At 39.7% G+C, this 72,089-nt stretch overlaps 2 protein-coding genes across 3 annotated transcripts; both read right to left on the reverse strand.

The window, feature by feature from the left end:
- Positions 1 to 1,890: 1,890 nt before the first annotated feature.
- Acot9 (acyl-CoA thioesterase 9) lies at positions 1,891 to 35,004 on the reverse strand. The gene is made up of 13 exons (XM_060374734.1): positions 26,726 to 35,004; positions 24,572 to 24,617; positions 22,005 to 22,175; positions 21,739 to 21,776; positions 16,952 to 16,992; positions 14,952 to 15,028; positions 6,511 to 6,578; positions 4,468 to 4,579; positions 4,225 to 4,315; positions 3,989 to 4,074; positions 2,944 to 3,031; positions 2,652 to 2,802; positions 1,891 to 2,053 (listed from the first exon to the last, which is right to left on the reverse strand). Exons 1-13 carry the CDS (start codon positions 26,838 to 26,840, stop codon positions 1,965 to 1,967), a joined length of 1,173 nt encoding a protein of 390 aa, XP_060230717.1. The 5' UTR covers positions 26,841 to 35,004; the 3' UTR covers positions 1,891 to 1,964.
- A 127-nt stretch (positions 35,005 to 35,131) lies between these two features.
- On the reverse strand, positions 35,132 to 60,327 carry LOC132650086 (peroxiredoxin-4-like). 2 transcript variants are annotated; one of them, XM_060375174.1, is made up of 7 exons: positions 59,958 to 60,326; positions 57,579 to 57,696; positions 54,157 to 54,273; positions 52,254 to 52,376; positions 42,495 to 42,625; positions 37,960 to 37,994; positions 35,132 to 35,259 (listed from the first exon to the last, which is right to left on the reverse strand). In XM_060375174.1, the coding sequence occupies exons 1-7, from the start codon at positions 60,202 to 60,204 to the stop codon at positions 35,209 to 35,211; spliced, it is 822 nt and encodes a 273-aa protein (XP_060231157.1). In that variant the 5' UTR covers positions 60,205 to 60,326; the 3' UTR covers positions 35,132 to 35,208. The 2 variants fall into 2 exon arrangements, with proteins under 2 accessions (XP_060231157.1, XP_060231158.1); XM_060375175.1 differs by lacking the exons at positions 35,132 to 35,259; positions 37,960 to 37,994 and adding an exon at positions 40,117 to 40,250 and having other exon boundaries at positions 59,958 to 60,327.
- Positions 60,328 to 72,089: the final 11,762 nt, after the last annotated feature.

Below are 72,089 nucleotides of genomic sequence, written 5' to 3' on the forward strand. Positions count from 1 at the left end.
ATACTTGTATTGGTAAATGCTAAAAAAAAATTTCTGACACCCAAAATCATTTGGAATGTTTAATTAGAAACAAAGATGCTATTTATTTTTAATCTCAGCAGGATTCAAAGAAAGACAGTTAAAAAAATGTCATTTTATCTATTGAATGACAAAGACACTTTTAAAACAAAAGACAAAAAGCAGACAAAGTCTGGAGTAACTATGGACGCATAACTAAGTGTGCTTGGCCGTTGTGGAATTCTCTATCTTCACTGTTTGCACACTGTTTGGCCTAGGGAGCTTACTTCTTCCCATTTTTCCTGAGGAAAGAATTTAGGGACCAAATGTTTTAGGTGTTTAGGATATTTCTTACAACACTGTGCTTAGAATAGAAAAATAAATTAATTCCAGAAAAAGCTTCAGTGTACACCCACAAATGGTTAGTCATGCATACAAAGATATATAGTCAATCTCTTAAATGGGGACCATTTAGCCATCTAGCTATAGGTACCCATGTCATACACAGATCTACGAAGCACAGGACCAAATGGCCAGGTGAATCACCACGTAGTAATAAGACTTGATCCCATTCAATTAAACTGCATACTTCAGAGTGAGCTGTTTGTCCCCATGACTATTCATGCCAGATATTTTATAGTGACTATGATTTTAATGAATATTATATGAATGAGTTTTAAAGAATCCCAGCTCATTCCAAGGCTGAGCTGTGTTTGATTTTATTAATCTAGAAGCCTTACTGAAGGGCACTGCCAGAAATTTCTTTCATCTTCTATTGTAGCTTCTAATTTGCTCCCTGCTTTTCTAAATTGGATCAGATTCCCCTCCCATCATGTAATAAACTTTCTTGAGTGCAAATTCGTGGCACTGGTGGCTAGAGTGTAACACTGTGGTAGAACACATGCAAGTTTCTGGGTTTAACCTATAACACCAAAAAGGAAAAAAAAAAAAAAAAACTTTGGTGAGGAGAAGAAGAAAATAATAAGAGGTGAGGAGAAGGAAGAACAGGGGATGGTGGGTAGGGGCAAGGAAAGCAAAAAAGAAAGGGAATGCTTCCCTTGGAGATCCCAGTGGGTGTAAAACCTCCTGCTACATTTCTTGAATGTAGCATGCAATACTTCTCAAGAATACCCTGTACTCAAAGTGCCAGCAGTCCACTTCTGAACTGCTGGACCTTGAGCAAGGCACTTAACCTCCATATGCTTCAATTTCCTGAGTGGCTGACCCTATGGGGAGTTACATATCCTGCCTCTCTGATTCCTGGAAGAAATATGATCTCATACAGGCCAAATGCCTGCCTACATGTAAATGCTTCAGAAGCATGAGAAGTTACTGTTTTTTCCACCAAGATATATCCTGCCCAGCTCAAAGCATAGTATATCTAGTAAATGCAAGAAGCAACAAATGGTTCTGAGCTTTCTCATCAAGCTCATCCCTGAACACTTCACGATATTTTCAGATTTAAACTTTCCCATAAATCTTTACAGATACCACAGACAGACTTTCATGAATTCCTTTATCTCCCTTCCATCTATCTACCCTCCATCAACATTAACACCTTGGGAAGAGAAGCAAAACAAACAAACAAAGAAACCAATCATATAGAATTGTTAGCATTTTAGACATCATAAGGATGTCAGTCAGGCTTAAAAAGAATATCACTCCAAAGAACACGCTCAACTGTATAAAAAGACGTTTGGCTAAAAGTTTTAGCAGACAAGGGTCAGAAGCAACATGGTAGGATCACAATTCACATCATTATAAAAATTTTTGCTGTTTAATCATTTTTTTCCGACTCTCAGCTCCATTCAGCCCCTCACTCTGCTTTTGTGATCCTTCTAAAAGCTAAATATAGTCTCGTCTATGGAGGGTGAAAAGCAATGCAAACATCAATACTTTCCAGCATGCCTTTATTAGGCACAATGCCACCATGCAGGGAGTGCTGGTTTGCAACAAGTGAGATCTTCCTAGGGCTCCACAGGGTAGTCCTTTTTCAAGATCAGTGGGACACTCATAGACTTGAAATGGCGCTGTCCATCTAAATATAACATGGACTCTGAAACACAAGAAAAGCATCTCTGGAGAAATTTGCAGCACTTTGAACAGTCATACAGATGAATGACTATTTGGGAATACTAGGACAACACTGCAAGTGCAAAACCAACAACAGGGATGCAGTTTGGGGCTGGACCTAAACAACTATTCGAAGAGAGCAGACCCTGACTCCATCCCTTTTAGTTGGCTGCACTAGTCTTCCATCATCAGTGCTTGCAGTTCACACCAGCTCTGTTTACAGCAGCTGTGCAAACCAGCAACAGCTTCTCTGGGGGCCTTCAGAGCTACAGAGCTTTAAAACTAGAATCTCCCAAAGACATGCTCCCGAGCTATCAGGCTTGGAGACACTGCTAAGGATAATTTAAAAGAAGAGGATTAGGAATAGACCTCCGTGGTAAATCACGTGTCTAGCTCATATGACTCCCTGGTTTCAAGAATGATTTAAAAGAGGGCTGGGAATATAGCTCAATGGCAGAATACGTGCCCAACCAAAAGCCCTCGGTTCATTCCCATACCATGGTAGGCGTGGCGGGAAGGAGCAAACATTTCTCTTCAGAATTTCTTCCTCTCATTAGGAGGAAGTAATCATCACAGCTTACCTCCGTATGTTTTGGGGAAAACCGAGGGTACTTCTTTTTCCGACATGAATGTAAAATGAAAGATATTGGTGGTCATGTGCTCATTAGTCTGAAGAGAGGCTACTTCACTATGTACTCTGACTTGAATATAATTGTTCTGAGTGAAGCAGACCTTAACAAAGGGACACAAGAGTTAGTCAGTTGCTTTAGGAAGGGGGAAGGAAACCAGTCATAAGAGAAAGAAAGACTGTAAAAACGTTTTTTTCTAAACCCAAATGACAAAAATACTTTTCACCTCCCATGACACACTTACCTGTGAAGAAAGAAAGAGCAACGATCCAACTTCAACGGGTTTCTGAAACATGATATCATCTACTGTTACCACAAATGGCCGGGAACCACTATTGGAGGAAGGCCAAAGTTGTAATGAATTGCAAAATTCAAGTCTCAAAGGTTTCCCTTAACAATTCACTGATGAGAAATAACAGTCAAAAAATAAACGTAAAGAAAGGGAAAATTGTCAAATGCAGCTACTATAAGAGTGGTACTCATTAAAGCAATATTGTGGGGCTGGATAGGCTCTAATTACGCTGTTTTTAGGTAAGAAATAACCTAGGAATATAGAATAAAAGTTTTACATAAAAATCATTATAAGGACTGGAGAGATGGCTCAGCTGTTAAAGGCTAGGCTCACAACCATAAATATAAGAGTTCGGTTCCCAGCACCCAGGTAGCTCAGTAACCAATTGGTTTTCCCTAGTAAGGGGAACAGGGACTATTTCTGACATGAACTCAATGGCAGGCTCTTTGACCTCCCCACCCCTCAAGGGAGGAGGAGTCCTGCTAGGCCACAGAGGAGGACTTTGCAGCCAGTCCTGAAGATACCTGATAAAACAGGGTCAGATGAAAGGGGAGGAGGTCCTCCCCAATCAGTGGACTTGGAAGGGGCAGGGAGGAGATGAGGGAGAGAGGGTGGGATTGAGAGGGAATGAGGGAGCAGGATACAGCTGGGATACAGAGTTAATAAAATGTAACTAATAATAAAAGAAAAAAATCATCAGAGAGATTTGAATTTGATTTCAGAATACTGTTTCTCTGACTTTGTTAGCCTATTAATTAAAAACCTACTGAAAAAAATACAGCAATATGTAAAAGGGAAAAGAAACAGTAATTTTGGACCTGTAATATCATAGTATCATCTTTTACATTTGCTAATAGTATGATAATCTACCACCACCACCTCCTCACCCCTGCCCCCTGTCCACACAGATCTTATAAAAAGCATAATCCTAGAGTGTAGTTCATACCCAGACTGGATTAAAATGTTTCCTTGAAATAAGTTGCTTCCCAGAACTCACCCAAAGCTGCAAGCAGTGGTCCATCCAAGTTCATATGCTTTTCTCATAAGAAAACCACCAAAGATCCGATTGAAAATGTTCCGCTCCTATTAAACATAAATGAGTAATAATAAATCAACATTGTTGTTACCCTTATAAAGAAATTAAAATAGCATAGTAAAGGTTGGTCAAATTTTAGATAATTATAATGAGTGTAATCCAGCAAATTCAGAAGATTGCTCACAATGTTCTAGTACCTGAGGGTGACAAATATCCAAGCTCTTGAGTTTTGTATCCTCCATCCACACTGACTTAGCAGGCAAAACTCGACTCTGAAAACTTATCGTCCTATGTAAGTGAAGATGAATTAAACGCTGTTACTGGCATGTTTTCCATGTTGAGAAGAAAGAGGTTATAAATGCTCTCTATGCAAGTATGGCTCTGGAGAAGACGTGGACTCAAATACATCCTCAACTTGGAGTCTCACCATCTTAACTTACTTTGGATCCAGTGTGCTAAGAAACAGTTCATGTATGGTATTCCTCTCCTCAGGACTGGGAGCCACTTTCAGTAATGAGGCGGAGCTCCAAGCAATCCTCCGGCTTTTGTTCACTGAAGTGTAAAAGAATGAAGAAGTATGATCAGGACAGTCACCCCACAGCACCTAGGGTGCCTTGCAGCCTACAAAGTATTTCTTTTATTTTAAATTTTTTATTTAACTTTTATTAATTACACTTTATTCATTTTGTATCCCCCCATAAGACCCTCCCTCCTCCCCCCCTGGCCCCACCCTCCCCCCTCCCTTTCTGCATACATGCCCCTCCCCAAGTCCACTGATAGGGGAGGTCCTCCTCTCCTTCTTTCTGATCTTAGTCTATCAGTTCTCATCAGAAGTGGCTGCATTGTCAGGGTTCTAGGTTATCTCCATGAATAGTCCTTGGTTGGAGTATGAGTCTCTGGGAAGTTCCCTGTGTTCAAATTTCCTTTTTCTGTTGCTCTCCTTGTGGAGTTCCTGTCCTCTCCAGCTCTTACTATTTCCCACTTCTTACATAAAATTCCATTCACTCTGCCCGTCAGTTGGCCAACAGGCTCAGCATCTGCTTTGACAGTCTGCACAGCAGAGGCTTTCAGAGGCCCTCTGTGGTAGGTTCCTAGTTTGTTTCCTGTTTTCTTCTTCTGGCTTTCAGAGGCCCTCTAAGTTTCAAAATCCCACCAGAATAATTTATACATTTATTCAAGGGAAGGCTGCAGAGACCACAGAAAATTTCCAGCAATGGAGCAGGGACACAGTGACACAATAAATTGCTTTGCTTATATGTACAAGGCCCTGGATTCCAAACCCAGCACCATAAAAAACAAACAAACAAACAAAAACAAAAATGAAAAAAAGTTTTTCCAGTGAGTAATTTTTAAAGATACTTATTTATTTATTTATGATTTTTTTTTTGAGACAGGGTTTCTCTGTGTAGCCCTGGCCATCCTGGAACTCACTTCTGCAGACCAGGCTGGCCTCAAACTTAGACCCCTGTCTCTGCCTTCCACGTGCCAGGATCAAAGGCATGTACCATCTCTACTCAGAGACTTTTTTTTTAATGACTTAATTTATTTTTATTTTATGTGCACTGGTGTTTTGCTTGCATGTATGTCTGTATGAGGGTATCAGGTTCCCCTGGAACTGGAGTTACAGACAGTTGTGAACTGCCATGTAGGTGCTGGGAATTGAAACCAGGTCTGCTAGAAGAGCTGATAGGCCATCTCTCCAGACTGAATGTTTTCTTTCAAGTGGAAATTATATCAGTTTAGTATGAGAATACTGGTTATCATCCTGATCTAGAGCCCTGACCTGACTAGCACTAAAATACACTTTAATTTTATTAAAAATAGCTACGTGTGTTCCAGTAAATGGCCCTAAACCCAAGCACATACTGGCAGATCTAAGTGGACTAAGTGAGTTTAAAAAAAATAGAGTACATGAAGTTTGGAGAGAAAAGTGAGCAATGGGTAGGGAGAGAAAGAAATTAGGGGGGAGGTGAGAGGATTTAATCAAAACACATTATATGTATGTATGAAATTCTCTCAAGCAATAAGAAATAAAAAGATGTTGGGCTTGGTGGCACACGCCTGTAATCCCAGCACTCAGGGATGCAGAGACAGGGGGATCTCCGTTAAGTTAGAGGCCAGCCTGGCCTATAAAGTGAGCCCAGGACAGCCAAGGTTACACAGAGAAACCATGTCTCAAAACACCCAAATACCCCAAACCAAACCAAACCAAAAAAAAGGAAAAGACAAATTGCTTCATGTAATATTGTCTCATCAATAAAACTGTTCAAAGCACAAACTCTATGGGACAAAATATACATTTTTTACTATCAAAAAATTCCTGGTATGAATAAGACATTTGACTGTTGTAAGGTATCCATATAATGTTCAAATATGAAAAAATCTAAATAAATATATAAATAGTAGATATTACATATATAAAGATATATAGTAAAATTAACATACTTTAAATTTTTAATTTTACTATAAACAAATTGACATACATTCTCCTTGTCTAAAGAGCTCTTCTTCTTCTTCATTTTCAGGAATGAGCGGATTTACAAATGCCGGCCTAAAGAAAACAGAAAATTTTGGTTTAAAGAGTGGGCTTTGATGGCTCAGTTCTGTAATGGCAACAATTAGGGATGTTGAAACAGGAGGATGTCAAGTTTAAGGCCAACCTGTCAAAAAAATAAGCCTTAAAAAGAAAACAAAACAACCCCTTCCACAGTATATACCACTATCTAATAACAATTTAAGATGAATAACTGACTTCAGTTTTATGACCTTCATCAGGCTATGACTCAATGGTTGAGTGCTGGGCCTGGCATAGGTAAGGCCCTAGTGGCCAGCACTAACAACATGAAAAGGTCTTATTTTGACATCTGTATTAGGTAATGGGTACGGAGAGCCTCACACAAGGACACTGGAATAATTAATTAGTTAGTTTTCTCTTTACAGACCTATCTATACACTAGAAAGTGCATATTATAAAAAAATACTTTAGTTGGACATAGAGGCGTATACCTGCAATCCTAGCACATGAGAGACAGGGGAAGAAGGATTAGGAGTCTAGCCAAGGTCATCATCATAATGGGTTAAGGCCAGCCTGTCCTCCATAGGGCCATGTCTCAAAAAGGTACAAAGAAAACAGGATACAGTTACTTGCTACAATTATTTTTTTCAAGACAGGGTTTCTCTATGTAGCCATGTCTGTTCTGGACTCGCTTTGTAGACCAGGCTGGCCTTGAACTTACAGTGGTCTGCCTGCCTCTGCCTTCCTGAGTGCTGGAATTAAAGGCATGTGCCACCACTGCCCAGCACTTGCTACAAATTTAAACCTGATTATACTCATGAGAACACAAAGACGAGTTTAGAACATTTTGCAAGACAACTGACTTGGACTCTACAAAACTCTCAATGTCTGCAAAGACCGAAAACAGTAGAGGCATTTCTGCTAAACAAACACACAGGACCCTTTAGGCAGCAGTTCTCAGCATGTGGGTCATGACCAACACAGGGGTTGCATATCAGCTATTTTACATTATAATACACAACAGTAGCAGAATTACAGTTATAAAGTAGCAATGAAATAGTTTTATGGTTGGGGTGACCACAACATGAGGAACTGTATTAAAGTATGGAAGCATAAGGAAGGTTGAGAACCTTCCTTACTGGATTCTGAATCTGAGGCACGATTTCATGAGGATATTTTAGGGACATCTGGTGAAATCCAAACATGGATCATATATCAGATAATATATGTTAATAGGTAATATACTGTTAAATATCTTGGGAACATTGTAATATAAAGGCACTGGAATTATGTAGGAGGATTACCTTTAAGACACATACACTAAAACTGACAGGTATAAAGCCAACAAAAACCTACATTTAAATGATTTGGGGAAAAACAGTCCATGCGTATAATTTACAGAGGGTAAGAGTGGAAGATAAGTTTAGTATCATGTTGACTGACCAGGAAATTTTGGTAAAAGGATTATGAGGATTCACTGCACCTTTCAAAATCCCTCAAAAATAAAAAGAAAAAAAAACAGAAAAAATAATAAATATAATGAATCAGTAAAAATGAATAAAAGAATAAGAATTCTTCAAAATAAAAAAAATGAATTTCTTAGAAATTAAAGAAACAAAGAAAAGGGAGTTCTTCACTGTAGTAAAAGAACCCAACATACATATCATTTGTGAATATTAGATTTCAAACTAAAACACAAAATTATATATATACACACACATACACACACACATATATACATAGAAACATGCATAAATGTTGTATATGATATGAATTAGAAATGATACTAACTGTGGAAATGCATAGAAATAGAGGAGAAGAAAAAAGATGGCTGGGTCAATATTATCCAAGTCTATAATACATTTGTACAAAACTGTCTTTATACAATGCATCACTGTGTACAATGAATGCATGCTGTGATGGTGAGTGCTGTCAATCTGACAGGATCTGGTATTATGGAAGATAGGCTTCTGGATGGATGTGCAAGAGCAGGCATGCCTATGGAAGACTACCTTGATTACACTAATTGAGGTGAGAAGACCAGCCCACACTGGGTGGCAACATTTTCTGGCTGGGATCCAGGAATATAAGAAATAGAAAAGGTGAGCTGAACACTAGCATTCAGTCACTGTTATCTGCTTCCTGATTGTGGGTGCAACTTAACCAACTGCTTTAAGGTCCTGCTGCCTTGACTTCTCTATCTTGACCTGTGAGCTACAAGAAATACTTTCTCCCATAAATTCTTTTGTCAGGGCATCTTAACGCAGCAACGGGAAAAGTAACCAAGATATTATGTAACACACAAAAAATTGTAGAGGACCAAAAATGTCACTCAGCTCATAAAGGAACTTGCTGACATGTCTGATGACCTGAGTTTTATTCCACAGATCCACATGGTGGAAGGAGAGAATTGACTCCTACCAAAAAATAAATACAGTTTTAAAAGTCTTTAAAGCAGTAGTCCTCAACATGCCTAATGCTGAGACCCTTTACTACAGTTCCTTGGGCTGGAGAGATGGCTCAGTGGTTAAGATCACTGTCTGCTCTTCCAAAGGTCCTGAGTTCAATTCCCAGCAACCACATGGTGGATCATAACCATCTATAATGAGATCTGGTGCTCTCTTTTGGTGTGTATGCATACATGAAGGCAGAGAACTGTATAAATAATAAATACATTTAAAAAATACAGTTCCTCATGTTGTGGTGAGCCCCAACCATAAAATTATTTCCCTGAGACTTCATAACTATGATTTTGCTACTGTTAGGAATTGTAATGTAAGTATCTACAGATACGCAGGATATCTGATATGCAACCCCTATGGGTGTCTCGACCCACAGGCGGAGAACTGCTGCTCTAAAGAAACAAAAGATGGCAACAGATTGAGGGAACGGCCAACCAATGACTGGCCCAACTTGAGACACACCCCATGGGAGAGAGGCAACCCCTGACACTATTAATGACACTCTGCTATGTTTGCAGACAGGAGCCTAGCATAACTGTCTTCTGAGAGGCTTCACACAGCAGCTGATAGAAACAGATGCAAAGACCTTACAGTCAAACAACAGGTGGAGCTCAGGTGGCCTTAGGGAAGAGTGAGATTGAGGGAGCCAGAGCGGTCAAGGAAACCACAAGAAGATCTACAACTGGCCAGGGCCCATAGGGACTCACAGTGACTGAACAACCAACCAAAGAGCATGCATGGGCTGGACCTAGGGCTGCTACACATATGCAGCAGATGTGAAGCTTGCTCTTCATGTGGGTCCCCTAACAATGGGAGCAAGGGTCTGTCTACACCTCTGCTGCCTGCTTTTGGATCCCATTCCTTTAGCTAGTATGCCTTGACTGGCCTCAGTGTGAGAGGATATACTTAATCCTGCTGCGACTTGATGTGCCTTGGTCACATGTATTTTGAAGCCAGATAAGGGAAGGGCAGAGTGGGGAGACGGAGTGTTGCAATGGGACTGGGAGGAGAGGAGGAGGGCTGTGATCATGATGTAAACTGAATAAATAAATAAATTAATTAATTAAAAAAAACAAGAAACAAAAGAACTGAAATGGAAAGTTGAAATGTATCATCTGGGAGAGAAACCTGAAGCAATGTTAAACAACCCAAAACCTCAGGAGTTTAAATGGACGTTTCTATGTGAAATTTATCTATGCAGGCTTTATGTTTTTTACTCTTAACAGTGAATACTTGGGTTCCAGCAACAGTTACTTGTCCAAGGGTTGGGTTGTTTTGCAAGTGAGTATTAGGCCAGCCACTAGGCACAGGAGGTAAAATGAACCTATTAGGGGATTGTGTTAGATTGTGTTATTTACTCTAAAAACCTGTTTTTAGTTGTGGTGTGGCTCAGCCTTTGCACACACCTTTAAGCCAAGAGCTTTCTGCTTGATGCAGAGCAAACAACCAGTTGACAGGAAGTAAACATATTATAGAGAAAGAGGAAATCAGGAGGACAGCTAGAAAGAGGCACAGGAAGTAGAAGGGTGAACACTGAGTTTGAAGGAGGTTTTGTGAGACAGCATAGGAGAGAAGGCATTATTTCTGGGACATTGGGTGAAGAGAAAGGTCAGCTGTCTGTTTTCTCTGCCTCTCTGAGCTATAGGCTTTCCCCCCAGCATCTGGCTCCTGAGTTGGTAAAATAGAACAACTGAGATTTTGTTAAAAACAACAGGTCTCACTTAACCCAAGTTGGCCATAAACTAACAATCTGCCTGTGTCAACCTTCCAAGTGTTAGGATTATAAAATGCATGTGCCACCACACACAACTTAAGGCAGTTTTCATTCTTAACTTGCTTTTCCAAACAAGCCTTCTATATAACAGGAAAACAATTTCATTACTGACCCCTAAATTGAGTTTTAAATACATTCGCCATTACATCACCAGACTGTCCTGTGCAAACAATACAGCAGCCATCCCCATATCCAACTAAACAGTTCTCAGTTTGTAACCCTTGGACAAGTAACTGTTGCTGGAACCCAAGTATTCACTGTTAAGAGTAAAAAACATAAAGCCTGCATAGATAAATTTCACACAGAAACGTCCATTTAAATTCCTGAGGTTTTGGTTTGTTTAACATGTATCCTACATCTACACACTGAGGCATAGAAACAGTGACAAAATATTACTACCAATATAGTCCAGTGCCTATGTTTCAGAGCCAGATATCATCAGTTCCCATTAAAAGGGGCCTCAGGATTCTGTGGACAAATGGCTGACTCCAGGCGTTGGGAAGGAAAGGTATTAAGATGAGCTTAAACTGGTAGTGGTGGCACACGGCTGTAATCCCAGCACTCAGGGAGGCAGAGGCAGGCGAATCGCTGTGAGTTTGAGGCCAGCCTGGTCTACAAAGCAAGTCCAGGATAACCATGGTTACACAGAGAAACCCTGTCTCAAATAACAGAAAAGATGAGCCTAAACCATTTTGTCATAACAGAGGGCAGAAAGGTATGAAGAACTAACAGGATAGATGAATGCTCCTCTTAGCCTTACAGAGACAAGCTTCTTTGAGTAGTGGCCAGAGGTTAATACAGATACTCATAACAAGTCAAAGTGTTGAGAAAAAGTGACTGCTGAGTGCTCATTGCTAAATGAGGTATCTCTATCAGCCATTCCAGACTCAGAGAACTATGAGGATACAAATATAAGAGCATGAAGATGGGGAAGAATGCTATGAATCTTCTGCACATGATATGACAGTTTACGTTTATGAACTCACAGCAACTGTGGTTACCTGCACTAACAGGAAGCCATCAACATTTCATCATGGATGGGGAGAGGCTCATGAAGTTTCGCCCCTCCCAGAGAATTGCCTCAGGGAACCTGTCATTTTCTTTAGTAGTACTTTCTGATAACCTGCCCATGTTCCAGTAAATAACATTCCTCCATGCTCATGTAAGCAACCCTAATTAAACTCAGCAGACCACTAAAAAGTAGGAGGGGGACTTGTTGGGGAAAAGGGATTCAGCAGGGTGAGAAGAAGACTAAGAGAGTGGGCGAAAGAATAGGAGAGGAATAAGAGGTAAATCTGATCAAACTACATTTTGTGTGTGTGTGTGTGTGTGTGTGTGTGTGTGTGTGTGTGTTTATGAAGTAACAGAAGAATAAATAAAAAGGAACAGGGAACTGGAACTAAAAATCCTGTTGAAATCTTGGTGGTACAGATAAAAAGAAAGCAATAAGGCAAGTCCAGGAAGTAGGATATTTTATATACTACCTATCCCAGCCTTTCAAAAATTAATGATACACAACAATAAAAGGATTATTGGGAGACAAAACTAGGCTAGATTAGAACACACTTAAGAATATACAACTTGTAAGTATATTAAAATCTAAATTGTACACTTTCAGTCGGTGAATCAGATAGTATATGAATTACAGCTCAATAAAATTATTTAAAGCATGTCTGTATGCCCAGCACTCAGGAAGCAGAGGCAGGCAGATCTCTGTGAGTTTAAGGCCAGCCTGGTCTAGAAACAGAGTCCAGGACAGCCAGGACTATTAAACAGAGAAACCTCATCTCAGAAAAACCAAAACCAAACAAACAAACAAAGAAAAGAACAAAAAACATTTTTACGAGATGTAAAATCAACTATAATATGTATCCTGATTTTGGATGCTAATTTGAACAAATCCCTTTTAAAAGAGATTAAGGAGAAACTAAGTATGAATGAATACTATAATATATAATATATTAAAGATTACTTATATTTGTTAGATAAGACAATGGTAATATAGTTTTGAATTTTCATGTTGGTTTTTTTTTTTTTTTTCAGTACTGGGAATCAAACGCAGGGCCTCACATGTGTGTACCCAACATGCTGCCATAGAGTTAAGTCCCTAGCATGATGATAAGACTTATTTAGGAAAATAGCCAGTTCTGGCATCACAATAACTGAATTCAAGATATGTCAGAGACCTGATATGACAGCAAACATCTATAATCCTAGCACTTGGGAGAGTGAGGCAGGAAGACTGCAAATTCGAGACCAACCTGGTCCACACAGTGAGTTTAAAGTAAGCACAGGATAATTGCTAGACTTTGCCTCCAAATCACAAAAACAAAGTTGAACATTGGTCATCCATGCTTGTAATACCCAGGCATAAGATGGAGTTGAAGGTCATTCCCAGCTAAACAGAGTTCAATGACAGCTTGAGCTATACTACACCCTGTGTCAAAAAACAAATAAGACAAATTACATAGATTTAAAAAGCAAAACAGGACATTATTGGCATTAAAACACATACAGATCAGCTGAAGAGACTAGAGAGATTAGAAGTACAATACCATATCTACATTATATAGTAGGAAGGACAGTCTGCTCAACAAATGGTACTGGGAAAAGTGGGTATCCACAAGCAGAATAAAGAAACTAGAGTAATCTCTCAGAACATAAAAGAAATAGCTTGTCAGTGATGGCACACATCTTTAATCCTAGCACTTGGAAGGCAGAGGCAGGGAATTTCTGGTAGTTCAAGGCTAGCCTGATCTACCCAGAGTGAGTTCCAGGACAACAACAGCTACACAGACAAACTCTGGCTCAAAAGAAAATGAACTAAACCCTTAAATCTAAGACCTGAAACCATTACTAGAAAAGAGAGAGAGGAACACTTCAAGACATTGAAGTAGAGAAGGACTTTTGGGAAAGTATCTCTATCACAAAAAGCAAAAGGAAAAATAAGCAAATGAGATTATATCAAAATAAAAAGTTTCTACTGAGCAAAGGAAAAACTCAGCAGACTGCAGAGAGGACCTATAGAGTGGGAGAAAAATCTTTGTAAACACATATTTTAGAAGGGGATGATATCCAATCTACACGTTACTCAAAAGAATTTCATTAACTAATTTTTAAAAATGGGCGAATGATCTAAATAGTTCTCAAAAAAGAAATAAGTGGCTAACATATAAATTAAAAAGTACTTAATATCTTTAACTATCAGATAATCAGGAAGTCAAATGATATCCCAATTTGTCCCAAGTGGCTATGTTTTTTTTTTAAATTAATGCAGCAATGATATGGAGAAAAAGGAACTGTAGATAATCTTATAGGAAATGTAAAATTAGTAAAGCCATCATGAAAAACTTATTTTCAGAAATAGTTGTGTCATGTGGCCCTTTTATCTCTCTTCTATATATATATTCAAAGAAAATTAAACCAGTATACAGAGATACCTGTACACTTCTATGTAATGGAGTGCTATTAACAAGCACTAAGATAATCGAGTCACCTTAAGAATAGAAAAATAAAATGAAATACATATATATACAATAGAGTATTAGTCAGCTGTTAATAACCAAGTTCTGGCTGGTCACCATGGTGCATGCCTGTAATCCCAGCATTGGGAGAGGCAGAGGCAGGTGGATCTCTGTGAGTTCAAGGCCAACCTGGTCTACAACACAAGTCCAGGATAACCAAGGCTACACAGAGAAACAATGTCTGGGAAAAAAAAATAATCCAGTTGTTATCTGAAGCAAAATGTATTGAATTAGAGTGCATTATGCTAAGTGAAATGAGCCAAGCACAGTACAATAACTGCCACTTGTCTCATACGCAGAAGCTTAAAACAAGTCAACCTGAAAGTAAGATGGTGACTACTACAGCTCTAGGAGTACAGAAGGTGGGTTTACTCACCACAGAGTGTATGTAGTTAATAAATAAAACAAACTATCGACATTTAAAAAAGTCTACACTAAAGTATTCTGAGGTAAAATGTCACTGTATATGAGATTTGTTTTAAAATCTTATACATTTTCTTTAAAGAAAAACTAATTTTGCAAACATATTACAGTTAAATCTGTTAAATCCAGGTCATGGGCATATGGAAATTCATTATTATTTTTTCTCTAATCTTATGTATTTTTGAAAAATTTTAAAGTTAAGGAACCATGAAAAGGCAGCACTTACCCTTTATTTTCAGAATCTCGAGCCACCATTACAAACGTTGCATCCAAAACAGGCCAGAATTCATTATCAATGTGCACCTAAAGAAGAAAGAAAAGAAAAACAAAGTTGTAAAGAATGCATTTACTGGGAAGACCTACCACAACTGTGACAGTATACATTATTATTATTATTATTATCATTTACTATATAGTATAGTCAATACCTTATGTGAATATGGCTAAAATCAGACCCCAAAGAACTAAAAGTACTCTAAACTTAGGCTTTATCCAGATGTTATATTAATGTCAAAATTAAAACCCATTACTACCAGTCTTGTTTAATTTTTATCTTATTTATTTATTTTTATGTTCATTAGTGTGAGGGTATCAGACCACCTGGAACTGCTTACAGACAGTTGTGAGCTGCCATGTGGGTACAGGGAGTTGAACCCAGGTCCCTTGTAAGAGCAAACAGTGTTCTTAACCACTGAGCCATCTCCCCAGCGCTACTACCAGTTTTGAACTTGCTATATAAGCAATGATAATCTTGAATTCATGATCCTCCTGCTGTGGCAGGACAAGTGAGCAGGCATCATTAACTATATATATATATATATATATATGTTAAGAACATCTGTCTCACCCTGTCCAGGGTCCAGAGAACACCATGGAAAGAGGATGAAAAAAACAAAAAACAATCTAAGAGCTGGAAGACGGGAAGGACGGCTCTGGAATTCTATGCTCTGGACATGTCATGGCTGCTGTACTCTTGAACTCAAAGAAGAGCTGGTGACCACAGGAGACCTGCACAACACTGTACCTATCAACTTTCCACCGTGAAAAGGAGCTACTGGCACTTAATGGCTGCTGTGGAAGGAGTAGTACATTTCTCCATGACATAGCCACTGGCTAAGTTTGCTCATGTTCCAGGAAATAAACCCCCCCCACCTATGCTTTTACATGTAAATCTAATTCAATCCAGTGGGTCACCAAAAATTTACATGAAAATAGGAGGAGGACTTGGGAAAAAGAAAGGAGGTGGTGGGAGGGAATCCAGAGAGGATTACAGTGTCTGTGTGTGAATATGTTCAAAGTATATGATTTTATATGGAACTGTGAAATACTAAATAACTATACTTATTACAAGCCTACAACAACCACAAAGTTCTACCAACTCCTAAACAAGACGCTTACTCTGGCCAAGTTTGACAAGGAATTCCGAGGCTTCTAAACAAACACTTAAAAAAGAGAGTCATGGGAGACAGACTTCGGCTCATTTAAAAGGTAGCTCCAACAGGTGACAGACTCCAAAGAATTACTCACAGGGTTTACCTGTGAATAATAAAGCCCAATTTTCCAGTAGTGTTTAAGATGAGACACAGGAACCCCACTAAGACAGTTAAGCACCAATCAAGAATTTACATTTTGCATTTGCAAAATGGACCACAGGGGATCAGTTCAGATGATCTGAAGACCTGGGATTCATAGTTCCTAGTTTGGAATTATTACTATTAATTATTTGTGTTTGCCATTACCCGTGCTCCACCTGGTAAATCATTTAACTACCCTAAAGACTCTTAAAGACATTCCTTGACCTTACCTGTATCCAAAGACATTTTTGGTTTTGTCTAGGAAAGAAGAAACACTATAGGGAAGGGCTCTCTAACTTTAAGCCACCTCATCCAAGGAGAAATGATTTTTCTATTTCTCCAGTAAGAAAAATAAATCCTTCCATTAGGTTGATCTTTAGCACGTATTTTGTCATAGAAATAACAAAAATAACTGGGCAGAACAGATAGCTCCATAGTTAAAGGCATTTGTTGCTCCTGTAGCCTCACACCATCCGTCAGTAACCTCAGTTCCAGGGAATCCAACAGGCATGCATACAGTGCACATACATGCACTCAAACAAAGCATTCATGCACATAAAGTAGAACAAAACAAAATTTTAAAGAAAGAAAGAAATAAAGAAAGAAATAAAGAAATACAGCAGAAGTAACCAATATGGAAAACTGGTATCACGAAGATGGCTGTGATAAACCAGACTGTGAAGTTCTTGGATCCTTGAAAATGATTTACAGATAGAATTTAGTTTGGAGCATTGGGCTAATTTAATGGGCCATTCAGCAGACCAGAATGTTATTGGAAATGTGGACAGTAAAACAGTGTTCATGGGGTTTCAGATAGGTATAAGGCTTCTGTCAGGAGCTAGACCAGTGGATATTCATTTTGTATTCTGGCAAAGAATCTGGCTCATTGTGTATGTGTATATCCTGCAATTTGAATGACCCTTAATTCAAAATTAATGAGGTAAAGCCCTATGTAATGGCACACACCTTTAATCAAAGCACTTGGGAGCTAGAGGCAGGTGGATCTCTGTGAGTTCCCGGACAGGCTGGTCTACAGAGAAAATCGGGACAACCAGGAAGAGACTGAAAAACATGTCTCAAAAGAGCAAAATACTAACCAAAATTAGTGAACTGCAGCCTCATACAGGACATCTGTATCATCACCCAAACCAAGATACACAGCAGAAGAGAGGTTAAAAATAATGAAACAGCTGGAGGCGGGGAAGAACGCTGTGAAATGCTAGATATGCTGTGGCTGTTGCATTTGTGAGCTCACAGCAGCTATGGTTATCTGTACAAAACAGGCTGTCAACATTCCATTGTTGATGGGCAGGAGCTACTGGCAGTTAATAGCTACTAGGTGAGGGAGGAATCATGTTTTCACGGGTGAAGCCACTAGTATGTGGCCTTTTCTCCAGTAAGTAATCCCCCATCTGAGCTCACGGAAGCAACTCTGACTTAAACACTGGGTCTTAAAGGAAGGGGACTTGTTGAAAAGGGGTTCAAAGGGAATCGGAACAGAAAAAGGTACAAATGATCAAAATACATTACATACAGATAGATATGTGTATAATGATGCCACCGCATGCCTCAGGTAGTAGACGTGGAGGTACAGAGTTTAACGGTTGCTCTGCTGTGTTTCAGTCTTGATAACTTCACAACAAAGAATTAAAAGAAAACAAGCATAGAAACACAGTAAAACCACCATCTCCACAATAAAAGGAACTAACATTCATTGGTCACTATTATCTATCAACATCAATAGACTCAGCTCTCCAATAAAAAGACACAGACTAACAGAAAGGTTGCTGAAACATGATCCAACATTCTGCTGCATTCAAGAAACATACCTCAACAACAAAGAAAAACTACTTCAGAGTAAAGGGCTGGAAAAATGTTTTTCAAGCAAGCAGACCCAGAAAACAATCTGGGGTAGCTATCCTAATATATAATAAAATAACTTTCAACCAAAATTAATCAAAAAAAGATGAGGAGGGGCACTTCATTCTCATCAAAGGAAAAATCCACCAGGACATCACAATCCTGAACATCTGTGCCCCAAATACAAGAAGAGCACCTGAATTTGTAAATGAAACATTATTAAAGCTTAACTCACATATTGATCCCAACACCTTAATAGTAGGAGACTTCAACATTCAACTCTCACCAAGGGACAGATCATCTAGATAGAAGGTAAATAGGGAAATAATGATACTTACAGAGGTCCTAAATCAAACAAACCTAATACATGTCTACAAAACTTTTCACCCAAACTCAAAAGAGTATACCTTCTTCAGCACCTCACAGAACCTTCTCCAAAATTGAACATAGTCAGGCACAAAGCAAGTCTCAACAGAGAAAAGATGATTGAAATAATCTCTTGTATACCATCAGACCACCATGGCCTTAACCTAGACCTCAACAAGAACAGAATTAACAAAGAGCCTACATATATATGGAAATGAAACAACTCTATACTCAATGACAGCTTGGTCAGGGAAGAAATAAAGAAAGAAATTAGAGACTTTCTAAATTTCAATGAAAATGAAGGCAAACTTTGGGACACAGTAAAGCAGTGCTAAGAGGAAAGTTCATAGGACTCAGTGCCTTCAGAAAGAAGTTTGAGACATCTCATACAGGCAACTTAACCACACACCTAAAAGTCCTAGAAAAAAGAAGCAGACACACCCAGGAGGAGTAGATGATTGAAAATAATCAAACTCAGAGCTGAAATCAATGAATTAGAAACAAAGAAAACAATTCAAAGAATCAATGAAACCAACAGCTGGTTCTTTGAGAAAAATCAAAGAGATAGACATACCCTTAGCCAAATAAACAAAAATGCAGAGAGAAACTATCCAAATCAGCAAAATCTGAAACGAAAAGGGGGAAATAGACAGTGAGGAAATCCAAACAATCATTAGTTCTTACTATAAAAGCCTATATACCACAGAATTTGAAAATCTAAAGGAAATGGACAATTTTCTTGATAGATTCCACTTACCAAAGCTGAATCAAGATCAGGTAAATTGATTAAATAGTCCTATATCCCCTAAGGAAATAGAAGCTGTCATCAAAAGTCGCCCTTCTTAAAAAAGCCCAAGGCCAGCACAGAATTCTAACAGACTTTCAAAGAAGAGCTAACTCAAATTTTCTTCAAACTATTCCACAAAATAGAAACAGAAGGAACAAATTCCAAACCCATTCTATGTGGCCTCAGTCACCTTGATACCAAAACCACAGAAAGACCCAACAACAACTGACAGTTAATTCTTCCATCCATATACCCATTAAAGGGTATATTGGGGCATGAAATGTTAAAGGTAAGAAACACCATTTAAAATCTTGTCAGGTTCCCAGAAATCTTTGTGAGTCTGACCTGTGATCATACTAGTAGAACTGGAGATAAAAAGATTCAAGAGATAAAAAGATAGATGTTTCCTGCTTAGATGAGAGGGAAAAACATACAGCATAAGCATAAGCATGTATGGAATCAATTCCCAACTCTGAACAAACAACATTTCAATGCAGTTGGTCCACTTTCCTCTTGCTGTATGTTCTCACTCATCTGAGAAGTCTCATTTCTGTACTTTAAGAGATATCAGGGTCTTTCTTCAAGCCCTTTAGCAGCACTTAAGTCTGAAAGTCACTAGGAGGGAGTAAGAAAAGCAGCCTGGAGCAGGGAGCCCAAGTGGCATTAATAGGATGGATACTCAGAGAGATGGCAAAAGCAATGGAAGCATGTTGCAGCCTAACCACAACGAAGAGGATGACTATGCAGAAAGGACTTGGTTTGGGGGTATCAGAGTCCAAGCGAAGTAAGGGACATGACCACGAGGAATTCTGGCAGTGGCCCTGGTAAATGGGTTATATGCAGGAAGCTGGTCAAGTTAGTAAATATATTAAGGATAATGGAGTTAACTGGGAAAAGAAATTATAAATATATAAATGCAAACCATAGAGTGCTAAAGTAAAGTTGAAGCCACTAGTTTCCATATACAAAGAGATCAATTAAGTGAACAAATGTCAATGGACATATGTGGACATAATATCCCAACTCACCCAAAAGAGAGGATACAGGAATAGTGACAACCAGTAGCAACGGCTACTCTTAGCACATAGACCTTGTTTTCTAAATGTTCTCCTTTAAAAAGAACTAGGATCCCCTGGAAATTTGACTAACTGTCTGGCTGGGCCAGAGAAAAGAGAAGATGAATCTAGAATGTCTTACTGGTCAGAAAGTTAAGAAGTGCTCAAAGAATGATGGAAGACACATTTTTAAAAAATCCAGGAGGTCAGGGAGAAGGCTCAGTTTTGTTTTGTTTGTTTGGTTTCATTGGTATTTTCAAGACAGGGTTTCTCTGTATAGCCTTGGATATCCTGGGCTTGCTTTGTCAACCAAGCTGGCCTTGAACTCATAGCTATCCACCTGCCTCTGCCTCCCTGAATGCTGGGATTAAAGTTGTACACACCGCACCCTGCAAGAGATGTCTTTCTTTGTAGGAAATTTACACTAAAATACATGGTGGTCTGCAATTTACTCTCTCACCTAAGATTCAAGGAAAATAATTCTTTATATGGCATCTGTAACTTGTCTTTAAAACTCTTAAAGATTGTAGTGACCCAATAAGTTAATTTGGGGTACTTAAATGGACATAAGTGAAGGATTATTTATGCAAAAACAGCACAATATGCCAGTGACTACACCAATGAAAAAAATGTCTCAAGCTAAGGGAGTGGATGTAATCCCAGCACTTGGGAGGCAGCGACAAGTGGATCTCTATGAGTTCGAAGCCAGCCTAGTTTAAAGAGCTAGTTCATCTAGTGCCATGGCTACACAGAGAAACCTAGTCTCAAAAAACAAAAAGCAAAAAATAAAAAACAAATAATAATAATAATTAGAAAAAAAGAAAACTTCTCTTCTTTCCCCAGCAATCATTAACTATCTCTGGATACTCAGGGAGGGGTGGGGCCTCATAAGTCCTTTCTGCCTAGCAACAGTTAACTGTATCTAGGGCTTCCTTGAGAGGCAGAACCACCTAGATCCATTACCTCTCTATGATGGAATGCCCAAGGGCCCACTGTTACATAGGCCCTGTACAGTTAGTACCTCGCTGACAAGAGTGCAATGGCCATGTCATGCCTACAGAATAGCATTCCCTGACATTGCAGATAGAACGAGATCTAGAGTGTGTGCTTAACATGCTTGAGGCCCTGGGGTCAATTCCCAGGTTCAAGTTAGTTGTAAATTTTACAACTAAAAATCATCATAAATAAGGCTCATTTGGATGGTAACTCAATTAAAGAGAAATCTATATTATGAGAAAAACAATATGACAATAGACTTTTTTTGCCCTTTTAGAATACCCTCATATGTGCAGGGTTAAAAAATATTGCCCTTTTTTTCCCAAGAATTCATTGTCTACTTGAAACTGTTATTTGGAATACAAATACCAGTACCTCCTAAGCTGTCAAGATCCTCAAGAATCCTGCCGAATCTGTGAAACACAACAAAATATGAATTAAATAAAAATCACAATGATTTCCCATAATTCACCTTGAGATAAAGAAAGGGCTCTAAAATTGACTGTAGTGATACCTATACAAAACTATACTAAAACTAGTCATACCTTTAAATAGATGAACTATAAGGTTTATATCTCACAGTAGTTATTTTAAAAGAAAAAATTAAAAACAAATGACAACAATGAAAATAACAGTTTTACCTTACTGTGTTTTGAACAGTCAAATATTTCTCTCGTAGTGAAGGATCACTACCTAATGGTAGGAGAACTTCAATGTAACTGTCCTTCATTTTCCTCGGTGGGAGGTCTTTCTGCGATTTAACCAAAAAATTATCAAGTAACTTCCTTTCCTCCATTGCTTTTATGTGGTCTCTGAGAAGAAAAGGTAAGGTCATAAAGCAAGAACAGTGCTGTCCCATAATTCCAGTACCCATCCCCTCAAACAGGACAGACAGGGTAAATGGAAGAACTTCATTACCTTCCCATGAACCAATCGGGGAAACTGAACATTTTTGATGACATTTTAGGGTTGTAGATAAGAGTCTCATGCTCTGCCAACTGAGATAGCTGGAAACTAGGCATATGCCTAAGAAACACATACTTAGTGATATAGATACATCTAAATGAGCCACATAGTCAATGGATCAAAAAGTTTTTCCAGGAGTCTGAGATATCTCCCAGTGGTTAAGAGCACTGGCTGCTTGCAGAGGACTCAGATTTGACACCACTCTCACAAAATGGTTCATAACCACCTGTAACTTCAGTTCCATAGGACCTGATTCCACCTTCTGCCCTCCTCATGCACGGCACACACTTACTGCACATACATAAATGCAGGGAAAACACCAATCCACATGAAATATTTTTATGAAATAAAAGGCTTATCCACCAGGTGGTGGTAGTGCATGCCTTTAATCCTAGCACTCGGGAGGCAGAGGCAGTGGATCTCTGTGAGTTCAAGGTCAGCCAGGTACAAAGCAAGTCCAAGACAGCCAGGGCTATACAGAGAAACCTTTTCATGAAAAGCAAACAAACAAACAAAAAAAAAAGGAAAGAAAAGAAAAAGCTTGTTGATACTAGCATACTAGGTTCATAGTAGAACAATTGCTTGGGGTATGCAGTCCTGAGTTTAATACTAAGCATGAGAAAGAAGAAAAGACAAGAGACAGGATGATAACTGTCAGATTCTGTGTCCTATCATGCTCATATTTGTTCTCATAGTCTCACTTTCCTCTCCTTTCTCTCCTCTTTGTCTCTTTCTCCCTCCTCTATCCCCTCCCTTCAGTTTCAAAAAAGAGACAAATGAGAGAGAGAAAAAAAATGATACCCATAGAAAGTATGCAAAGCAGAAATGAAGGCAAAAAGGAAGAAAACATTTTTTGTTATTGTTGTTTTTGTTTTTTTTCGAGGCAGGATTTCTCTGTGTAGCCTTGTAGCCTTGGCTGTCCTGGACTGGCTCTGCAGAACAGGCTGGCCTTGAACTCACAGAGATCTGCCTGCCTCTGCCTTCTGCAGTGCTGGTATTATCACCTTGCCTGGCTCAAGAAAGCATTCTTAAAAGACAAAAGGAGAAGGAAAGATAAGGGTAAAGTAAAAGACAAAAGAGAAAAAAAAAACCAGGAAACTAAATGTTAACTGCACAATTACATAAGAAATCCTACCAAGTTTAAAAGATAAACTATTATTGCCAAAAGTTAAGCTTATAAAACATACTCAAGTCAGAGAAAAAAGTTAAATTGAGAATGTGAAACACTGTCAACACAAATAGCCCTTTGAAAGCCAAATTCCTGGGGGGAAAAGTAGATGTGAATTGTCAATTACTTTAGATTGGGTAGAAAAGAGTCAAAAACCACCAGGTACAACTTTTAAAAACTTTTGTTGCATCTTGACATTGTTTTAAACACGTCAATCCTAGTCTGACCACCTCCTCCTGCACCCCAGGAAATCTTTAGACTTCTACTAGGACCTGTCCTACCTGAATCTACCCACAGGTCCTTTTGCTCCACCTTCACCACCCAACTCTATACCCAGATGTTGGAGGTCCTCCTCTAGGGTCTAGCCTGATGAATACCTCCTACAACCCTATCCTTGTTTTTCTGCAACCTACCACATCTATCCCAGGTCTCACAAGCAGTACTTTGGCCTAGTCTGCACCTCAACCAACCTCTAGACTTCCTCCAGGAAGCAACCTATCTGCAAGTCCCTTCTGGGGATTTGGCTGGTGAGTGCCCCTAACCTACCCATCCAAGCCTTTTCTCAACCTCCCAGACTGAGCTGGGGTCTCACAAACAGTGAACCACCTTGGATCTGGCCTTTCCCTGCCTTCTCAGCAAAGGAGGTCTAGGCATGGGACAAGAGCTGCCCTACCCATCGCCCAAACCACAGAACTCTCCCAGACCATAAACCTTTTAATAAAGGGGTCAAGTTACATAATATATTAAAGTCAGAAGACTTGACTTCAAGTTCCAACTCTGACTTTCATTTTCATTATGTGTAAAAATGGAATATGTCCTAAGAATGTCACAAGGTTCCTTATGAGAATCAGCAAATACATCGAAACAAGTTTTGAAAACTCACAATATAAATAAATCACATTCTTTCACAGTGATGATGCAGCAACTGATTTATATGTTAAGATTTTGTTCCTTTCCCCCTATCAGAAAAGCCCTGTCTCCACACAGGACTCTCCATCCATGAGAGAGGATCAGCAACTAAGCCTACATATAACTTAGTATGATCCCTTGGGGTTGAAATACAAAAGTACATACCTCCAGTTTGTGGATACACCTACTATCTCCCCCAGCTTATTCCGAACTGAAAAAAAAAAATAGACTTTACTACATGGAACAAAGAAATAGTGAATGTGGGTAAGGAAAAGATGCTCAGGAACTAAGTAAAGATGCTCACATACTCAAAAGGCATCAAAAAATTCATGAATTCACATTCAATACCACAACAAACAGCTCAGGAGAGGGATCAGGCTTCTGCTTTCACAATTATACTGTTTCCTTAGTGCAAATTAACATACTTCTGGGCAATTACTGAGGCTTGTTTATATCCATCCATATGACTCCCTGTCTTCAGTGCTAGGATTACAAGTGTTTGCCACCACATGCGGTTTTTTGACGTGGGTACTAAGGATACTAGTCCATAGCTTGGTAGTAGAACAGTTGCTTGGCATATGCAAAGTTCTGAGTTCAATACTAAGCATGACAGGGGAGAAAAGGCAAGAGACAGGATGATAACGGTCAGATTCTGTGTCCTATCATGGTCATATTTGTTCTCACAGTCTCACATGTTCTTATGCCTGCATGACAAGGACTTTACATATTCAGCTATCTTCCGAGTCTGGAAACAAAAGATATTTATAAACAGAATCTCCACTCACCTTCTTATAGGCAGTATTGGATTAAATTACTTAGTTCAGCAACTAATACTAATATCCAAAACTGAGTTGTATTGAAATTGATTTCTTAAATATTTGCACAATTCTAATTAGAGCAGTTTAAAACAGAGAAAGGTAAAGCAGAGTGTAATTTAATGAATCAATGTCCACCGTACAAGAGTGAATTAGCTTAACACAAAATATTAAATGCTAAAGAGAAAAACTGAAATTAATTACCACACACCATGATTCCCATGGATAGTTAAACATGCTATATGGAAAAAGGAAAATAATTAAATTGTCAGGAACAAATTGAAATTAGAAAATAAACATACAATATTTCAAATAATGTTTTTTTCCTAGCATTTCAAAATACACATTCCAGCCACGGGAAAATGAATGTAGCTACACTAGTTCAATAATTAAATGATCAAAACCAGTTATGGTTAGAAAAAGATGTAATCTCATGGAAGTGGTGGCTTTTTTCTCAGAATGCAGAGTATACATCACCAACTTGGTGCACTAATTACAGTTAAATCATAAAGAATTGCAAAACATAACCATTAGTAAATTATCTTATTTCTGAAATTCCTCCTGAGTAAAAAATGTATACAAAATAGCCCAAACAGTGTACAGACTACTGATGCTCACTGACATAATTTGGTTCTCACTAGTTTGGTTAGTTTAAGAGTGGAGGGGCTGAGCACCAAGAATTTTCAACTTTATACACATTCCTCTCTCTTTCTCTCTCTCTAGACCCTTTAAAGAGGTCATAATTTTAATAAGTACTCCTAATTTCTAAGGAATGCGGGAGTCTGCATATAATAATAGTAAGTGAAACTAACTGCAGTTAAGCATATATTAACAAGGTCTCTCTAACATAACTACAGGCAAGTGTTTAGGTTGGTACAAATGGCAGGCTCATTCCCTACTCATGCACTAGATCTGTGGTCTAGTCTTCTGTACCTCTATACAGAAAGTGGAAATAAGAAAAGCTCAGTCCCCAAGGCTCCTCGGAACTACTCAGATTCTCACTCTGGTATCTACCTCAAGCTATTATGTGAACTATCTTCATTATTTTATAAATAGGGTGCTTATGAAACCTCAACAGTTAACATGTATACCTCAGGGATGGAGAGATAAGACAGTGGTTAAGAGCATGTGGCGCTCTTGCAGAAGACTGAATTCAGCTCCTAGTTCCTATATCAGGTGCCTCAGAAGCACTTGTTTAAAAAAACACTGATGCTTCTACATGCACAGGTAGTCATGTGCACACCACATATACAGTAATTAATTAAACATAAATCTTTAACATGCATGTTTCATTCCCTCTAAACTATCATTCTGTGTACCTACCAAGGAAAATGGGCTTTTCTTTTTCATTTATTTTTAATTTATTTATGTATTCACTTTAAATCCCTACCACAGCCCCCTCTCTGCTCTCCTCTGGTCCCACCCTTCAATCCTCTTCCCCCATCCCCTCAAAATGGGCTTTTTCATCATGTAGGCACAAAAGGTTAAAAACAACCAGGCTTGCCTTCACGTATGTCTAACGGTTCTTGTACTTTGTACAGGGATCCTCGAGCCAGTCCTCTGCGATGAGTAAGAAGCCCCTTGTTCAAGAAACAAAGCCTGAAAAGAAGAGAAAGCATACTTAAAATAGTTTCCAGAGCTGCTTCTCGAGGAACCTACAAAATTTCACCTTTTCCAGAGTATCTAGCCACATACCAATGTTAGTATATAGGAGTTTTCAGTCCCCAAGTGTGTGATTTAAGGGTACTTAATCATTTGCATTACTCCTTTTGTGTGCTTTCGTGATGTGCAGCAGCCAGAGGACAACTTCAGGAGTCTATGGTAACCTACCACCTTGTTTTTGAGGCAGTGTCTCTTCTGTTCCTGCCATGCTACAAACTCCAGCTTAGCTGGCCTCTGAGATTCCTTATGATTCTCCTGTCTCTTTCTCTTATCCTGCCATGAGAATGCTGGGACTAAAGAATATTCAGCTTCTTTTTTTCAATTTTTACAGGGGTTCCAGGGATGGAACTCACCTTGTCAGGTAAGTACTCTTATTCACTGATCCACCTTGACAGACTGCCTCTACTTTTTAAGGGAGGGTCTATGAGCCCTTATGCCTGCCTGTCCCCTCCCCCCATGTGTGTGCCTGAAGACTGAACCTAGTGCCATGCAAGCTAGACCACTGTGCCTTCAAACCCCTACCCCTGCATCTACTTTGGCTTTATTTTTTAATTTAATTTTATTTTTTTTACAATTTATTCACTTTATATCCCCATTGTAGCCCCCTCTCTCACCTCCTCCGAGTCCCACCCTCCCTCCTTCTCCCACCTTCCTCCTCCCTCAGTCCACTGAAAGGAGGAGTCAAGCAAGAGTTTGTCAGGAAAACATTTAAAGACAGAATTAAACATGGAACATTAACGGAAAGAGAGGCACTCAGGGAAAGGACAGACCCCAGGATAGGTGTGGATTACTCAAGAGTTACCTGGCTTTTTTTGTTGTTGTTGAGACAGGGTCTTACATGGTCTTGATATGTAGCTGAAAATGAATGACCTTGAGGTTCTGATCCTCCTGCCTCCACCTTCTGAGTGCTACAAAAGCTGTGCCTTACCACACCTGCCACACCAATTGGAAGTTGGCACGGTTTTTTGTTGTTTTTTTGATTTTGTCATACTAGGTATTGAACCCAGGGCCTTAAAAATGCCAGCCTAGGGCTCTCCCACTGATCTATTGTATTCTCAGCCCAACTAATTCCTCAGATCTGCAAATAATCTGCAAAATAAGCAAAAGATATGAACTGAACCAGGTTTAATCAATTTTGTCTTGTCCTTTCCATTTTTTTTTTTTTTTGGCTTCAGAATCCCACAACTAATTTGATAAGCAAATAAGCACAATAATTATGAACATTTACTTTGCTCTTTATTATCACTCCATATTTCATCAAAAGATAAGATCAAGTCAATTACAAACTAATCATCTTTGAACTATGAATCAGCTCTTTGGCACTAAAAGAAAAGTACTAACTAGACCTGTCTAGAAATGTCCTAGGTCCCTAGTGAAATAAAATAAAAGCTATGTACCCCAAGGGGCTTTACCAATCTTCTCAAAAGTAAACTGGGTAAGTTGATTTTAGCTTACTGTTGCCTAAGTGTTGACTCTTGGCCGTATACTACTGTATCAGTAATAACATATATATCAGCCTGGTGTGGTGGCAGATCCCTGTGAGTTCAAGGCCAGCCAGGTCTACACAATGAGTTCCAGGACTTGGAGGGCTAGAAAGTGAGACTCTTTCCCAAACACAGGAGCTTACGAGCGCACACACACATGCACACATGCGCACACACACACACACACACACACACACACACACACACTAGAAATTAGCAAACTGATATGTGAAAGCACAGTTAGAAACTTACAGAAGGGATCAAAAATACCAAACACTGGCAAATCATTCTAGCTCAAGTTACTAGCAAACTCTTCCTACATAATGTGAGGATAATAATTAACGAAAAAATTACATTTTTACCTTTTCTTGGAGCCCAAGCTACTAAATTACAGTGTTCAGTCAAAGTCACTCAGTAAAAATGTTTTGTTAATTGCACAACCACTCTGGAAATCAATCTGGTGCTTTCTCAGACAATTAGGAATAGCTCTTCCTCAAGATCCAGCCACTCCTAGGCATATATCCAAAATATACTCAAGTACACAACAAGGACATTTGCTCAACCATGTTTGTAGCAGCTTTATTTGTAATAGCCAGAAGCTGGAAACAACCCAGATGCCTCTCCACTGAAGAATGGATACAGAAATTGTGGTACATCTACACGATGGAATATTACTCAGCAATAAAAAAAAAAAAAGAGGAAATCATGAAATTTGCAGGTAAATGGTGGGAACAGGAAAAGATCATCCTGAGTGAAGTATCTCAGAAGCAGACATACATAGGGTATACACTCACTCAGAAGTGGATATTAGACATGTAATATAGAATAAACCTACTAAAATCTGTACACCTAAAGAAACTAACCAAGAGGGAGGACTTTGGCTAAAATGTTCAATCCCCATTTGGAACAAAGAGGATGGACATCAGAAGAAGGAGAAAACGGAACAGGACAGGAACCTGCCACAAAGGGCCTCTGAAAGGCTCCACACTGCAGGGTATCAAAGCAGATGCTGAGACTTATGGCCAACCTTTGGGCAGAATGCAGGGAACCCTATGAAAGAAGTGGGAAATAATAAGACCTGGAGAAGACAGGAGCTCCACAAGGAGAGCAACAAAACAAAACAAAAAATCTGGACATAGGTGTCTTATCTGAGAATGATACTCCAACTAAGGACCATTCATGGAGATAACCTAGAACCCCTGCACAGATGTAGCCCATGGCAGTTCAGTGTCCAAGTGGGTTCCCTAGTAAGGGGAACAGGGACTGTCTCTGATATGAACTGATTGGTCTGCTCTTTGATCAGCTCTCTTTGAGGGGGAAGAAGCCTTACCAGGCCACAGAGGAAGACAATGCAGCCACTCCTCATGAGACCTGATAGACTAGAATCAGAAAGGGAGGAAGACCTCCCCTATCAGTGGACTGGGGGAGGGGCATGAGTGGAGAAGGAAAAGGGAAGGTGGGATTGGGAGGGGAAAAGGGAGGGAGCTACAGGGAAGATGTAAAGCGAATAAATTTTAATTAATTAGAATTTAAAAAATTACTTAAAAATGTTTTTTTTAAATCTACTTACATGTAGTTTTGACAAATGTATGTTGCTAGAATAAGTCTGACCTTTCACCAAGCCTATTAATACAGTTGCAAAAGAACACATAATTATGCATACTTGCTCACTGGAAATTTTAACACCTTAGCCATCTGGTCATCTTATTTAGCGATGACGTAATCCCTGCTGTCCCACTAAAACAGAAATGCTTGTTAAAAGACTTTAGTCTTTATGCTCTCTTTATTCATCATCAGTAAGTGACTTCTTTTACACAGTAACCTTTCCCTCTTCTGTACTTTTCTACACAGATTAATAGTCTTCTTGATCTTAATCTTCAAATTTGAATTTTCTCAGAATGTGATTTAGATTTTCTATTTTTCACCATTGCACACGTTTTATGTATATTCAAATCTATTATACATTTTATGTATATTCAAATCTCCTCTATCCTGCCATCTCATAAACTGGGGTTCATAAACAGAGTATACCTAGTCTGAAATAACGTAACAGAGGATGGAAGGTGATCCAGTCACAATCCTGGCAACCTGAGTTCAATCCACAGGACCCACAGAAAGGTTAAAGTGAAGAAGAGACTCTACAAAGCTGTCCTTTGACCACAACATGCACACTATGGCACACATGCACACAAACACACATCCTGCAGGTATACACATAGACACACTTTTTTTCTAAATAGAAAGCACTGGAGAGATTGGGAAGACGTCTTGGTGGATAGGAATGCTTGCTGTGCAAGCAGGAGGAACTGGATTCAGATATAAGCAACCACATAAAAAGTCAGGTGTGGCCGCATGTGTACCTATAACCCCAGAGGCAGAAAATTACCAGGGCTTACTGGCCAGCCAGTCTAGCCTAAACGATAGTCTGTAGTCTCAGTGACAGCTCCTGTCCCATGGGGATAAGGCATGTGATAGAGCAGGATGCCTGATGACCTATGGTTTCTCTGTGCAAACATGGACAAACGAACACATACATGTACATACATCACCTCACCCAACATGTACACATACATATATGAAGAACATGCTGAAAAAAAATCACTAATCATTTCTATTGCTACCATTAACTGAAAGACAAAACAGCCCCAAATTGAAATCTCAGTAACATAAAGAGGTAGAATTGAATGCAGAAAAACACCTGGGTTGACATATTTGGAAAGTTAGTCTTGGGGGCCTAATTTACATGTGCAGCCTTAAAAATTGGGAAATACATTCAAAGGCAATTTGAACACTTAAAAATAAAAAAAAAATAAATCACTGTATAAATTGAGCATATAGCTGAATAGCTTGAGTGCTCCTCTAGCATGCTTGAGTCCCTGGGTTCAATTTCCAGCAGATATAACAGCAAAGATGACGGAACATGCCTGCAGTCAGTATCTGAGAGGCCAAAGTATGTGTGCATCTATATATGGGAATGTGTACATGCACGTGAGCATGTCTGAGTGACTGTGGCATCCAACACAAGGCACTGACCCTCCTGAGCTGAAGTTACAGGTGATTGTGAGCTATTTGACACAGGTACTGAGATCTGAACTCAGGTCCTCTGGGAGAGCAGCAAGCTCTTAACCATACAGCCACCTCTCTAATCCCTGAACTATATATCTTAAAACTTGAAAAAAGGCTTATAGAACAGTCATATGAAGAACAGATTTTTAACAGCTGTACCATATATTTGTGTTTTTAAGCTGTCTCACCTAGAACAACTTCTAGTCTTAAAGCTCCATTAATGGTAAAGAAGTACACCTTTTATATTTTACATATTACTACTCTATCTTTTTGTTTTAGACAAAAAAAAAAACCTTACAAATGTGTTACAATTACTCACACTGTCAATTCAGTGCTGTGCTATAGGTTTACAGCCCAGGAGCTGTCAGCTCTATCATTTGGTCTAGGCTATTTCATCTGGGGTTGTGTAAATCCACTCTGCAATGTTGGATAAATGACAATAATCTCTTAACAGCACTGTGGTCAGAGCATAGCCTCACTGTTAGATGGTAAAGAGCTGAAATAAAAGAGGCGGGGTAATGGCTTAATCAACACCCAGTCCCTCAGTACCTCCAGATTACTTTACTAGCCTCCTTATCTGCAATAAGGAGGCTAGTTTTAGAGGAAACTGCAAATGCATCCAAGGTTTTAGAGGAAACTGCAAATGCATCCTTTAGGATACTCAGGCCACAGAAGCCCGAGACTGAGCCTTTGTAATGAAAGAAGCCCAAGAATCTCAACTTCTCCATGGCTTGCCTAGGGAGCCACAAAGTCACCTCAAGTTGTGACTAGAAACAGCCTGGATCCATCCTAGGTTCCAAATATGGAGAAAATTGCAAAAAAAAAGTTACTGCATTGTCAGTGCAAGGCTGGGGGTGTTAGGAGTGTAGGGGTCCTGCTAAGCATGAGTGAAGCTACACAGTTACAGCACAAGCAAGTTTATTCTTTCGCCCACTACACTGAGGAATTACTTCTATATGCAGAAAAAAATCAAGCGGGATGACTGACGTGTGTGTGTGTGTGTGTGTGTGTGTGTGTGTGTGTGTGTGTGTGTTGTGTGTGAAAGACAGAGAGAGAGAGAGAGAGAGAGAGAGAGAGAGAGAGAGAGAGAAAGAGAGAGCACTACACAAGCAAACACCAAATACTCCAATCACCTCAGACAGTCTGTACTCTTATAGGAATTACTCCTCTACTAGACTTTGACAAAATTCAGAGTTCAAAGGACTCACAAGAAAGAAACAGAAATGAAGAGTGGAAGGAAGGACTTCTAAATTGAGGGAAGGAGAACTCAAGAAAGGTCTGGTAGGAGCTGGGAAATAGCTCAATGATTAAAACCGTTTCTTTTTAAAAATTTTCTTGAGATGTTATTTTTATATGTCTGGGTGTTCTGCTTGCATGTATGCCTGTGCCTGTAGAGGTCAAAACAGGGGTTCAAGATCTCCTGCAACTGAAGTCATTGAACCTGGGTCCTCTGGAAAAACAAATAACCCTTAGCCGCTGAGCCTACTCTCAAGCCAAGAGGACTTAATTTTCTCCTCTCATTTCCTCTCCATATACCCTCCCATAATACCTCTCCTTGCTCTTTCATTCCATTTTCAGCTAGACAGTAAAACTGTTCCCTTAACAGTCCCTTCACTGCTACTGGAACAGTACTCCGTAAAAAGCCCTAAAAGCATTAGGAAGCCAATCAATACTTTTTTTATTATCTTTTTTTTAAATTTTGTTTAAAATTTATTCATTTTGTATTGCAATAGTAGCCCTTCCCTCATCTCCTTCCAACCTCCCTCCCTTTCCCCCCATCATCCTCCCCTAGTGCACTGAAAATGGGGAGTCTTCTTCCCCTACTATCTGACCCTAGCATATCAAGTCTCATCAGGACTGCTTGGCCTGGATCCTCTTGTTCTGTGGCCTGGAAAGGAGACTCTGCCAGGGGAAAGTGATCAAAGAGCAGGCAATTGAGTTCATGTCAGAGACTGCCCCTGCTCTCCTTATTAAGGAACTCACTTGGAGACTGAGCTGCCTATGGGCTAGATCATTGCAGGGGATCTAGTTCCTCTCCATGCTAGGTCCCACAACTAAGGGATTTTAGCTTTTAAAAAATGTGCCATGGCCACTGAGGGTCAAACACCTCGCTAAGCAGGTCTTCTCTAGATGGTGGCAGGGAGGTGAATATCTCCTGGGCCCAGGACCCTGGGCCTGTTCTTTCTAGTATAGCAATGGCCATCCTTTTGAATTGCTTTCTCCCAGTGTCTTGTTTAGGGTGGCATTTGGACCTGTGGACTTTCACGGATACGTTTAGAACAAACAAGAAAGGGGTATAGTATCTAACTCGGGATATTTGTATCAGTTACTATGAAAAGTCAGGAACATAAGTATTTTGTGTAGTTACCCAGAAATTAACATATCTTCAACACCGCTTCAGTGATAAAATATTAGATACTTTCAAGGCAGAAATTTGTCATTTGAATAGTTACTGCCAGATGCTTAGATGATAAAAAGTTCCTGAATCACACATTAATGCTAGATTTTTTGAGTAGATCAAAAGAAATTTACTACCTAAAAATGAACAAGGATCTGACAGGATGGGTATGATGGTGTGTGCCTGTAATCACAGCACTTAGGACTGTAAGACAATCTGAAGTTCTAGACCAGCTTGGCTGACGCAGAAAAGTCCAGCCAAACCGAGAATTAGTGAAACTGTGCCTCAATAAATAGGCAAAAGACAAGGCTTATTCCACACACACAAATCTCTGTTCATGTAGAAAGAACATCTTAGGAGTCTAATTGTAATGGATGAGTTAAGGTTCTCACAAATCCATTCTATAAAGTACGAAGTCTTTAACTTCACTAAAAGGCTGTTTTCTAAAATTCTGATGGTAAGCTATCACCTGAATGGCACTTAGATCCTCATGTCCATTTCCAAATGCATATTATTAATCACCTGCTAGGTGGCCAGTAATAAGCCCACCACTTACAGTGATGGCCATCAAGGGGATTTGAATAGTGAGGAAGAAAGGAAGGGGTTGAGTCTTCTAGATACCAGGCCTCTTAACTACACAGAACACATAGAATTACAATAAAGTGACTGATATATTGAGTGATGAAGTAGTAGGAGTTCTGCTTTATTGTGGCTATATAGGGAGCTTTGTTTATATTTCACAAACTAATTGCAAACGTATAAGCAACTACTTTTAGACTTCATCTGAATTAAAATGTGAGTCTAGAGAAAAGATGTAGCCAGAAAGCTTTGTGTTGTTACAGGTCAATGAGCATGAACTACGGGGGTCAGCTAGCCACATCTGATAATGTGGAAGGTGCTCACAACTCACTCTCTGCTCAAAGATTTGCAGACGTGTGAGCCACAGTGGACTGTGAAGCACTGACATACCAGAGAGAGCTCATCTGGGTTCAAAGTCCGATGTTGCCTATGCTAGGTACATGTTAACGCTGGACAATTTGCCCGAATTTCTTTCTTCATCTTACGATACACACTTGTGATGATAAAGTGAAAATTCATCTGGCTTCCTTAGTACAATGCCTACCACCTGACACGTACTTCATAACTGGAAGCTAGGTTGATGATGAGTTTGGCTCAGCTTATTTTTCCTTACTTTAGGAAGAGAGTGCTTTTTTTGTCTTTAATGTCTACCTTGATCAGTAAATATCTTTGAACTTTGATAGATTTTGATACTATTCAAGAAATCACAAAGGCAAATCAATTATAGTATTTAACACAGTGACCTTTATCGAGAAGTGGACACACTGCCCTCTTCAAACATCACAACTGAAGTATTTTTCAGGCCATTTTGTTGAAATACTTCAGTTTTCCAGCTGGATCTGGGATTATCTGTTAGAACAAAAAGCAAATTATTTATTTAAAAAAGCCAAAGTACATTATGAATAGTTTAGCATTAATTGCCCTTCTCCTGACTAAACATGTCATCACTGATTTGGTATACCAAATCAGATTATGTACTATGTTTCGGGAAAAACTAGATTCGTCCTGCCTCCTAATCTCGGCTATCCCAAAAAAGAAAATGATATATTTATCACTGAATTAATGTCACCTATACCCAGGCAACCCAAAATTCACCTACTGCTCTTCTCTTGGCCACCAAACTTTCATGGCATATTTGAGCCTGACTTAAGCACATTGAAAGCATTGCCAGAGATGTTAGCATACTTTAAAATTTGTTGATTTGATGATGTTAGAATAATAACAACCTGAAAAGAGGGCAGTGTGTCCACTCAAGGCTTATCAAATGAGTTTTTAAGAGGTATCTTGAGTACTGGGGGCAGTTGACGCCTGGACCCCTTAACTGTTAAACAAAAGCATTATTACTGAGGTATATCCAAAGTTCTTTTTAAAGCTTTTCTTTGATGAAATAAGACCTTGCTATATTTTTCTACCCTAGTGTTAAGCTCATGTTGAAAACTGGCTTACACAGGCTGTGAGCTTTTGATCCTCCTACCTCAGCCTCCTAAGTACCTGGGATTATAGGCTTATATCACTAAGCCTGCTCATAATGCAATGTTTTATAATCTCAAGCTGCAAAGTGAAAGCAACACCACAGATAAACAACAGAAATTTAGAAAATAAGGCAGGCACAGTGGCGCCTGCCTGTAATCCCAGTGCTCTGGGAGGCTGAGACAGGCAGATGTCTAAGAATTCAAAAGAAAAAGAAACTCCTCTAAGAAGCACCTTAAAGGGGGTGTGAACTTACTGTATCTTGAGCACTAGATATTTCAGGTAATAAATTTGCATAAGGTTGGTTTACATTTGATATATTATACAGGTTTACATGTATAACTGAATCAGAAGCTACCGGTTTAAACAGCGTTTCTATTTGAGATAGTAGGCAATTCTTCATGCAGTATATAGCAAACCAACTGTGACAAAAAATAACATTGCAGGTACATTCTGAGTGTTCAGCTCCTGAAAGAGCAGTCCAAGTTCCCGATAGAAAAAGATTCACTAGGAAAAGTATTATAGGATAAATATTATGCATTTTGAAAATATGTTACAAGCATAAACTTCTTTAAGAATTTACTGAAAACCATGGATTTTCAGAAAAAAATGTACATGTGTTAACATATACTGTGTTTCATTTGTAACTGACAAAAATAATTCCATGTGTTTCTGGGTTTGGTTCTTCTTTCAATATACACTTACTGAGCATCTACTATATGACAACTATAAATGATTAGCCAGGCAGCAAGCATCAACTAGATAACTAAGGTCCCTTGTCTTTAGACTTATATATATTCTGTCACTTTCTGGCTGTGGTAAATGTTTTTAAACAGGTTGATGGGCCAGTGGTGGTGTCACATGCCTTTAATCCCAGAATTTGGGAGGCAGAGGCAGGTGGACCTCAGTGAGTTTGAGGCCAGCCTGCTCTACAGAGCAACTCCAGGATAGCCAAGGTTACAGAGAGTAACCTGCCTCAATAAACAAAAACAAAACCAGGTTAATGGAATAGTGACTAAGGCTGGCATAGAGTGCTGTGGAAACACTTCCAAGATCACATCTGAGCTCAAATGAGTGAAAAGGAGGAGGCGGCCAGTCACACAGAAAGCAATGCAGAAAGAACATCAAAGCAGCTGGCAGGAAGGCTCAGTGGGTAGAAGCCCTGGCCATACTAGTCTGATGATCCCTGGAATCCACATAAAGGTGAAAGGGGAACAGAGTCCATGAATTGTCCTTTGCCCTCCAAACACACATGGTAGTATGCAGAGCCCCTATCATACAAACATACAGTGCATAATATTTTTTCTTTAAAGAAACAAGAGGAAAGGCCAAGGCTAAAGGCAGGATCCATGTTCCCAAAAAAGCAAGGAGTACATCTGAAAGGGAAGAGTTGACTACATCTTTGGCTGTATCCGGACAAGTGTATTTTTCAATTTTAATTCTTCCTTCCATCCCTAATATTTTTTCCTAACTATTGTTTAATTTTCACGAGATAAAAACCTGAAATTTCTGTATGTTTTTTAAGAAAAGGTTCAAGCAAGTTTATAAATCATATTCTAGCCAAAGGCTACTTTGAGGACTGTTTATAAACTGTGAAAGTATCCCCAAGTAAGGAAAGATATTTGTTTGAATCTTTTTCTTTGTCAAGGAGTGAACCATTACCTTCAATATTTAGTAAAACCAGATTTTCTCAAAAACGTTCCAATATACACAGAGAGCTTTTGCTTGGGACTCCTTTCTTGGCTTACTATATAGGAAGAAATTCCATACATATCCTCTAAATTTATTCTCCCACATCTCTACTTTGCCTTCTTGCTTTCACCTTATTTTTCTTAACAGTAGATTTTTCTGGATAGTTAGATTTAAAATTCACAATACTATTCATATTCTGACTTCTCTGCTTTGAGCTATTCTCCTGAAAGCCCAGGAATTTTCTGCAGTAGGATTTCTGCTTATCAGTGTTTACATCATTTTAGAAATCAGGGCAGTCTGATATAAAGAAAGATTACATTAAAGTTGGCATACATTTTTGGCTCTCTCCACACCTTTAAAAATAACAACAAAAATAATATGACTTACTGTTTCACTACCAGGCTTCCAGCCAGCAGGGCATACTAAAAGGAACAAAAGAGAGAGTCAGAGAGAGGAAATAGGAAAGGCAGTTTAAAAACAGTTTAATTTTCTATAGTAACCCCAGAACCTGTTTCCATTTGAAAGAAAAAATCACATTAAATATGTCCAGACTAACAAGCACCTGGCTTCTGTTAGCTTGTCTGCTCACACTAAAGAAACTTATTTTCATAGTTTATTAACAAGCAGTTTATTTTTAACTTTTTCCAATTATACTTACATTATAATATGAAAAATAAAGGAGCTATCTATGATGAAATTGGAAGATCTGGGAATCTGGTGAATGAACAAGCCTAGGTGAGGAAAAAATTCCTCTAAATTTATATACTGACCAATAAGTTTATATGGCTTATATCCTGCTACGTTTTATGCTGATGCCAAGGTATGCTGTTTATCAACAGGCTTTAGAAAGTGATGAGTTAAGGACTCATGAGTTATATTTCCTACACTCCCAAATTTAGCCAAATTATACATGTCTGAGGTGAGAGTAATATTTTATATATGCATACATTGTGGGACTGTTAGATCAAACTAACTAACCTGTCTATCATCTCAATTAACTCATTGTTTTTGTAGTAAGGACACACAAAATCTACTCTCAGGTACCAGAGAGCTGGTCCAGTGGCTGAGTGCATTTTGCTCTTCCACATAACCTGAGTTTGGTTCTCAGGAACAACCTCATTACTCTTAAGTACAGGGGAGTGACCTCTGACTTCTGCAAGTATGTGGACATATTCCCACACAGACATGCTAACACAAACATATATTCAAACAAAACCAAACAAAATATACTTTCAGGAATTACTGTTTAACTTTTTTTTTTTTTGACACAGGGTCTCCGGGTGTTGCTGAGGATGGCTTAGAACTTACTATGTAGAACTGGCCTTAAATTTATGGAGATTCACCTCCACCTATTCCTGCCTTTTGAGTACTGGGATTAAAGGCCTGACCCACCTCACTCAGCTCAGCAATTACACTTTTAAAGGTTTATATACCATATTCTATTTTAGCAAAAATTGCCTTTTTCTATTTAGCTACTGCTGAAACTTGTGAAGGACTGGAGGGGTAGATTCTGAATAATCCTAAGAACTGTAATGATTTAGAAAGGTAAATCAGAATGGCCATTCGAACAAGCTCAGTAAGGCAGAGTTGATGGGCAAACACTGAGCAGGTGTTTGAGGAATGTCTTAGTTAGGGTGTCTAGTGCTGTGATGAAACTCCATGACCATAAGAAACTTAGGGAGTAAAGGGTTTATTTCACTTACATGTTTCACATCACAGTCCATCCTTGAAGGACGTCAAACAGAAAGTAAAGCAGCAGCCATGGAAAAGTGTTGCCCTGGCTTGCTCTCCATGGTTTGCTCAACCTGTTTTGTTTAGTTTTGTTTTGTTTTAGCATTCAAGATCACCAGCCGAGGGGCGGCACTGCTCACATTTAGCTGGGCCCTCCCACATGAATCATTAACCAAAACAATACCTGAGAGTCTCACCTGCAGGACAACCTGACAGAGGCATTTTCTCAAATGAGTTAATTGCAATACAGTGATAAAATGACTGCATAGCTAAGCATAATAATGTCACATACCAATACAATATACACTACTAAACAGTCATATTAGTATTACAACTTTTAGAGAAATAGAATTTAAAGATTCTAGAAATCAGGAGCACACACCTGTAATCCCAGCACTCAAGGAGGTAGAGGCAGGTGGATCTCTGTGAGTTTGAGGCCAACCTGCTTTACAAAGTGAGTCCAAGACAGACAAGGCTACACAGAGAAACCCTGTCTCGAAAAACAAGCAAACAAACTAACAAAAATTCTAGAACCGTTTTTATTCTTTCAGTTTATCCAAAGGGACTATGCAAAATTAGGAATATTTTTGTTACCTTACTATAGTAAGCACAGAAGATAGTAGTGATATTTTATTAAAAAACTCAAGTTAATAATTTTGCTTGCCAAAAGAAATCTACTAAATTTAAAACCATAATCCGAGTATGTCGGAAGCATTCATATTACATTTAGAACAAGAAATTAAATTATGCTACCACCCAGGTCCAGATCCAGACTTGAGTTGGCACACGCCAACATCTATCCCACCTATGAACTGCTGGATGGCATCAAGGGTTCGGTCCTGCAGATGCAAAGCCTCAGGGTTCTCCATGGCACAGGGCAACAACAGGATATCTGAGAGGAGTCCCATTGAGGATCTAGTATTGATAGACTAGCGGAAGCCAGAGGCCTGGAAGCATACCAATGATCACTGCAATGAACATTTGCAAGTAAAGATTGTGTGGACAACCGGGAATACCGTGTGACACATTGTGACACACTGCAGTTTCCATGATGAGAGGGCTTTGTTGTTGTTGCTCTTTGTTTTTTTATTTTCCTTGGGGGAGGTTGCAGAGGGAATATAGGAAGGGATAGGAAGATGAGTGGGATTAGGGCACATGATATGAAATGTATAAAGAATCAATAAAAAGTTTTAAAATTTTTTTCTATGTACTACAAGAGTTAGAAATGTAAATTATTTTCATATGTAACTTACATTTTAGAAGAATTTATCTTAGTGCAACATATATTATGCTCTGATAAAGTTTACAAAATATATTTCCCATTGCCACAAACAAAAAATAATTAAAATGGCTTTTTCTTTATAGTTGTTAAGACAAATGTTCCTTGTAGACTGTTGATAAGTTCTAAGAGGAATTTTAATGGCTAGCCAGCAATGGGTAGCAAGTACTGCTACCCAGAAGTGCTGGTGTGAGTAGCTGGGATCAGCAGGTTAAAAGGTGCTGGCTCCTAGAGTGTGATTGAAATCAGCCTGTGAAGAGCTCAGACTTGTCTCTGTAGTCATTTAAATACAATAAGATAAAATAGCAGGTATGCTCTTGCTAATAAGAACAGTATTTGGTAAGATAGTTAATATTGTGTCTTCTAATAAAAAGTAAGAGCTTATGACTAAAACCTTTCTGCATCAAGGTATGTGTTTATTTAGTTAACAAGGACTCTCCATCTACTGCCTACTTATTTAGTAATCATAATGTATAATTTACATCATGAAAGAAAACTACTAAGTAGACAAATAAGAAACATATTTATAAAGATAGCATGATTGCTTATTGTTTAATTACATTTTTATTCCTTTTTTATGAACTTGTGACTAAAATAAAAGGGTAACATTTTATAAATTATGCTTAAAACACAGCCTTCTAAACACCATTGATTTTTGTACTGGGTGGGTTGAATTGATTTTCTAACTTTTTTTTCTGAGATAAATTTTCCTCATGTTAGTTTCTCAAAGCTTTATTCTTTTTTTATCATTGTGTAGTTAAAACAGAATTCAAGAGTATTTTTAATAGACTGAGTTCTTTTAAAGAGTAAAATGTGTTCAGACAAAATTTCTCCTGACAATTCTAGCTAGACATTATAGTAAATATTAATCAATCTACTTTTTCATTTTACTAAAAACAACAACAACAAAAAACTGAGGCAGCAAACAATAACTTGGACTCTTAAAGTACTGAAATATTAAAGACTGTGGGATTTAATGTTATATTGTGATTTTAAGATATTAATATGAAAAATGAAGAATTAAGGGAAGATTATGATTTAAGGCTGAATAAATTATATCTGTCTGTCAAACAGAAAATAATTATGCTCTCCCAAATATATATATTATATATACTTATATAATGTGTATATATATATTATACTTTATATAACTATATTATACACACACAAACACACATTATAATGGGCAGGAGGTCATAGGCCTTATGAGGGATCCTATTCCTATTGTTTTGCTTCATGCACATGTTGTCAAACTGCCTTATAACAGTGTCTCATGTTTATACACATAGATAGTGCTGCTCTCTGCCTTCATGTGAAAAGCTATTCTGCAGGGGATAGCAGTTAATGAACATTCATAAGTAGTCAAGTGTTAAGAATAAGTGACTGTTAAGCACTTAGTCCTAAAAACGACATCTGTATCACTACTTTCAAGGCTCAGGGAACATCTTGGAAGACAGACAGAAACAGTGCTGAGAACCAGAGAATGAGGAGGAGTATGAGGAAACTATGCCTTCTGGACAGGACATGTGTGCTGAACACACAGAAGATGTGGTTACCTGCACAACAGTGTGCCTATCAACATTCTACCATGGACAAGGGGAGGGATGCATAGACCTCATCATTCCTCAGAGAGACATTTAATGGGGGAGGAAGTGTCATTTTCTTTGGGGGTAAAGCTACTGATAAATTGCCCATGGTCCAGGAAATAACCCCATTCATACTCACCTCATACTCACAACCCTAATGAAGCTCAGTGGGTCACCAATAATAATAGAAGGTAACTTGGTAGGAAGAAGAGTTTTAGTGGAAGAAGCAATTAAGAGGGTAATGAGAGGCAAAAAAGGACCAAAATTCATTATAATCACATAGGATAATTTCAATTAAAAAAATAAGGTTTCAGAAAGAAAGGTACCTTCTCCATGCTTGTCGGTATACTGGAAGGCTTGAACCAAACGCAGTGTCTCCTCTACAGATCTACCCACAGGAAGGTCATTCAGAGTAATCTGTCTTAGGATTCCTTTGTCATCAATAATAAAGAGGCCTCTGTGAAGCACAGGGATGATAAAGGTGATTCCGTTTCTTCTCGGTAAGGTAAGTATTCTACTCTGTATACGACTTGCCTACTCTATAGCCAAATACACTCCGGGGTTTTCCCCATCTACTATACACTTTGGAATTATGACTGGTAAATGGCGGTTTGAAATTTTTGTTTTGGGAAACTAGACAGATAGCTCAGCAGTTAAGAGCACATGCTGCTCTTCCAGAAGAACCAAGTCTTCTCAGCACCACTTCAGGCAGCTCAAACACCTCCAGGTATCTGATGCCTCTCTCTGAAGGCAACTTCACTCATATGTATGTATCTACACATGGACATGCACACATACATATAAGTAAATATCTGTTTGGGGATAAGGGGCTCCTCACAACCTTCAGGATCCAAAAGCAGGCAATGGAGAGGCTTAAACCCTCCTTGTGTATCTGCAGACAGTTAATAGTTGTTTGGGGAAATAAAATACATTTTCGTGAGCCCCTGGTAAGGTTTCCATTGTTCTGAAACCACCCTACTTAAATTCACTGGGTCACACACATACAAACATGCAAAAAAGATATGAAAGTAAAAGGACTAATTAGGAGACGATCAGCAGGAGTAGGATAAGAGAGCATAATGGGGAGTTTAATATGATCAAGATACATTCATTACATACATCTATGAAAATATTATAACAAAATCCAGTATTATGTATAATAATGCATGTTTAAATGCCATACAAAAAAGCTCCAGGGAAGCAAAGGCAATGATCTTTGTTAGTTGGAGGTCAGCCAGTTCCAGGCTAGCCAAGGCTACACATAAGACTCTGTATCAGAAAAAATAGACAATCCCTCCTCTGAAGGAAACAAACAAACAAACAATAAACCACCCTGAATCTGATTTTAAAACAATCCCAGCATTTGGGGAACAGAAGCAGGATAATTAAGAGTTCAAAGTCTTTCTTAACTATGTAGTTCAACTAGGCCAGTTTCGGCTAAAAGAATTTATCTTAAAAAAAAAAAAGAAAAAAAGAAAAAAAAAAGAAGAAGAAGAAGAAGGAAAATAAAAGAAAGAAAAGCTATTATTAAAAATAAAATAAGGGGAGCTCCCAAGATGGCGGCGCCAGGATGACTCTCCTTCTGACAAGCAGCACAGCAGGATGGGCACAGTGACCAGCAGTCAGAACTCGAGGCCCTAAAACACAAGTGATTGTGTTTCCCAGGAGAGAGAATACCCTAGAGTGAGGAATTCAATCAGCTTCAACTCACCCAGCTAAACCTCAGAAGAGATCCCGGTTCCTCCAGGCACTTGGTCACCAGCCCAGAGCCACATGCCAGATTGCTCTGATCACTGTCCCAGACTGAACTGTGGGCTCCTCAACATCAGGGACTGGGATTTCCAGTAGACAGAGAACCCGACGGTGCAGGAAATTATTGGGACCGACCTTAGGTCACCCAGACATTCCCTGGAAAAGAACCAGGGTCCAGGGGCGCCCCAGGAGCCAGCCCAGAGCTAGAGCTGGGGACCCAGGCAATGGCACAGAGTCCTGCCTGGGCACCTGAATCGCTCCCCCAGATAGAACTGTGGGCCCCAGGGCACCAGAGACTGAGTTTCTCTGAAGGGTGCAAACCCACAGGGAGGGGAACAGCAGGTCTGATCTCAGAGCACTAGCCGATACCACCACTCCGAAAAGGACTTGGGAAAAATTACCCAGTTTTGGCAGACACCCAGGCACCAAATCACCAGAAAGGCAGAGCCACGACGCCTGTCTGTGCCTGCGGGTTCTACTCGCTATCCCAGACAGAACAGTGGTCCCCAAAACAAAGTCTGGGTGTCCCTGTAAGGAGGAAACCCCACAGCGGGAAATCATCAGGTCCAACGCTCAGGACACCCAGCTCTAGAAGACTTTCTGGATTCAAACAGACTCTAGGCTCTAGCCTTCTGTTGCAGGCCTGAGCACCATGCTCACCTGCTATTAGTGAGTACCACTAGGGCACTAGTGCACACAGCTGCATCCTCAGACCTACAAAAGCCAGAGCGCCATTACAGCAGCCCTCAGATACTGCACCAAGGATCAATCAGTTATCTGTAGCTAAACTGACAAAACTGTGGGAATCCCTGGTTCTTCAAGAGGGCTGCACCCAACAATCACACCTTAAGAGCAACAGCTCCAGCTCACTAAATTCAGAGCAAGAAACCCAGCAGCAGGGCAGCCATCACCAGGACCTCTCCTGATGAGAGGAGAGCCTTCCTGAACACCACAGTTAACACACAGTTCCATACGCCTGAAATGAACTGTGACAATTCCTGAGAATCACTACCATTCAGTTGACCATACCTAAAAAGCTGAGGAGAACTCCTTCAGAACCCCTCCAAAGGGATTCTCCCCACCCCAGGACCCAGCAAGCACCAGAAATTAACAGACAACACCTGAGACAGAGAGATGGGTAGAGGACAGCGAAAAAGCACAACCAAAAAAAAAAAAAAAAAAGGCAAAGCAATATGGCATACCCAGAACCCAGATATCTAGGGGCAAGTAGCTCTGGACACCCTAACATAAGTGAAATTCAAGAAGATGACCTTACGTCTATGCTTATGAAGAGGAGGAAGCAAATAAAATGCGTAAAGAATGAGGCAAAGATATAATAAAAAAAGATTATGGCCATACGTAAAGAAATACAGGAAGATGCAGCCAAACAGTTTGTGGCTTTCAAAGAGGGTATGATTAAATCACTAAATAAAATAAAATAACATAAACAAAGGAATGTTCAAAGAAACAGGCAAAGGAATTGAAGGAAAAGCAGGAAAATACAGTCAGAGAGGTGAAGGAAATCAAGAAAACGGTTCAAGATCTGAAGATAGAATTGGAAAAATTAAAGAAAACACAAAGGGAAGAAATCGTGGAGAGGGAGAACCTAGGAAAGAAAACAGTAACTAAGAGGTAAGCATAACCAACAGACTACAAGAGATGGAAGAAAGAATCTCAGGTGTGGAAGATACAGTGGAAGAAATCGATGTATCTGTCAAAAAAAAAAAAATAAAAAATCTAAAAAATTCTTGACACAAACCATCCAAGAAATCCAAGACAACATAAAAAGACAAAACCTAAGAATAACAGGAATAGAGGAAAAAGAAGATTCCCTCCTCCAAGGCCCAGAAAATATCTTCAACAAAATCATTGAAGAAAATTTCCCCAACTTAAAGGAGAGGCCTATAAGAATACAAGAGGCCTACAGAATACCTAATAAATTAGACCAGAAAAGAAAATCCTCCCGTCACATAATAATCAAAACCGTAAGTATACAGAACAAAGAAAAAATACTAAAAGCTGCAAGGGAAAAAGGCCAGGTAACATATAATGACAAACCCATCAGAATCACACCTGACATCTCAACAGAAACTATGAAAGCCAGAAGGGCCTGGATGGATATCATGCAGACCCTAAGAGAACACAGATGTCAGTCTAGGCTACTATACCCAGCAAAACTCTCTGTCCTCATACACGGAGAAAAGAAGATATCCAATTACAAAAACAAATTTCAACAATACCTACACACACATCCAGCATTATAGAAGATACTGGAAGGAAAAATACAACCCAAAAAAACTGACTACTTTCAAGAAATCACAGGAAATAAATAACCTCAGTACAGCAAAACAAAAACTAGCCAAACACACTACCATGGCCAACATCAATATCAAAGGATCTAACAGCCATTGGTCATTAATCTCCCTCAACATCAATGGACTCAATTCTCCAATAAAAAGACACAGACTAACAGAATGGATGCGTAAACGAGACCCAACAGTCTGTTGCATACAAGAAACACACCTAAATCACAAAGATAGAGATTACCTGAGAGTAAAGGGCTGGAAGACAGTTTTCCAAGCCAATGCACTGAAGAAGCAAGCAGGAGTAGCCATTCTAATGTCTAATAAAATAGACTTTCAACCAAAATTAATCAAAAGAGATAGAGAAGGCCACTTCATACTCATCAAGGGAAAAATCCATCAGGAAGATATGACAATAATAAACATTTATGCCTCAAATGCAAGGGCACCCACATTTGTAAAAGAAACATTAATAAAACTTAAAAAACACATACAGCACCACACATTAATAGTGGGAGACTTCAACACCCTACTCTCAACAAAGGACCGGTCAATAAAACAGAAATTAAACAAAGAAACAATAACTCTGACAGAGGTCATGAATCAAATGGACCTCACGGACATCTACAGAACCTTTCACCCAAACACAAAAGAATTTACCTTCTTCTCAGCACCTCATGGAACCTTCTCCAAAATAGACCATATGGTTGGTCAAAAAGCAAGACTCAACAGATAGAAGAAGATTGAAATAATCTCTTGAATCCTATCTGATCACCATGGACTAAAGCTGGAACTCAATGACAAAAATAGCAAAGGGCCTACACACACATGGAAACTGAACAGCTTACTACTAAATGACAGCTGTGTCTGAGAAGAAATAAAGAAAAAATTAAAGACTTCCTAAAATTCCATGAAAATGAAGGCACAACATACCCAAACTTATGGGACAAAATAAAGCAATGCTAAGAGGAAATTTCATAACACCAAGTGCCTTCAAGAAGAAATTCAAAATATCTCATTCAAGCAACTTAATGGCTCACTTAAAAGCCCTGGGGGGGAAAAAAGAAAGAAAGAAGCAGACACACCAAAAAGGAGTAGAAGGCTGGAAATAATCAAACTCAGAGCTGAAATCAATAAACTAAAAACAAATAAAACAATTCAAAGAATCAATGAAAACAAGAGCTGGTTCTTTGAGAAAATCAACAGGATAGACAAACCCTTAGCCAAGCTAACTAAAAGGCAGAGAGACACCACCCAAATCAACAAAATCAGAAATGAAAAGGGGGACATAACTATAGACACTGAAGAAATCCAAACAATAATTAAGGCTTACTTCAAAATCCTATATGCCACAAAATTTGAAAATCTAAATGAAATGGACATTTTTCTTGACCAATTCCACATGTCAAAGCTGAATCAAGACCAGGTAAATCAATTAATTAGTCCTATATTCCCTAAGGAAATAGAAGCTATCATCAAAAGTCTATCATGCAAAAAAAGCCCAGGCTCAGATGGTTTAAGCGCAGAATTTTACCAGACCTTCAAACAAGAGCTAATGTCAATACTCTTCAAACTATTCCACAAAGTAGAAACAGAAGGAACACTAACAAACTCATTCTATGAAGCCACAGGCACCTTGGTACCTAAACCTTACAAAGACCCAACAAAGAAAGGGAATTTCAGCCCAATCTCCCTCATGAACATTGATGCAAAAACACTCAACAAAATACTTGCAAACCGAATCCAAGAACACATCAAAGATATCATGCACTGAGACCAAGTAGGCTTCATCCCAGGCATGCAGGGGTGGTTCAATATACGGAAATCCATCAATGTGATCCACCACATAAACAAACTGAAGGATAGAAACCACATGATCATCTCCTTAGATGCTGAAAAGGCATTTGACAAAATCCAACATCCATTCATGCTTAAAGTCTTGTGGAGATCACGGATACAAGGCACATACCTGAACATAGTAAAGGCAATATACAGCAAGCCTATAGCCAATATTAAACTCAATGGAGAGAAACTGAAATCAGTGACAAGGCAAGGCTGCCCACTCTCTGCATATCTCTTCAACATTGTTCTTGAAGTCCTTGCTAGAGCAATAACACAAATATAGGAGATCAAGGGGATACAAATTGGAAAGGAAGAAGTCAAAGTATCACTATTTGCAGATGATATGATAGTATACCTGAGTGACACCAAAAATTCTACTAGGGAACTCCTACAGCTGATAAACACCTTCAGCAAAGTGGCTGGATATAAAATTAACTCAAAAAAGTCAGTATCTGTCCTGTATACCAAAGAAAAAAGGGCTGAGAAAGAAATTAGGGAAACAACACCTTTCCCAATAGCCAGAAAGGACATAAAGTACCTTGGTGTGACTCTAACCAAGAAAGTGAAAGACCTGTTTGAAAAAAAGTTTAACTCTCAGAAGAAAGAAATTGAAGAAGCTACCAGAAGATGGAAAGTTCGCCCATGCTCATGGATTGGTAGGATTAATACAAGGAAAATGATCATCTTGCCAAAAACAATCTACAGATTCAATGCAATTCCATCAAATTACTGACACAATTCTTTAGAGACCTTGAAAGAAAAATTCTCACCTTCATATGGAACAAGAAATCCAGAATTGCTAAAACACTTCTCTACAGTAAAAGATCTTCAGGAGATATCTACATCCCTGATCTCAAGCTCTACTATAAGCAACAATAATAAAAACTGCATGGTATTGGCATAGAAACAGATTGGTAGATCAATGGAATCGAATAGAAGAGCCTGACACAAATCCATACACTTATGGACACCTGGTTTTTGACAAAGATGCCAAATCCATTCAATGGAAAAAAAAAGACAGTATCTTCAACAAATGGTGCTGGTCTAACTGGATGTCTACATGTAGAAAATTCAAATAGATCCATATTTACCACTATGCAAAAAACAAAAGTCCAAGTGGATCAAAGACCTCAATATAAAACTAGACACACTAAACCCCTTAGAAGAAAAAATGGGGAAGAGCTTTGAACTCATTGGCACAGGAGACAACTTCCTGAACAAAACAACACAGGCTCTAATAAATCAATAAATGGGACCTCATGAAACTGAAAAGTTTCTGTAAAGCAAAGGACACTGTCATCAAAACAAAACAAATGCCTACCGATTGGGAATGAATCTTCACCAACCCTCTATCTGACAGAGGGCTAATATCCAGTATATATAACGAACAAAAGAAGCTGAAAAGCAGCAAACCAAATAATGCAATTAAAAAATGAGGAACAGAGCTAAACAGAGGATTATCGAATGGCAGAGAAACACTTAAAGAAATGCTCAACCTTATTAGCCATCAGAGAAATGCAAATCAAAACGACCCTAAGATTTCACCTTACAACCATCAGAATGGCTAAGATCAAAAACTCAAGTGACAATACATGCTGGTGGGAATGTTAACTTGTACAACCACTCTGGAAAGCAATCTGGTGCTTCCTCAGACAACTAGGAATAGCGCTTCCTCAAGATCCAGCTATACGACACCTCAGCATATACCCAAAAGTGGCTCAAGGACAAAATAAGGACATTAGCTCAACCATGTTTGTAGCAGCTTTATTTGTAATAGCCAGAAGGTGGAAACAGCCTAGATGCCCCTCAGTGAAAGAATGGATACAGAATTTGTGGTACATCGACACAATGGGATATTACTTAGCAATAAAAAACAAGGAAATCATGAAATTTACAGGTAAATGGTGGGATATGGAAAAGATCATCCTGAGTAAGCTATCCCAGAAGCAGAAAGATGCACATGGTATATACTCACTCATATAGACATATAAGATAAACCTAATAAAATCTGTACACCTAAAATAAAAAAAACTAATCAAGAGGGAGGACTCTTGCTAAAATGCTCAATCCTTATCCAGAAAGGCAAAGAGGATAGACATCAGAAGAAGGAGAAAAGAGGGATCAAGTCAAGAGCCTGACACAGAGGACCTCTAAAAGGCTCTGCCCTGAAGACTATCAATGCAGATGCTGAGATTTATGGCCAACCTTTGGGCAGGGTGCAGGGAATGTTATAAAAGAAGTGGGAAACAGTAAGATCTGGAGAGAACAGGAACTCCACAAGGAGAGCAACAGAACCAAAAGATCTGAGCACAGGGGTCTTTCTTGAGACTGATACTCCAACCAAATGACCAAGCAGAGAGATAATCTAAGACCCCTGCACAAATGTAGCCCATGGCAGTTCAGTATCCAAGTAGGTTCCATAGTAATAGGAACAGTGACTATCTCTGACATGAACTGATTGGCCTGCTCTTTAATTACCTCCCCCTGAGGGGGGAACAGCAATACCAGGCCACAAAAGAAGACAATGCAGCCACTCCTCATGACACCTAATTGACTGGGATCAGAAGGAAGGAAAAGAAGACCTCCCCTATCAGTGGGCTTGGGGAGGGACATGAGTGCAGAGGGGGAAAGAAGGAAGGCATTGGGACAGAAGGGAGGGGACCTCAGGGGGATACAAAGTGAATAAAGTGTAATTAATAAAGAATTAAAAAAAACAAAAAAATAAAAAGTAAAAAAGTAAAATAAAATAAGGGAAAAATTCATTAAAATCATTATTTGGTAATATTACTTGGTCAGTGTCCAAACTACAGTTAAAATTGCCCTTTTTATGAAAGAATTCTTTTTTTTTTCTTTTTTTTTTTTTACTTTCTTTTTTTTATTTTTTATTTTTTTATTTATTTATTTTTTATTTTTTATCAGTTACATTTTATTAACTCTGTATCCCAGCCATGTCCCGATCCCTCATTCCCTCCCAGTCCCTCCCTCCCTCCCTCCCTCATCTCCACTGTGCCCCTTTCCAAGTCCACTGATAGGGGGGACCTCCTCCCCATTCATCTGATCCTGTTTTATCAGGTATCTTCAGGACTGGCTGCAAAGCCCTCCTCTGTGGCCTAACAGGACTGCTCCTCCCTTCGGGGGTGGGGAGACCAAAGAGCCAGTCATTGAGTTCCTGTTAGAAATAGTCCCTGTTCCCCTCACTTTGGGAAACCAATTGGTTACAGAGCTACCACAGGCTACATCTGAGTGGAGGTTCTAGGTTATATCCATACATGGTCCTTGGTTGAATGTCAGTCTCAGAAAAGACCCTGTGCCCAGATATATTTGGTCCTTGTGGAGCTCCTATCCTTTCCCCATCAGACTAACTCCCCTTCTTTCTTATGATTCCCTGTACTCTGCCAAAGGTTTGGTCATGAGTCTTTGCTTTGAAAACACTGCTAGTTAGAGTCTTTCAGATGCGCTCAGTAGACTCCTGTCATACGTTCAATGCACATCCCATCTGTCTATCTAAATGAGGATTGATCATCTTACCCCATGTCCGCTCAATTGATTATCTTTTTTAGGTGTATAGATTTTTATGAAAGAATTCTATTTGTACTTATTAGCTCATGTAATCCAGTGTGAGTTTCTGTGTAAACCTGGGATTTGTTTGAAGGCAGAGTCAAGCAGATCTCTGAGTTTGAGGCCAGCCTGGTCTATAGAGTAAGTTCCAGGACTCGCTCTGAAAAACTTTGAAAATTAAACAAACAAACAAAAAAGCAGAAGAGGCTGCTGGGGGACATAATGTCTTAGTCTTTCCAATGATATGGGTTTGTGAAGTACTACGTATGAATCAGAAAAACATAACTGGAGCCAGTTCAGAAAAAAGGAAAAGGAGCTAAGGAGTTAGGAGAACAAGATACAAGTCTGGTCTCTGCTATTAACTTATTGTATAACTCTGACTAAATTTATAGAAACCCACACATCTGTTTCTTTTATATATACAGAGAGGTTGTCAAAGGACTCCAGCTCCAACAGTGTGAAACTCTAGTGTAGTTTAAATGGACATCAACAGCTGAAGGAAAATCTACAATACTCCTGCAAAATATTTTTGATCCAAAATATCTACCTTCTAACTCCTAAGTATCACTTATTTTTAGGAAGATTACTAATGTACTTGGAATTTTCAAAATGTTAACCAGTAAATAGTACCTAACAGTATGGCCCGAGTCCTCGAGGTATACACCATAGTCCTTTGAAATCTGATGGTTCAGGTCCGAAAGAAGTGGAATCTTTATTGGCCCCACTCCTCCCTGTCCTCGAGGAGTATTAATCCTGCAATAGAGAGAACACTTCACCTCTCAGAGATAAGTAAATTGAATACAAGTCAACTTTTTCCACACATGAAAGTTCACACATACAACTAAATGCATATATACATATATGTATGTATGTATATACCACCTTTAAAACAAGAAGAAGCTACTGAACTTTCTATCTCCATGCCTTTAGTATGGCCATATCCTTTAAGTACTAAATGTTGACGCACAGAGCATTTTTAACTTTGTGAAATACTATATTTTAGTGGTCTCTGCTGACAGACATAAAACCAATTGCATTTTTCAGGATAATTAGGAAAACAGACGGACCTCCAACTCACAGTGATCTGTTCACCTCTGCTTCCCTGGTGCTGTGATTAAAGGCATGGGCTTCCATGCCCACAGAGATGGAGGATTTTTTAAAGTTTTTTAAACATACACTAATTATACACAATACTGAATTTCATTATAATAAAAGGGTGTGTCTTAAGTCTTAGGGTAGATCACAATACAAAGCCTTCAAAGACAGGTGGGATGCAATGAGAAGAGCTTTCACTGCTCTGCAAGCTCAAGAAATACAAATTCCATGTGAAGCATTGAGGGAACTTAGGCATGATCTCAGGTCTATCAGTCCTCATGTTTAAGTATCTGGAACCTCAAATTACAGCACTTGTGGGCTGTTGCCCCATGGAAGGATGCTGACACAGCAGCAAGGAGAAAACAAAACCAGAAACACTGCTCTGGAGGTCTGCAGGCCAAGTATTAACATCAAAGTAGAAACCCTGGCTAGTACTAGTATAAAACTTATCTAGTTGAGAACACAGCCACTAATTCCCTAGATTAAATTATTTGGACTGGCATAACATTTTGTTGACAAGCATTTTAATCCTAGAAACATTTACAATCAATTACAAAAACCATAAAGCAAATGAACATGTAGATTTAATATTCTTCTTTAGTAATCAGCATATATTTTTCACTTTTAATTGTAGGTTTCCAACCAACTGGACATTGTTTTATATACTTAAGCATTTTAATGTGTCTTTCTATAAAAATTGTCTGTGAAAAAACACATGTGTTTTATATTTAGAAGTTTAACAAACTGTACATTACATTTTAAAAGCAAAATAATTCTCAATGATCATTACTATGTGAAAAATTTTAGGCAAAAAGCTGCTGACATTATTCAAAACTCACGTACCTACATGCACTTTTTAGACTTTGAAACAAGCTGCGAGCTGCTTTCTCTAGAAATTGTGACCTCTCAACTATGCCGGAATGTCATTCCTCCACACCTCTAGCAACACTGAGTTTTTTCAGTATTGGCCAATCAGACAGGGAGAAACTGTATGTCTTGTCATTTTAATGTGAAGTTCTTTGCAACTTATTAGGTGAAACATCTTATGAGAATATAATTTTATACACATTACTTTTAGAACTAATTTTTTGTTTTTGCTATTTGGGGATAAAGATCTCATTTTGTAGCCTGCACTTGCCTTGATCTCAGAGAACCTTCTGTTTCACCCACACTTGGTAGCCTGCACTGGCCTCGATTCTGTTACAGCCACACTAGTTTAAAATTAATTTTTAAAAAAATTTCTGTTTTGAAAACAAAGCTAATGACTTTGAACACACTGAAGACCATGTAACAAAACAGAACGTTTTCATTTTCTTTACATTAAGGACACCCCATACATAATTATAGTTATTACAATATTACTATGTTGGAAGCTATCTGTACACGACTAAGAAATAAATCTATTCATTTTATCCCAGTTTTAAGGCAAAACACTGACCAGGCCAAGTGGGTATACTTAGAATCAACCGAGCATGCTACTACTTCAGTATTTACAGATCTGAATTCTTGAATTCGGTCACTAAAAGCGATGATTTCAGTTGGACACACGAAGGTACTAAAAGTCAAAAAAAGAAAACAAGTCAGTTTTCTCAAAATAAGCATATACCTGAACTTTCAAATGAGTTTTTATTACAGACCCTTCAGCGCATACAAAACACAAGAACTGATAGATGAGTTTTCTCCAAGTGAAATTCTAAAACTCTTTAATTAAATATCAACATTTTGCATTCCCAACTGGATTTCAAGAAACTCTCTTCTTATAATTCAACTGATCAGTGAGTGGCCAATGTTTCCTTTTTTCTCACAGTAGCAACCCTATTTCATGAGTCTTTAATATTTTTTTCTAAGACAGAGTTTCTCTGGGTAGCCTTCACTGTCCTGGACTTGCTTTGCAGACCAGGCTGGCCTTGAACTTACAGAGATCTGCCTGCTTCTGCCTCACTGACTGCTGGGATTATAGGCATGCACCTCTGCACCCAGCTGGCTTTTGATATGTTGTAGTTCAGTGTTTTAAGATTTCAAGGGATCTAAACAATGTCTATTATCATTCTGCTACTTGTTTTCCTTATTCCTATGGACTAGCTTCATCTACGTATATTTTGCAGACAAGGAAATATTCTTTAGCCCTACTTCCTGCTTCTGGACAGGTCCTCTTCTATGGTGTGATCCAGCCCCATGTGAAATACCACCCAGAGTAATATAAAATTTTATCAGAATGACAGGTTGAGAGGATATTATTCTGGGCATTGTTTCTTCTTTTAAGTTTTATTATGATTTTATGTTTATGAGTGTTTTTCCTGTATGCATGTCTGTGTAACATGTATATCCTTGGTGCCTGAGGAGACCAGAAGAGAGTATGAGGTCCCCTGGAACTGGAGTTATAGAGGGCTGTGAGAGGCTATGTGGTTGCTGGGAATTAAACCCTGGTCTTCTGAAGAGCAGCCAGTGCTCTTAACTACTGAGCCGTTTCTCTAACCCGACTGGGAAGTATTTTTTCAAACTATGATTAAACTGATTTAGTGAGCTGCAAACAATATTAAAATATAATATAAACTATGACAATACATCACACATAGGGCAAAGTTATTAATACGTGTACATTTACCTATAAATGTGTTTATTTATATTCAGTAGTGATATTCAATCTTAACATGAAGCTAGGTTTCAAATTTTTAGAAAGGAACCATTTGAGAAAGCCAAATTGGAGAGGTATGTGGGAAAGTGGTGATTTACCACTTTGTGTGGAAGTTTTTCAGTATTTTAACATCAAGCATGGCTGTGCTTGTGCACACAGACTGAATTTTACCCTGTGTATGTATCCATGCGCACTGGGTGACAGACAATGAAATATGTGAATCTTAATGTATGGTTTATGGCTAGAAATTCTAAAAAAATGTAGATTGAAGGGGCAGATTCTTCCTTGAACCCAACAGTGGATTTAAAAATAATTCAGTTGTTTGAGCACAGCACTGTCATGTGAAAATAAACCATTCTAACTGTCCATGGTAACCTGGGCTACATTACATACTTTCAGCATTTTCTAAAAGGCAAAATGACCAGATTCTGCCTTCTTTGGTATTATCTCAAGAGTTATACTTCTGATTTCTGTTAAAAATTAATTTATTATCCCAGGAGCAGAAAGACACACATGGTATATACTCACTTATATAGATCTATAAGATGGGATAAATATAATAAAATATGTGCACCTAAAGAAGATAAGAAAGAGGACCCAGGGTAAGATGATCAATCCTCATTTAGAAAGACAAATGGGGTGGGCATGGGAAGCGGGAGAAAACAATTAACAGAACAGGAGCCTACCACAGCAGGCTTCTGAAAGACTCTACCTAGCAGTGTATCAAAGCAGATGTAGAGACTCATAACCAAACCTTTGACAGAGTGCAGGGAATCATAAAATAAAAAGGAAAGTTAATAGGACCAAGAGAGGACAGGAGCTCCACAAGGGCACGGGGGTCCTCTATCAGACTGTTTCTCCAACCAAGGACCATGTATGGCTATAACCTAGAACCCCTGCTCGGATGTAGCCCTTAGTAGCTCAGTATCCAAGTGGGTTTTCCTAGTAAGGAGAACAGGGACTATTTCTGACATGAACTCAAGGACTGGCTCCTGTACCTCTCCCCCCACCCCTCAAGGGAGGAACAGCTTTGCTAGGTCACAGAGGAGGACATGGCATCCAGTTCTGAAGCTACCTGATAAGCTAGGGTCAGATGGAAGGGGAGAAGGACCTCCCCTAGCAGTGGACTTGGAAAGGGGCAGGGAGGAGATGAGGGAGGGAGGAGATGAGGAAGGGAGGGTGGGATTGGGAGGGAATAAAGAAGGGGGCTATGGCTGGGATACAAAGTAAATAACCTGTGATTAATAAAAAAAATAAAAATTAATAAAAAAATCATAAAAAATAAATCAATTTATTCTTTTAGTTAATAGAGACAGAGTGTAAGCTGCTTAGATAGATAACTTGTTTTGGCTTTAATGCCCTAATTTTTATTAGGATTCCTTCCACTTGGCTTAGTATAAAAAGGCTGGCAAATTTTCCTCTACTGGCTAAAACCTATCCTTTAGGGGTGAATTTTTTTCTGCAGTAAAGCAACAATCATGAATGTATATTTTATCTATACCTCCAAGCATGAAATGCAGAAGATGGACATCTTCACAGAGTTAAGAAGATTAAAATCACTTACTGATCTTTGTCCTTTAGGGAAAATGTTAACTCTTGGCTTACAAACAATGTATAGAAATGAGTTTACCTTTCACCTATATATTTCTAGATTCACTTTACTAGAGAAAGGTACAGTGGCAAAGGTAGAGGGATCTTTTAGTTACCTTCTATAACCCCCCCAAAAAAATTCACATAGAAAAAAATATAAGAGGCTGAGATAACTATTACGGGGGCGCGTGTTTTCACTCTTTTCATGAGTAAGGTAATCTCAGAGTTGTATTTTTCAAAATGAACTCCCCAATGTGAATAAAGTTTCAAGACAATGTACTGTGAAATGATTTTATGCCCATCCAAATAATGCTGTCAGAAATGAACCCTACAATCAAAAATATTACATATTTTAAATATATATTATCATTAAGATGTTCACATCTAAATCCCAGGAATATGACAGAGCAAATAAAAATAGAAAAGCCTTTACAATAAACATAATAATGTATAAACTCTTGCATTAACTAACTTGCTAACACATTTGTGATTCAAATCTATAGTAGACATTACCTTTCTCCTGTCAGTTTGCTTTCTTAAGAAACATCAGGTGAAAACAATAAACTGTTTGTTGCTCTAGGATAACAAATGACAAAGCCTGGCACTTCATTAGCGGTTACTTGTGTATTACTTACAAATCCAGTGGGTAGAAGAAAAACACCAAATATTTCCCAATGTAGTCAGTCAGTCTAAGCTCCTTGAATTCTCCGTTTATCACAGCTGTTCCTTCCCAATAAGGTGCTGGCTTGGAAACTAAAAAACAAAAACAATGTTCTATATCACCGAGAAAATGGTTGGAATGGCAAAGGACAGCTTTAGAAAAACACTAAAAAAATTGGAGCTTCTAAATCTTTGTACTTCACTGGCAGTCTGGAAGCTTACAGACTTCTAAGAACTTAGAACAAGAACTTCCTTTTAGAGAATACGTACAATACATAGAATTCATACACCGATTACACTGAAATGTAAATATAAGCATTTAAAAAATTCCCTTGTGATCATTCACTATGCCTTCACTGTGCAAGATGTGGGAGTGATCCCATAACTCTAAGATAACATTGTCAGGTATTCCTGTAATAGCTCTCGTTCAGCATGAAAGTCTCTGTGACCTTATGGGCAGCAGGCAAGTACTTCTTGAGTGAGTGTGAGTTGATATCCGTATCTGTACTAGAAGGAAAAGCTAAATTTCAGCTGGATGTTAGTGAAAATACTTTTTATATAGAATTTTTCATAGTTACTATAATTATTAACATACATTTATTGAAAAAATGCGAAAAATGTTTCTGCTTATGCCCACAAAGTCTTACACCTTATCCTGCACTAAACCCTGCTGGATATTTCACTAGAACTCCTCCAAGTTATCCCAGATCACATGATGGTTTTCCTAGAAGGCTTTGAAAAAGGAGATATATCCCACCCCAGCCCTGAACAGGTTTCAAGTGACCTGATGCAAATTCAATAGTGCTGCTGTCCCCTAACAGTATGCTGTAACTCCAGCCAGCAGCCTTTGGTAATTATGTCCCTTCATGCTGTGGACACATTCAGATAACACTTTTAAAAGTACTGCATAGGGTGAGATCAATACCTACTTCCAAGTTGGACTATGGTTTCTAGAAATCAAGCCTCACACTCTTGTGTAAAAGCCAACACTAATAGTCATTGTACAGAGAAAAACTGAAGATGAATATAACATGTGATTTCTTACCTTGAGTCAGAACTACCTAATATAAATAATCCTGAGTTTATTAAGAATGACCAGAGGAGAAATTGAAGAATGTTCTAAGGTATGTATATTTCATATACAGTACTTCAAATGCTTAAACAAGGGTATAATAATCTTAATGACCTGTCACTAAAAAGACTTTACAACTTCAGAAAAACATACCCAGACAATAAATCTTTGATTTTGCAGGTTTTTCTTTTTGATTGAAAAATTGCAGCTACTTTGCTAAGATCTTTAAATACAATTCCAAAAGCAGCCCCTTTCCATCTATTTTTAAAACATGGTGATGCCTGCCTTTAATTCCAGCATTCAGGAGGCAGAGGCAGGTGTGTCTCTGTGAAGTTAAGGCCAGCATGGTATACAGAGTGAGTTTCAGGACAGCCAGGGATACACACAGAAACTCTGTCTTAAAAACAAAAATAAACAAACACCGTCTTAAATATATATTAGCATAAGGATTCTGGTAACTACAGGAAAGTATAATGAAGACAATTTAAATCCTTTATTTCTCTATCATTAAACTACTGTTAACATTTTGATCTTTCCATTTTTTCCAAACACAAACCTGGATCATGTTGCATCCTCATTTTTTCCTCCCACTGAGGAAAAGGTAAATCATAAATTTTTTCATGTAATTAAAATGATTTCAAAAACATAGCCTGAATTGCTCTACAATAGGCCCGTTTTATGAATAAAAGAAAATAAATTTCTCTAACTATAATAAGCCTGTATATGAACCGATATGCACCAAATATATACAGTTTGAAGGGGTTTTTTTGTTTTTTGCTTTTTTTTATAACAGAATACTGTTACTAGTTTTTCTTTTTTACTTCCAAATGCAGCTCTGGAATGGCTTTGTTTTGAACGGGAAGTATAACTGAGTGAACACATTTCAGAGTAGCCTCCTCAGGCAAGTGAAATCAAGGAATCTTGGAAATACTGTATTAAAGCAAATCTGGCTTCCTAAAAACAATCCCTTTCGGATATTTAAGGAAGTTTTTCAGTTTGCACAACATCCTCCTCGCCTGCAAACCCGTACTGAGAGCCACCTTCTCTGGCTTTGGGGGTAACCGCTACCTCTCCCGAAATCTGGTCAGAGGAAACCACCTCTGTCTTCACCCCAGGAACCCTCCTCCACCCTCACACCCACAAAGGCAAAGGGGGGAACCCGGGCAGCCCTGGGGTTGCAGGCCAGCTGCAGCCCCACCCTTTCGGAGCATCCGCAGTGAGGGTCGACGCGTCCCCAGGTTCTGACCCCATCCACCCCCCAACCTCGCGGGGCACCACCTACTCTTGCTGAGAGGCGGGGAACCTCCTGGGCAGGACTCCGGGGGCGCCTCTCCGGGGCTCACTGCTCGGCCGGGGTGGAAGCCGCTCTCGTTTGCGCGGGTCCCGACCCGCTTCTCGGTCTCCACGCCCTGGAGCGCTCGGCTCCGCAGCAGCAGGAGCAGCAGCAGCGGCGGCAGCAGCAGCACCAGCTTTCGGGTCCAGTGGCGGGACGCAGTGGTCGCGTCCAGGAGCTTGGGCCGAGCCGCCATGACCCACAGGGCGCGAACTCACCAGGCACGGAGTCCCCTCCGCCCGCGGGCAGCTAAAAAGGCGCGCGGGAGACCTCGCGGACCAGGGCGCCGCCGGAGCCAGCTCCTCCCACTCCGCCCCGCTTCCACGTGGACGCAGGCTCCGCCCCACCCCGAGGGCTTCTGCGCCTGCGCCTCAGCGTGGGCCGAGCCGGAAGGTTTTCCCCGCAACGGGCCGAAAGCGGCTTCCAGGGGTGGCTGGTGACTCCTCTCCAGAGCTCTGGCCGTCCGTGTCCCTGCCACTGTGCTTCCATGTCCATCTCTACACCAGAGCCTCCCTACCCCCTCACACCAACCCTCAGAAGCTCAAACCACCTAAGTTCCTGTGCAGGACTGACTGTTTTGTTTTGAGATAGGGTTTCTCTGTGTAGCCCTGGCTGTCCTGGAGCTCATTCTGTAGACCAGGCTGGCCCTACAGATCCACCTGTCTGCCTCCCTGAGTGCACTCTTGGCCAAAATTTATACTTCTAATTAAAGTCAATTTCATACTTTTTTTTTTTTCCCCACAGATCATACTTGAACGCACTTACGGGGTGTAGTCTGATGACTGTAACCTGGATTGTAGGCACCACCTCATTTACCATTTTATGGGGGAACTTCCAAAACAGTTGCTCAGAAATATGATTGAGTACATTTGCCCTGTTGGTTACAGGAGGTTTAGGAGGATGGGAGGTTCCAGGCCATGGACAGTACAAAATTTCTGAAGTTAACAGACAAGTATGTGCCCCAGAGTGATTTGCCTGTAAGGTGCCAAGATTCTCCCATCTTTTCGGCCTTTTCGAGCCCCAGAAAAACTTGGAAGCAAACAGCTATTCGTTTGCTTTCCTCCAGGAGTCAAAAACAAGTTTTGGTGAACTAATTTTGCATCAAAGAATTTTTCCAGGCAAGGCCAGAAAAGTTCTTAGAAACCCCTCCTAGTGCACCGCAACAACACAATTCTGCCCTTACCCACCTAGCCCTCTTCCTCTGCTGCTTATCCTCTCCTACCCATGATGCACTATGGCTGTCATTTAGTGATTGCCTCAATGCCTAGGAGACTTTCCCATCTTAGCTTGTCAAAGACTTCATTGTGAGGTCACCTGCCAGCTCCCTTGGCCCTAGTGCTGCCTACATGCACTCCACACCTCTGGTTTAGACCCCGCCCATCCTTCTACTCACATCTTCTTTTAAGTTCTTTCTCTTAAATGAGTTGTGTGTGTGTGTGTGTGTGTGTGTCTATGCATCGCTTGTGTGCCTGGTGCTCACAGAGGCCAGAAGAGGGCTTCAAAAGATCCCCTGGAACTGAGGTTACAGTCTTGAGTGACCATGAGGGTGCTCGGAATTAAACCCTTGTCTTGTGGAAGACCAGCCAAAGCTCATAATTACTGAGCCATCTTTCCAGTCCCCTAATCCCATTTTTAATACAAACAAAACAAAACAAAACAAAAAACTGACTATGGGTCATTATTGTGTCTACTCTCCCTTCCTCTATATGTTTGACCCATCAATCCTTTCACACCGTACTTTCCCAAAGCAATACTGACACACGCTTTATTACTGTTTGCCCAGTATTCTTAAACCTGCACTGTGATCTGTTAATGAACTGCAGGGCTTTCCTCTCTACAGATTTTTTTTCAGTTAGGGGAAACTCAGAGATAAAAGGGTCTAATCCGAAGAATAGTGAATCCTGACTAGCCTTTCTCTTCAAGGAGGAGGTACCATGTAAACAGATACTTGGTGATGTAAGGGTGTCCCAGGTGTGTATGGTTTAAAATCAAATGTAGGGCCACGAGTAGGGATGCAGCAGAGCTCTCAGTCTTAAAGCACATGCCCAGGAGATTCTGGGTTCAGATCCCACAAGCCTCACACACACCCCACACACACATACACAGAGAACATACTTACTCATAACATTTTCCTGCGGCTCTTCAGTTTCTCCAGGTGTGAAGGCGATAGGCCGCTGACGAGGTAGCTCTCGGTCCCATTCTTCTCCTTCCCTAACCTCCTGCTCAATATGGAACGGAAGTGAGACCCTGGGAATTCGGGTTTGATTTCCACAGACTCGACTATGGCCTAGGCTCCGTGGGCGGCTACGGTGATCCATGGTGACTGTAAAACAAATAGCCACCAGCTCAATTGAATTCTAGGCCCTGAGTTGGGCCTCTATGCTTGAACTTGGCTAAAAAAGCTGGGAGAGAGTGATAGTCTCTCCACTTCTCTGCTCTAAGCTGAGCTGAGATGCCCGAGATGGTAGCAGGGACTGCTCACCAGCTGGGCCCCAGTGAACTCCCTGCCCACTGGGGAGAGTGACCAGGTGGGCCACCTCCCTGGCACCTACTCTGTGTCCCTCAGTTGGTCTGAAATCTATAGCTAGCTATCATTGTGAGTGTCACTTGCTCTGAGGCCCCTCAGCCAATGACAGTTGAGCAGACATTATGTTGTCATAGTAAGTATCCCCCACCAGGAAGCTTGAAGGGGGTGGGGCCTGACCCTCAAGGCACCCACCATCCAGCTGGAACCAGTTTCCCATGTTAAAAATGTAATACCATCAGACACAGAGTGTTTGGTCTGATTCTACAATAATCAATGGTCACCTAAGTGTTTATATATTAATTTGATTTGCCCACACATTGTCTTTGACTTCTAATGGGATCCTACTTAGTATAGACATTGTGAGAAAAGGGCACACCCTTGGATGATTGCAAAAGATGCTATATATCTCTGTGGAATCCCTACCTGATATTTTCATGGGTACATGGGTATGTTTGCAAGTTCCACAATGGATCTCAAAGTGCAGGCCCTAATCATGTCCGGTTTCCTCCCTCTGACTGGTAACTCTCTCAGTCACTGCACCAGGCCTTTTGGGTTGGACTCCTTTCAAGTCTCTGGGTGACCTACATAGCTACTTCTCCAAATGTTCAACATTTGCTCCGGGAAACACTGATTTCATTTTGTGGTTATAATTGTTGTTTGTTGGTGGTTCAGGGTGTATCCACAGCTGCCATTTTGTTGTTTATTGTTCCTTATTGTCAGGACCTCCATCCTCAGCCTTTAGATTTTACTAGTCAGAGACCAGTTTCTGAATCCTTAGCTTAAAGGGGACAGAGGGCAAGCTTTACGACTTTTTTGGTTTTGGTGTGTTTTTTTTTTTTTTTTTTTTTCGTCATTTTGTGGAAGTAATGGATAAATGAAAATGAGGACGTGGCTGTTCCAAAGCCTGGTTGAGGTTAAGGTTTTATTGCAGATGTGGAGGAGAAAACAGGCAGAGGCATCTGAAAGGGTCCAAACTGAACCATGAGAGGAGAGAGATGGGGGAAGAACAAGAGAGAGGCAAGATAAGGCACCAGGAGAGAACTGAGAACCACAATATGAACCAGGAGAACCAAGAGAGCATGGCCAAATGGCTGGGTTATGCAGCAATCAGAAACTAGAGGAAGGGGAGCAAAGGTCAGGGGCTGGAGAGATTTAGGGTAGAGGGCAGGTGAGAAGTGATCAGAGGAAGGTGGATTCTTTCAGTGCCAATTGTGATGCCTGGTGGCAAGCATCTGCTTTGAGATGTTAATGGGCACCTCAGTTAGCCATTTGTCCTGTGTTTCTTTGGAACCTAACCCTGGGTAAGTAGCATTTGTCCCTCTCTTATTCTAGAAGGCATTAACCAAGTTGTGAGGATGTTAAAGCAGCCTTTTGAAAGATCCATGTTGTCTATGGCCACATCCCCCTAAACACACCCAACAGAATCTAAAAGACCCATATAGGAAGAAAGTGAGGTCTCCCCCTAAACTACCACTACCACCTTGTTAGCCTCGTGTACATAGGTCTTGAAAGCAGATATAGCTATGATTCATTGTGGTGATGCAGCCTTATTTGACATCTTGATTGCAGCTGCATGAAACAGCACAGGCAAGAATCTCTGCAGTTTACCTGTTTCTGAATTTATGACCCATATAAACTGTGAGTTTAATGACTATTTATTACTGTTTTAGACTAAAAGAGCAAAGCCCCAATATGGTTCCTGTACTGCTATTCTTCTTATTCATGTTAGACAATGTCGCAGTCACCTTAAAAAGTAAACATTTAAGGGCCAAGGGGTTGTCTCAGTAGGTAAGGGTATTTTCTGTTCAAATCCAGCAACCTGAGATTCATCCTGTGTCTTAGGTTGCTTTCTATTTCTGTGTTAAAACAGCATGACCAGAAGCAATTTAGGAAGAAAGGTTTATTTGGCCATTCTGATCATAGACCATCATGAAGGCAAATCAGGCTATGAACTCCAGCCAGGAAACCGGGGGCAGAAACTGAAGTAGAGGCCATGAAGGAACACTGCTTACTGGCTTGCTCCCCACAGCTTGCCCAGCCTGATTACTTATACAACTCAGGACTTACATGTCCAGAGGTGGCACTACCCACAGTGCTCTAGGCCCTCACATCAATCATTGATTAAGGAAATGTCCCACAGAATTGCCTACAGGTTAATTGACTGGGGCATTTTTTTCAGTTGAGGTTTCCTGTTCGCAGATGACCCTAGCTTGTGTCAAGTTGATAGAAACCAACACATCCCTGAGTCTACATTTAAAAAATCAGATTCGGAGACAAAGAAGGGGGCTGCAGCGGGATTACAAAGTGAATAAATTGTAATAAATAAATTAATAAATGAATAAAATTTAAAAATTAAAAAAGTTAGATTACAGTTGTTAGTATTTTGGAACACAACCTGCTCCTGTGTTACCCAGAAACCCATGATGTCATCATGTGTCGCCAGCCAGGTGGCCACACCTTGAAGGCGTGGTTACCTTGCCCCTTAAAGGGCTAACCCTGACATGTGGTCTCTCTCTTACACTCTTACTCCCTCTTCTCTTCTCTTCTCTTCTCTTCTCTTCTCTTCTCTTCTCTTCTCTTCTCTTCTCTTCTCTTCTCTTCTCTTCTCTTCTCTTCCTCTCCTCTCTCTCTCTTCTCTCTCTCTCTCTCTCTCTCTCTCTCTCTCTCTCTCTCTCTCTCGGGGCATCCCTTCCCCATTTCCTTCTTCCCCCTCCCTCCTAATAAACTTCTTGCATTGAATAACGGTTGTCACCAGCCTCATGCTTTTTAATAATAACATTACAAGAGTAACACAGAACTGCTAGGTGGGAAGAAAGGTAGACTGAAATGCACAGTAAAAACAAGAGTTATCTCTTTCCACAAGATAGAAAGTGAAGAAATGATTCCTGAAAAGCTATTCTCTGATCCCCACCTGTGTAAGAACTTTTACACACACAAATATACACATATACACCGATTACACACAGACACTCACACTAGTTTAAATAGAGTTCAAAGGAGTGAGGGTAGCATAGGGTCATCTGCAAAGGCACACAAAGAGGAAAATCACAGCTGTTAGTCTTACACAGTTGCCACATTGAAAGCAGACCCTTAGACCTTTACGGGCGAATTCTCCTACACGTGTTTTGTATAGGCAGGCAATGCTTGTTGGGGGAGAGGATAGAAGAAAGGCCAATTTCAAACATGATTTTCACCTTAATTGATATTTCTTGACGTAATTGAGAGCACCCAGGGACTAGAAAGTGCTCTGAAGTATTTCTCATAAGCTAGTGGACAAGATTTTAAAATGTATTATAAAGTTAAAAAATTTTAAACCTAGGAATCCCAAAGGTGTTCTGCGTGTTTATAAAGGCACTGATGTTATGAGCCCTGAAAGGCCCATATATTCCCAAATATTTTCCTCACACACCTGTTCTACTGCCTAATACAATCATTGCCCCATTTATTCTTAAACTGAGGGCTCATCATTTCATAGTACAAACTCATAGAGATGCAACTTTTAAAACGCAACCTAGTTTACTTATTTAATTTCAGAAATTCTATTTTATTATTATTTCAGTTTACTTTACATCCTAAGGGTGACCTCTCTTCACCCAGTTCCCCCTTTCCCACCTTCACCCTTCCCTTCTCCCTTTCCCCCAGAAAAGGAGTCCCTTCCCCACCTATCAACCCTCCCCAGCACATCAAGTCACATCAGTACTGAGCATATCCTCATCCCCTGAGGCCAGATAAGACAGCGTTGCCAATAGAAAGTGATCCAAAGGCAGGCAATGGAGTCCATATTAGAAACAGCTTTCCCCCACCCCTCCACTCACCAGATGCCCCCACAGTAGAGAGCCAGCTCCTGACACTATTAATGATGCTCTGCTCTGCTTGCAGGCAGGAGCCTAACTTGACTATCATGTGGGAGTCTCCAGCCAGCAGCAGATCAAAACAGAGGCTGGGACTCACAGCCAAGCATGGGGCAGAGCTCCCGGGTCCTATGGAAGTGTTAGGGGAAAGATGGGAGGACCCAGAAGGAACTGGAACATCACAAGAAGACCTGCAGAGACAATTAACCTAGTCCCATGGGGGCTTACCGAGACTGAGACATCAACTAAGGAGCATACATGATCAGCAATCCTTTTTAAGTATCTGCTATATGCTAGACTCTGTCACTGAGAGGCAAAAATAATACAAAATGGACACATTCCAGGAATGTTCAAGCTCAACATTCAGTGGTACTCACAAGGGTGGAGCCAGTGGTCCATAAATGTTTCAATGTAAACTAATCAGTAAAATGACTGGAACTTCAAGATCCTGAGGACCTATACCATAGCAGGTGGGAGTTAGGCTGGGGTGGCCCGGAGGTAGGTAAGCTGACAGGGAATTCTTTCCTTTGGAAGTGGTGCTTGGGCTCCTGAAGATGAGGTCTGTATAACTAGGTGAAGACATGTCCTGAATAGAGCAGGGAAAATGAGTATCTGCAATGTCCAGACAATATGATGCAAGCCTTGACACTGACAAGGATAAACTAATCTTTAGTGTCTGCTTGAAATCCGAGGACTGGACAACATAAATTACCCTCTTGATTTAGGAAGAAGGTAACTTGAACTCTGGAAAGGGTATTGAGCTAGAAGCTGGTGGAGCCTGACTTGGAGTTTAGATGACTGGCATCCAGTTTTTTCTTTTGGATTTTATTTTTCTTTTGTAAAATGTGAATGCTTAATCTGTTTTATAGTTTGACAGTTTCATACCCTTAAGTAATGAAGTTTAGACATTTGTACCTCTCTCTGCCACTCTTTAACTCTTCTCTTTCCCCCTGGAACACTTCTCAACAAGTTTTATTCATGCTTTCTTTTTGTTTGTGATTCACTGAGTGTAATAAGAACTACTTGCCAGTGTTTGGGTGAGAGGTTATTTACTGAAGTTAAGGCAAAGTATCTGTGGCTATAATACCGGGGAAAATGACATTTCCTGTCCTAGCAACTGCTAATTGCCAGTAGCCCCTCTGGGAAGGGTGGGGCTTCATGGACCTGAATGCTTACTCTTTTTTTCATGTCTTTTTCCATTTAGTATTTATCAATCCCTGTGTTTGTGTGATAAATACATATCAAATAATAGATTTAAAACATGTCTGTTTGGCTTATAGTAGCATTTCCGGGAATAATCATGTTGTGTAGTTACTGAGAATCTTAATAAGAAACTGGTCACAAGATTTCACATAGAAGATCATTGTTAAGACCTAGATCACTTACACGTATATGTGTTGCATGAAACTAGATCACTTACAGGTATGTGTTGCATGAAAGTATACTTAAGAAAGATAACTGTGAGGAAGTAGGTGACAATAGGTCTCTACAAAACCAATTTTTTTTTTCTCTAAGAAAGACTCATTGTACCACTGGAGTCTCAGTCTGTGTCAGAGAACCACTGGATTCCTCCTAGGTTTTCCTTGAGAAAATGGTTAAGAAGAAGGAGGAGGACGGGGTGGAGGAGGATGAGTAAGGAAAGGAGAAAGAGTAGGAGAAGAAGAAAGGGCAGGGTTTAGGAGCACAACTAAAGATATGGAAGAAAATCAAGAAAAACTGAAGGAAAAGAATGTCAGGGCAGAGAGCTAGAGAGTGAGTAGCAATAGAAAGGAGGAAAAAGTTGAATCTTTTTGTTCTGGTTTGTTTTTATATTGCTGTAGTAAAGACAATGACCAAGAGCAAAGTGTGGAGGAAATGGTTTATTTGACCTACAGGTTACCTTCCGTCATTAGGGGACGTTAAAGAAGGAACTCAAGGCAAGAATCTGTAGACAGAAGCTGAAGCAGAGGCCACGGAGGAGTGCTGCTGCCTTGTTCCTCCTGGCTTCCTCAGCCTGCTTTCTTATAGAACCCTGGACCATCAGCCCAGGGATGGCATCACACACAATGTATTGTCCCCTCCCCTCAATCACTAATTAAGAAAATGCCCTACAGGCCTACCTACAGGCAATTTGATAGAGGCATTTTTCACAACTGAGGTTCCTCTTACCAGATAACTCTACCTTGTGTTAAATTGACAAACAAAACTACAACAACAAACCCCACAACCGACTAAACAAAAACAAGGAAGGTATGTCCCATTCCAGCCTTTTCTGAGATGTTAGGTGCATGCAGACCCTACCATATACATGTCTCCCTTTACCACTCACTTTTCACCCTTTCAAGCAGAGGCCTTTAGATCAGTCCTTCTTTCCAAGCTGCCCCTTTTTTCTGATTCAAATGACCAGTTGGAGGCAGCAAGGAAGCAAAATTTGTTATTCCTTCATTCTAGAGTCAGAAAAGCATGGCAGAATCTTCTGGAATGAGAAGTAATGGAAGCCTCTACTGAGCTGTATATATACTCTTCACTATTCCAGCTTTGTGAGCTTGAAAGCAAATCTATGAACTCTAGTTTGTTCTCATGCCATTAGTCCACAGATTACATCTTGACTGCTACCTCATGAGATGGTCTGGGCCAGAACCCATCACTTCAGCCATTCATGATTTGGTGGCTCAGACAAACTGTGAGTTTGGAATATTTCTATTATTTTTTGAAATATATAATATGTAAAATTTGAAGTTTTAAAATACGTAGTTCAGTGATTTTATTATTTTTCTTGTCATTTAATGATTACCACTCTCTTGCTTGGGAACATTTTCATCACTCCAAAAGGATATTTCCTACCACTTAGCAAACTATCTCAGTGACTCCTATAATCTACCATCTAATTGTATGGGATTGCTGATTGTAGATAGTTCCTATAGGTAGAATCATATGATGTTTGGTCTTTCAGAATGGTTTCTTTAAAGAAAAAATAAAAATAAAAGAAAGAAACAGTCTTTTTATGTAGCCTTTGTTGTCCTGGTACATGTTAGGTAGCTCAGGCTGGATTTTAATTCATGCAATCTTTTATTTTTTAATTAAGAAAATCTGCTTATTTTTATGTGTAGAGGTATTTTGCCTGCATGCCTATTTTTGTACGACATGCAGATAGTGTCTACAAGAAGCCAGAGAATGGTGGCAGGTAAAAAAAGTATATAGTCTGAGACAGAATTCTGGAGTTAAGGAAAGGATGCAGAGTTTTAAAATAGAAAATCTTGTAGAACTATAAAATATCTTGTACTCTGCAAAAAATTTAATAATTACCCATTTAAATTCATTTATTCCAAAGAATGATGTGTTTCTTAAAGAAACGGAAGTCTGAAACTAAGATGGCGGCGCCGGGAGAGCACTGTGTCTGAGAAGCGGGACAGCACTCTCCATGCAGCGACCAGGAGACTGAACTCTGGGCCCTAAAACTACAGCGATCTTGTTTCCCAGGTGAGGGGAGGCTCCCACGGCGTGGGAATCGGTCGGGTCCACTCTCAGCTGCCCAGCCAGAACCCAGAAGAGAACCCAGGTAACGCAGGCTTTGGGTCTCCGTGCTGGAGCCACAAGTTTGCATGTCCCGATCACTTTCCCAGGCTGATCGGTGGGCACAAGGGTGCCTGAGACTGGGAGTCCCAGTCGCAAGAAAACCCCATGGGGAAGCAAAGTTGCGAGTCTGATCACAGGTCACCCAGTCTTTCCCTGGAAGGTCTCGCTGACCTTGGGCACCCGACGCCATCACAACTGAGCTCCCGCAGCACGGAGAGCTGCGCGCCCAGCTCACCTGTACAGACAAGCTGCGCGCCCCAGTATAACAGGGACTCGGAACCCTTGTCCAGAGAGGACCCCAAAGGGAAGGAAGAAACCGGGCTGCTTGGGTCATCTGAACGGCTGCGCGCCCAGCTCACCGGTACAGACGAGCTGTGCGCCCCAGTGCAAAAGAGACTGGGAACCCTGAGATCAACCCTCAGATACTGCTCCAAGGGGCAACCAGTTATCCGACCAAAACCACGGGACACACAGGTTACAGCAGCTGATCACTAAATTTACAACAAGAAACCCAGAAGGAGGGCAGCTGTCTCCAGGACTTCTCCCGGTGAGAGGAGAGCCCTCTTGACTAATCAGGAACACAGTTACCACCCAGGTCTCTATGCCTGAGGTGAGCTGTAGCAACTCCTGAAAAACACTGGCCATCCAGTGACTATACCCAAAAAGCTGAGAAGGCTTCCTTCAGGAAAAACCATCTTCCTGCCAAAGGGATTCTCTCCACTACAAGAGTCCAGGAACAACCAGAAACTAACTTCAAACAACTAAGATAGCCCAATGGGTAGAGGACAGCGTAAAAGTTCAACCAACAAAAGCCAGAGTAACATGGCATCTCCAGAACCCAGTTACCCAGGAGCAAATAGCCCTAGACACCCCAGCATAATTGAAATTCAAGGAGATGACCTAACATCTATGCTCATGAAGAAGATAACAGAGGAAACAAACAAAATACGAAAAGAAATAGAGGAAGCTGCAGCCAAATAGTTTGTGGCCTTTAGAGAGGAAATGCTTAAATCACTGAATGAAATAAAAGAAACAATGGATTGTTCAAACAAACAGCTGAAAGAATTGACAGAAAAACATGAAAATACAGTCAGACAGGTGAAGGAAACCAACAAAAGAGCTCAAGACCTGACGATAGAATTGGAAAAATTAAAAAAAAAAAAACACAAATTGAAGAAAGGGTGGGGAGAAAGAACTTAGGGAAGAAAACAGTAACTAAGAGGTAAGCATAATCAATAGGTTACAAGAAATGGAAGAAAGAATCTCAGGTGTGGAAGATACAATGGAAGAAATCGATGTATCTGTCAAAGGAAATGTTAAATCCAAAAAATTCCTGACACAGAGTGTCCAAGAAATCCAAGACAATATGAAAAGACAAAACCTAAGAATAATAGGTATAGAGGAAAAAGAAGACTCCCTTCTCCAAGGCCCAGAAAATATTTTCAACAAAATCATTGAAGAAAATTTCCCCAACTTAAAGGAGAGGACAATAAGAATACAAGAGGCCTATAGAACACCCAATAAATTAGACCAGAAAAGAAAATCCTCCTGTCACATAATAATCAAAACCGTAAGTATACAGAACAAAGAAAAAATACTAAAAGCTGCAAGGGAAAAAGGCCAAGTAACATATAATGGCAAACCCATTAGAATCACACCTGACTTTTCAACAGAGACTATGAAAGCCAGAAGGGCCTGGACAGATATCATGCAGACCCTAAGAGAACACAGATGTCAGCCCAGGCTACTATACCCTGCAAAATTCTCAGTCCTCATAGATGGAGAAAACAAGATATTCAATGACAAAAACAAATTTCAACAATACATACAAACAAATCCAGCATTACAGAAGGCACTAGAAGGGAAAATACAACCCAAGAAAACTAGCTACATCCAAGAAAACACAGGAAATAAATAACCCCACTACAGTAAAACAAAAAGCAACCAAGCACACAACCGTATGACCACAGCCAACAACAAATTCAAAGGATCTAACAGCCACTGGTCATTAATCTCTCTCAATATTAATGGACTTAATTCTCCAATAAAAAGACACAGACTAACAGAATGGATGCGTAAACAAAACCCAGCAATCTGTTGTATACAAGAAACACACCTAAGTCACAAATATAGACATTACCTGAGGGT

This window comes from Meriones unguiculatus, chromosome X (genome assembly GCF_030254825.1).
Source record: "Meriones unguiculatus strain TT.TT164.6M chromosome X, Bangor_MerUng_6.1, whole genome shotgun sequence".
In the NCBI taxonomy this organism is placed as follows: domain Eukaryota; kingdom Metazoa; phylum Chordata; class Mammalia; order Rodentia; family Muridae; genus Meriones; species Meriones unguiculatus.

Bases quoted from the DNA above. Each gene is read 5' to 3' on its own strand.
- Acot9 (XM_060374734.1), bottom strand. From the start codon at position 26,840: ATGCTTTCTCTTCTTTTCAGGCTTTGTTTCTTGAACAAGGGGCTTCTT. The intron at 16,993-21,738 runs GTACTGGTATTT...ATCATTTTCAAG, and splicing joins GGATCTTGACAGCTTAGGAG to GATCCAAGAACTTCACAGTC. The intron at 6,579-14,951 runs GTAAGTGCTGCC...TGTTTTCTTTAG, and splicing joins CGAGATTCTGAAAATAAAGG to GCCGGCATTTGTAAATCCGC.
- LOC132650086 (XM_060375174.1), bottom strand. From the start codon at position 60,204: ATGGCGGCTCGGCCCAAGCTCCTGGACGCGACCACTGCGTCCCGCCAC. The intron at 57,697-59,957 runs GTAGGTGGTGCC...TTTGTTTTTTAG, and splicing joins TTCCCCGCCTCTCAGCAAGA to TTTCCAAGCCAGCACCTTAT. The intron at 54,274-57,578 runs GTAAGTAATACA...TTTGACTTTTAG, and splicing joins TTCTTCTACCCACTGGATTT to TACCTTCGTGTGTCCAACTG.